Source organism: Nanorana parkeri, unplaced genomic scaffold (assembly GCF_000935625.1).
Source record: "Nanorana parkeri isolate BGI_ZX_2015 unplaced genomic scaffold, ASM93562v1 scaffold794, whole genome shotgun sequence".
Taxonomy (NCBI): Eukaryota; Metazoa; Chordata; class Amphibia; order Anura; family Dicroglossidae; genus Nanorana; species Nanorana parkeri.
In genome coordinates, this window is record NW_017307062.1 from 437686 (window position 1) to 489956 (window position 52271).

Here is a 52271-nt window from a genome sequence, read left to right on the forward strand (position 1 = left end):
CCCCCCCCCCTCTCTTTTCAAGATATGAATAAGAGTTCACATTGAAAACTACATATTGTACTATATAGTATTCCTATTTAATGGGATTAGTATAACTAATAATGTTAATTTTATTATTAGTATTGATTGAGATCTATAAATATTTAATGAATTAAAGGAGAACTATGAGGTGAGTGATTTGAATATATCAGTAGCCTGCGATATACTGAGCTTTGGGGGCACAAGAGGAGGTTAGTACATGTCCTCACGTGACCCTAAAGAGAACTATGGGGAAAAACAAACACTTACCCCGCAGTTCTCTTTTAATTTTGTTTTTATGCAATATTCAATATATTCGTTGATTTGACTAAATTACATATACTATTAATATGGTATTATTTACATTACAAATGTTATAATAATTACACCATAATATTATAATGTCTGTAATCAGCATGTAGGAGTTACATTAACCACACTCTTAACACAAATTACATCATCCTCAGTGGTGTGTAGAAAGATTTTTTTTTCTCTCCTCAAACTTTCCATACTCCATTGTCTTAAGAAGATATGCGTTTATTGAATGCCTGGAACTTTAGTTTAGTACCTAGCTATCTCTTAAATTGATGTATTTATACTAATCCTGGGTGAAGAGATCATCAATGACATGGTGCAGAAATTTTGAATAAAAATACAAATATATTCCTAGGCCAATTTTGTCCCTTCATGTAAATTGTGGGTATAATTTGGAGTAAAGTGAGATGAGAAGCGATATCATGATTGAGATAAGATAGTATCTTGCATTCCCAAAATCTTTGGTGATAAAAGCTAAGAGATATTTTGGAGAGGTGAACAAGACTAGGGGAGGTGAGGCTAGAAGAGAATGTGAACCAACTAAAAAACAAAACAAAGGGAAGAGAGCAAAAATAAGAGGAACATATGAGAAATAACTTCTGTTCATGAATTGACCAAGGCTGAATATCACTGTCTGAGATTGAAGAATATCCAAATTAGTGGTAAAGTGTAGATTTGCAACTATCTGTAAGCAATTTAGGCTACCCATATATCAGACTAAATCATTTAATCTTATCATTTGGTTAGGGTTGGCATCAAAAGCACATTAGATACATTTTATCTGAAGTATAAATCTCTAGTTTTGGTTAAACTTGATGGGCATACATCATTTTTTGACCAGCATAACTATGAAAATAAAGAGCTATTTTAGATATTCAACATGCTGCAGATTTCTATGATTTGTGGATTGTGACTAGAATTAAGAGTTTATATATAACAATCTACTAGAAAAACAGGTTTTAAAGGTGAAAATAGACAAATATGTATGTGTACAAAATACTGTTTCTGTTAATAAACTTGCATCTAGCCTAATATGGATGATTTTGCAGATATTTAGCCACATGTATTTTTATAAACAGTGCCTGGTTTTAGTGTTATATCCCTATGAGATTTATTTCTGGAATGACAGTATGCCAGTTAAAGCTGAGGTCCAAAAATAAGTCCTGGAGCTAACTTGATCAGATCCTGAACGTAACATTCTTCTATGGAGAGGCTATTGATAGTGCTACATAGTAGGGCAGTGGATTTTCATATTTACTTTCTGTTTTACATTGCTAATAAAATTGCAATATGTCTGTGAAGGTTCTCGTTCATCCAGGTCATGATATATCTGTAAAAAATAAGTCAAGGCAACTGGACTTGCTGTATTTTTCTGGAAGACGTTTCACTGGACATCCAACCAGCTTTCTCAATTCAGAATGACTTGTACAAAAAATTATCTTGGAATAAATATGGTGACTGTCACTCCAATCCACATAATCTATCACAATCTATCACAACCAGGTGTTGATTGCATCTGCATAATTGGAGTCTAGGAGGTGTTATTAACCTGCCCAGAGAGAGGTTTTAAAACAGCAATACTTTTTTCCTGGTACTCTTGGCATTCTTTCCTCTTCTTTCTGTTTTGACAAAAGCCCAGTCTGGATACCCGCAAGTTTTAAGGGCCCCCCTGAGGTGTTTGAATTCCTTCCTCTTGGATTTCAAGAGGAAGGAATTCAAACACCTCAGGGGTTGTCAAAACAGAAAGAAGAGGACAGAATGCCAAGAGTACCAGTGAGAGTGAAAAGCATGAAAAACTGAAGCATTTGGTCATCCCATATGTAGCTGGGGTGTCTGATAAACTCAAAGGTTTTAAAAAAAACATCACATCCCTGTCTGCTTTAAACCCAGAAATACACAGAGGCAACAGCTGGTTCACCCAAAAGACCCAACGCCAAAACACAAGATGAACAACATTGTTTATGCAATTCAGTGCAGTGAGGAGTGCTCAGAATTGTATGTCGGTGAAACAATACAGCAGCTACACCAGCGTTTGGCACAGCATAGAAGAGCAAAACCCTCTGGTCAGGATTCGGCAGTGTACCAACATCTAAAGGAAAAAAAGTCACTCCTTTGAAGACAGTCAAGTACGCATCCTAGACAGGGAGGAACAGTAATGCATGCTGAAAACAAAAACTTTGAATGATTGACCCCATGGCGAGAGAGCAACACGCTTCTGCCAAAATGGTCATTAACTGCAGCTCTCACATCCAATTGATAATGTCTTATAAAGGTGGATTTGGAAGCCCAAGTAGCAGCTCTGCAAATCTGATCTGAAGAAACTCCTGGCGCTGCTGCCCACGAAGAAGACATAGCACGTGTGGAGTGAGCCCTGATTCCCTCTGGCGGCGAAAGCCCTGCTGCTCGATAAGCATTAATGATTGTGGAAACAATCCATCTGCTCAGGGTGGCTTTAGAAGCTGCCAGGCCCCTTCTTGCTCCTGCCGGGATTACAAACAATCTCTCGGATTTCCTCCATTCTTTACAACGTTCCACATAGATTTTCAGACACCTGACTAAATCTAATGACCTATCCCCGCCCCGTGAATTGAGAGCGGGCAGGACAATATCCTGATTCATGTGAAAACTAGAATGCACCTTAGGCAAAAATCCCGGAACTGTTCGTAGGATCACTCTATCTTCGTGAAAGATGAGAAAAGGCTCCTTACAACTGCAGGCTTGAAGCTCCGAAACTCTTCTCCCCGAAGCCAAGGCCACCAGGGAAACCGTCTTGTAGGATAACAATTGTGGAGAGACTTCCTCCAATGGCTCAAAGGGGGGCCCCGAAAGCTTATCCAACACCAGAGGAAGATCCCAAGATGGATAGAGGGTCCTCCTGGTAGGATTAACCTTACCTACGGCTTTCAAGAATCTCGCAACGTCCTGGTTCTGGGACCATCTAACCCCGGTAATTGCTGAAATAGTCGAAACTTGCACCTTGAGGGAACTGAGGCTTAAGTTCTTCTCCACGCCCCCTCTGGAGAAACTCCAGGATAGCTTTTGGTGAAGGAAGGGAAGGATCAACACTGCATTCCCCGGCCCACTCGGAAAACACATTCCATATCTGGTAGTAGGAAGCCGAAGTGGACGCCTTCCTGGACTGCAACATGGTTTGCACCACGGCTCAAGAAAACCCGACTTACTCAGCCTCTCCCTCTCAATAGCCAGGCCATCAGTCGGAGACCCTGAGGATCCGGATGCCGTATTGGCCCTTGAGAAAGTAGATCCCCCGACACTGGGAGCTTCCATGGATCCTGGACCCTCAGGGACATCAGAAGAGGGAACCATGGCCTCCTGGGCCAATAAGGAATGATGGCAATGACCGTCACCCTCTCTTGCTCCAGCCGCTGGAGCACTGGCATGATCATCGAAAATGGGGAAAATACATACGCCAGAGTGCAATCCCATGGATGCGTTAGGACGTCCTGGCCCTCCGCTCTCATGTCGAACCTCCTCGATAAGAACCTGTTGACCTGACGATTTTCGTAAGAGGCCATTAGGTCCACTTGAGGCTTGCCATATTTCTGAGCTAGGCAATCGAAGATCCGTCTCGCAAGAGTCCACTCGGTAGGGTCCACCTGATTCCTGCTGAGATAGTCCGCCACTAGGTTCTGGGCTCCTGGTAAGTACACTGCCTTCATCCCTTCTAGATTCAGGACTGCCCAAGCCATCATTCGCGACAGAATACTCATCATATTGGGGCTCCTTGTGCCCCCCTGATGATTTATGTATGCCACCACTGTGCCATTGTCCACTAGAATTCTGACCCATCTGCCGCACACCTGGGTCTGAAAGAAACACAGTGCTTGGAACACTGCCTTCAGTTCCAGCAGGTTGGAGGATTTGTTCCGCCATTCCTGAGGCCATTCTCCCTGTGCATATCGGCCGTCCAGATGAGCCCCCCAGCCCAATCCGCTGGCATCCGTAGTGATAGTGACCCATGGGACTTCCCCCAATGGGAACCCCCGCAGCAGATTCTGGTCTTGGGACCACCACCTGAGGGAGCGGCTCACCTCGCGAGAAATCCGGATCTGCTGCCTCTTGTCCCGATATCTGTACTGCCTGAGGAAGGCACCCTGAGCCACCCTCATATTCCACTGGGCCCATCGAGTAAGGCCTATGGATGAGGACATGGAACCCAGCAGGCTCATGAAAGACTCGGCTGTGATCTGCGTGTGGGATCTGACCCATTCCGTCTTCCGTTTGATCCGTTGAACTCGGTCTCTGGACAGTTGAACCAACCCCACATCCGTGTTGAATTCTGCTCCCAAATACTCCATTATTTGGTCTGGAACCAGATTGCTTTTCTCCAAATTCAGCATCCATCCGAAACGTCGCAGGGTATCCATGCTGAACTCTCTGCTGAAGATCACTTCTTCCTCTGATTTTGCCAGGATCAACACGTCGTCCAGGTAATGGAAAATGTTGATGCCCCGTTTTCGGATTTCCGCTATGACAGCAATGAGCACCTTGGAGAAGGTTCTTGGAGCACTACTGAGGCCGAATGGCATCGCCCTGAACTGATAATGCCTGTGGTCGAAAAAGAATCTCAGGAATTGCTGATGATCCGGGTCCACCGGAATGTGGAAGTATGCGTCTTTCAGGTCGATGGACACCATCCACATATTTGGACAGACACATTTGATAATAGTCCGAAGAGATTCCATCTTGAATTTCCTCAGTTTCATGAAGCGGTTGAGCTGATGAAGATCCAGAACTGGCCTTTAACCGCCCCTCGATTTGGGAGTCATAAATAAATGGGAATAGAAGCCCATAAACCTCTGATCCCCTGGAACAGAGACAATAGCTCTCGGAGTTAACTGGACTTTCACGTAATCCAACAGAACCTGTCTTCTTGCCAGTTCTACCGGCAACTTCGTCTTGACAAACCTCCCTCTCGGGGGTAGAGAGCGGAACTCTAGCCTGTAGCCTCTGCTGACGATGTTCAATACCCAGGCAACTGCAACATACCTTGCCCAGAGACTTGAGAACAGCAGCAGTCTTGCCCCCACTCTCATGTCTCTGGGATCGAAACCTTCATAAGGTGTTCTCGGATTTGGTGAAACCGGAGTTCCTGCCTATCCCAGCTCTGGAGATGCCGGATCCCCCTCTCCATGGCCGAGATCGAGAGGCCTCCCTTCCAGGCTTGTAGGACCTTGAGTCCCGAAAGGACTGGTTAGATTGACGGGGTCGCCTGTCCCTGTAACTCCGTTTACTGCCCCTCTCCTGGGGAAGCATGGCCTTCTTGCTTTCAATCGACTTCTTAATGTAAGAGTCCAATTCCTGGCCAAACAGCATATCCCCTTGGAAAGATAGGGAGCATAAACTGTTTTTAGATGAGGAATCAGCACCCCATGACCTGAGCCAAAGCGCCCTACGTGCTACTACCGAAGCCACCATGCCTCTGGCCATAGACTGAATGAGGTCATCCGCCGCCTCCGCAGAGAATTCCGCTGCCAGCTTCATGTCCTGCATCTTGTCCAGAAGCCTGTGCCTACTCACACCTCTCTTAATGTCTTCTTCCAGATCCTCCATCCACAACTTGGATGTGCGGGACACCGAAGACAAGGCCACCGCCGGGTGCATGCCCATACCTAAGGAAGCATAGGTCTTCACCAAACTGTGTTCGATTTTCCGATCCATAGAATCCTTGAGGGATCCTGCGTTGTCGACAGGCAAAGCGGTGTGCTTCTCCAATCTAACCACCGCCGCATCGACCTTTGGGGCTGAATCCCAAGTTCCTGAATCCTTAGTGCTGATGGGATAGAGCCGCGAGAATCTGCCTTTTGATCCCATTCTTTTCTCAGACTTGTCCCATTCTTCCTGAATGAGCTTTTTAGTGATCTTGCTCACTGGAAAGCATGGTCTGTGTCGTCTTTGACCTGCAAAGTGCTTGCTGGAGGGGGACAAGACCTCTTCCTGCTCCCTCATGCCCAATGTTTTGCGCACCGAAGCAATCAGTGCATCCACCTTCTTAGGTTCAAGGGAAAGGGCGGCCGGTGACTCTTCACGCTCCGAAGAGGAATATTCACCCTCTGACATCGATCCGGCCTCCTCCGAGTCCACCTTACCTCAGCTCCACTGATCTGGATCCGCGTGGTGAGAGGTCGCTCCTGACATCCATTATGGCACCAGACTGATGGAACAGCACAGAGGAGCAGAGCTGACTTAAATAAAGAAAACTTTTTTTTTTTAAATTTGGCGCCATCTCCCGGCCCCGAGTGACGTCACCAAACGCGTCACGCAGATCCCCCGCGCATGCGCGATGGCCGTCCGAAGCCGCGAGTGCCCACACAGCATTGCCCTCACACCGCTGCCGCCGCTACACGGAACCGGAGGAAAGCCCGCAGACTGCAGGTACTAAACTCCACTCCAAGCGGCCGACCCGATGCTCCTGCCAGGGGGGGGAGAATAAGACCCGGCCAGTCACCCTCAGCCCTGGCTTCCATACGCCCCACAGCCTGCGGCCTACAGAGGGACACCCTTGCTCGGGGCCGAGTTCTGAGGCCTTCCCAGGGGAGAGAGGCTGAACTCCCCAGGGGCTACAAGGATCAGTTCATATAAGAAAAATAATAAATCATTCTGAATAGAACAGACAGCATCCTGTCCTAGGGGGACAGGAACAAAAAAGACTGGGAAACTCAGGTAGAGGAGGGGCTTATATAGGCTAGGGTACTGCATGTTAACCCTTTATTGTTCCTGTCAACTAGGGGTAGGGGATGAAACCCATTTGTCAGCACTGCCATGGATATGACCAGGAATGCTGTTTTAACACCTCTCTTTTGGCAGGTTAATAACACCTCCTAGACTGAAATTATGCAAATGCATCAAACACCTGGTTGTGACAGATTATGTGGATTGGAGTGACATTTACCATATTTATTCCCAGATAATTTTTTGTACAAGTCATTCTGAATTTAGAAAGCTGGTCGGATGTCCAGTGAAATGTCATCAAGAAAAATACAGCAAGTCCAGTTGCCTTGACTTATTTTTTACAGATAATAAAATTGCAATTAAAAATAATTATGTAAGTGCACTGCATTTAGTTCTGTAATAAATATCTTTATACAGAACATCAATATAAAATGACCCAACTATTTACAAAGCAAACAGATGAATATAATCAGTCAATTCTCAACCATTAATTGAACAGTACGATGGACATTGACATTATTGAAAACAATGCCAAAAATATAACTTGGTATCTGGAGCAGCCATCCAGCATGAAAGATTTAATAACTCTTGCTGCTGTTTATAGTAAATTAAGGAATTGATGAGGTGTGGTCTTCAAGTTTGTGCTCCACCAAATTATAATACCTTAGACCAGATAAATGTAAAATTTTCAGAACCAGAAATATGAAAAAGCAGTTGCTTTTAGATAAGGATCAAAGTGAGATGTTTCATAGTGAACAACAGATGTCCAGAGATTATCTGATGCAGAGATTAGATCTTCTAAACACAGAAACCAGCAAAAAATAATACTCTTTTGGAACAGCACCATACTGCTAATCAAATATACCGTGAGCAAAAGTTAATACTTTTAACTTCCCAAATAAGAAGCTTGATATCCAAATTGGAGGCCATTGCTTCAGTTTTGGGTTTGAGCATCAGCAACATCATAACAAATGATGAACAGATGAAAACGTCTTAAAATAATGTCAAATGTTGAGGCTTATACGTGATTTTTTCTTTACTTAGTAGGTCTCCATTTTGGACTTGTTATACTATTACAAGTGTATGGCTTATGATGCATTTAATTTACTTTTCGCCACTTCAGAACACTTATTTTACTTTACTAAGTTACAAAATACAAAAACTTGATTTAGAATGTAGCATGCAAGGGGAATAAAGTAACATCTACAGTACTGTGCAAAAGTTTTAGGCAGGTGTGAAAAAATGCTGTAAAGTAAGATTGATTTCAGAAATAAAAGTGTTAATAGATTTTTTTTATCAATTAACAAAATGGAAAGTAAATAAACAGAAGAGAAATCCAAATCAAATAAATTTTTGGGGTGACCACCCTTTGCCTCCAAAACAGCATAAATTCTTCCGTTTTTGAAGGTACTTGGCAGGTAGGTTGTTCCAAACATCTTGGAGAACCACAGATCTTCTGTGGATGAAGGCTGCCTCAAATCCTTGTGTCTCCATGTAATCCCAGACAGATTCAATTATATTGAGATCAGGGCTCTGTGGGGGCCAAACCATCACTTACAGGACTCTTTGTTTCTCTATACACTGAAGATTGTTCTTAATGACATTGGCTATATGTTGGGGGTCACTGTCCTGTTGTACAATAAATTTGGGGCCAATCACATGCCTCCCTCATGCTACAGCCAAACATTTCATCAGTCCAGAGCCCCTGCTGCCATTTTTCTGCAGCCGTGCAGCCAAAAAGCCATACCTCTGATGTGAAAACAAGGGTAAGCGACTCAACTATGCACGAAAACATAGCCACTGGGGTTAGTTCTCCAAGATGCTTGGAACAAAATACCTGCCGAGTTCCTTCAAAAACTGTTGATAAAAATAAACTATTAACAGTTTTTTTCTGAACGCATTCTTACTTTACAGCATTTGTTCACACCTGCCTAAAACTTTTGCACAGTACTGTACAGTATGTCTGGTATTTAATGTTGTCTTTAAACAAATGTAAATGTACTAATTTGGTCAGTTCATCTGTACGTTTTGTCAATTTGTTCATGTTTAAACTTAACTTGTAGTTTGTATATAGGTGAAAGCAACAGGTTTACATTAAGAAAAATAACTTAAAGAACCGTTTGCACTCAAATCCTTCTGTGCTGAACTATGCTGCTGACACCTCTCACTATTATAAATACAGGTTTGAATAGTCAGTCAGGGGGGGGCGTGCCTCGATCGTAATGGCGGACTGACGTGTCTAGCCCTGATAGGAGCAGCACGCATCTCACCTACACACGGATCGCTCCGTCTATCAGACCGTCCACACACTGCGGGAGGATGAACCGAAGGAAGACCGGGAAGCAGGGGGTGCCGAAAGTACCGGTGGTGAGTCCGATGCAGCGATACCTCGCATTGGAAAATATGCCCCACTTACGGGGAGTAGCCGCTTGCTCGAGTCTCTCTCCCAGGCTGTCACTGGAGGGGAGGAACGCAGATACCTCGGTTCTCGGTGTGGGGACGGGAGACGAGGCGGAACTAATGACGTCATCATCTGTGAACGAGTTGATGAGAACTCTCCCGACGAAAGCCGAGCTAGTGGAAATGTTTTCCAGGCTCGAACAATCTCTAAAGACAGATAGCTTAGCTGTTAAAAGGGGAGATGACAGCTCTGCTACAACGGATAGAAGACAGAGAAGCTCGGTTAGATTCCCATGCTGAGGCAATTAAGATCCTGCAAACTCAGGTATGTACGATGAGTCATACACAACGCTACACCTCCTATCGGGTGGAAGACCAGGAGAATAGGGACCGTAGAAATAACCTACGGATACGCGGCCTACCTGAGACTATAACTGACCCAGATTTAACTGAAACAGTAAGGGGGATTATCAATACTATTCTGGACCAACCCCTGTTACTAATCTGATGTTTGATCGTGTCCACAGCGCAACCCACCCTCGTGGCATGGCGTCGGAAGCACCGCGGAATATCATAAGCCGCTTACATTACTATGTGGATAAAGAGAACATTTTACGGAAATTGCGGGGGAAAAACCCCAACAGATTATAACGGGGCGCGCATTCAGATATACCCAGATTTAGCTTGGGAAACCCTCGCAAGACGCAGGGCCCTACGCCCACTACTAGACATTCTTAAACAAGCGGGTATTAACTACAGGTGGGGCTTTCCGTTTTGCTGATAGCTGACAGATTTACAACAGTTCTGTGAAACTGTGGCAATTGAACCACCCCAACTACTGGGATGGCAGGAGTCAATACTGATAAACGACCCCCTTCTGAACTCTGCATGGGCACCTACAACCCGCCCTCTACAGCGGCCTACTTAAAAGATGTACTACGCTTGATGACCCTGTAGAACGGGGCAATATCTGAACGAGAAAGTAGATGAGGGTAGGCACAGCCTGGTTTAGGTAGCTAGTAGGTGGTGGGAATACTTAGGTGTCAACATGATGGTGTTTTGTAGACGGGACACTGACTTTAAAACTGCTTATGCGGGGGCGCCCGGCACATCGGGGAGTGCGGGGGCGCCCGGCAGTCTCTTACGGTGTGAAGGTGTGCGGGAGATGCGAGTGGCTGCTCCTGGCAGTGACTCTTCTCCTGTGTAATTAATACATGGGAGTTCAGGACAGACAGGGGACAGGGGGTGCAGACACGCCCCCCATAATAATAATGTGCGAAAATAGCTCAGAGGAGCTCGCACCAGTCCAGTATTTGGGCTTAGGGAACAAATATGTAGGTCGTAATCCTGATCAGATGCAACCTCCCTTTTTTATGGTGTTTTAAAGGTATGTTTTTCCTTCTTTTTGTTTCTTTTTTTTCCTTTTCTTACCCCCTCTTTCCTACCTCTCTACTTTATTCCTGGGGGACGCCCGGTTCAGATTCTAATGGTAATGGCTGCCTTCCTTTTGAGTGCCGATGGCCAATTATAATATATTAACTTATAATGTCAGGGGCCTTCATACCCCGGCTAAAAGACACCAGTTGGTATATGAATTGCGGTGATCTCGCTGCGATATTGCTTTTTTGCAGGAAACGCATCTTTCCTGTCATACCCATGTGCGTTTATCTTCTCTATACTACCCGACGTGGTTCTATAGTACCTCAGACTCAAGTAGCTCTAGAGGGGTGGCGATCGGCATCCAAAAGAATGTCCAGTTTAGACACGTGTCCACAATAGCGGATCCCGACGGGATCGATTTAAAGGAACGATTGACAACCACTTGATCACATTTGCTTCAGTTTATGCGCCCAATAAAGCCCCGACTACTTTCCTTTGTAAGACATTACGTCTTTTGCAGGACTATCAGGAAGGCATAATAATTTATGCAGGAGACCTTAATATTCACATGGACCCTTCCTTAGACTCATCCTCAGGACGCTCCCATATAGCCTTTAAAACGACTTAAATCACTTAAAGCTCTGCTACAGTCAATGCAACTGATTGATATATGGAGAATATACCACACTCGAGATAGGGACTACACTGTATATTCAGTAGTCCACAATAAATATACACGGCTAGATTACATAGTGGTAGATCATTACCACCTAGGGATTATCCAGGACATAAACATCTTAACCGCTACTATTTCTGACCATGCCCCGTTGATGGCGTCCCTGAGGCTTCCAGGGGACAAGTATACACCGTTCACATGGAGGCTAAATTAATGTCTCTTGCGGGACGATAAAATAGTGACGGCCCTTATAAAAAGACCTTTCTTATTATTTTTCAGAAAATGCAGAGGGAGAGGAGTCGCCGGGTATTATATGGGAGGCTCATAAGGCCACAATCAGAGGGTCCTTTATCTCTCAGGGCTCTCGCAAAAAGAAAGAGCACACCCACAAAGTGATAAGACTCACAGCAAAAGTAACTGCTTTAGAGCAGCTCCATAAAAGGTCCCTGACTACCTCGGCTCTTAGGGAATTAACAAATGCAAGGGACGCTTTGAAACCCCTTGCTAGGCTTCTGAAAGATAAACAAAGTAGGAACTTCGTGGTTAAGATAAAAACTAAACAGGATGTAATGGTGCATACATCAACCTCTATTTCTAATGTATTTAAAGAATATTACTCACTCTTGTATAAGGTGAGACCCGAGAGCAATGCACAAATAAAAGAACATCTAACCCGCATCCGGACCTATCTGGCCTCAATTCCAATACCCGCTATAGCTAAGTCCCAAGCGGAAACTTTGGAATCTACTATAAGTTTAGAGGAGATTCAACAGGTCATAGCCACCATGGCCAATGGGAAAAGCCCAGGGCCTGATGGCTTTACACTACAATATTATAAAACTTTTCAACATAATCTACTTCCTCACTTAGGTAAATATTTCAATTCTCTCCTTAGTGGAGAGCTACCGGTACCAGCTACTGTACATGCACATATATCTGTATTTCCTAAAGCGGGCAAAGATGTAATATATGTGGCAGTTATAGGCCGATATCGTTACTTAATACAGATGTTAAATGATTTGCTAAAATTCTAGCAACTAGTCTAAATCGCCTGATGCCCCAATTAATATCAACAGACCAAACAGGCTTTATTATTGGCAGGGAGGCGAGAGACAGTACCCAGAGAGCAATTAGTATAATTCATCAAGCTTCCTTATCATTGAAACACACTCTTGTCTACAGATGCTGAAAAAGCATTCGACAGATTTGACTGGGACTATCTCCGAGCCACCCTTCTAGCTGTAGGATTGGGGCCTAGATTTCTGACTGGGATAATGGTCCTATATAATAATCCCACGGCCCAAGTTAAACGGCACCTTCTCAACTAACTTTACTCTATATAATGAGTAAAGTTTTCTTATTACCATAAGAGGTAATAGTAATATCTTAGGTGTCACAGTGGGCACTACAGAACATAAACTAGCCGCTTAAGCGGACAATATTCTATTCTTTATCCGTCAAGGGTGCCCACTATCCCCATTATTGTTTGCCCCATCATTAGAGCCTTTTCTTATTACCATAAGAGGTAATAGTAATATCTCAGGCGTCACAGTGGGCACTACAGAACATAAACTAGCCGCTTAAGCGGACGATATTCTATTCTTTATCCAACAACATTTGACACGTGGAGACATAGGCAACTATCACATTTTATTTCTTCACTTCCAAAACCTCTCCGCAGTATTTCGAAGCTCACACCTCTGGAAAAATAGTTTCTCATCGGAACCCCCAAGCCACGGGATATCCCAACTTTATAAGGTCTTACTAAAACACCAACTTAGCCCGTTCCCACCATATTTAAATCAATGGGAACAGGACCTGGAGATTATCTGGACGGACGCGCAGAAACAAAAATTGTGAAGTCTCAACGCTATTACGTCAATTAGCACTCAAGTGACCGATACTACGTTCTGCTTCATGGCACGGTGGTACTATACACCAGAACGCATACATAAAATGTACCTATCCAAGACGGAGCTATGCTGGAGGAACTGTGGCAATTAAGGTACTTATATACATATGTGGTGGTCTTGTCCCCAAATACAATCTTACTGGACCCAGGTAGTAGGCCAGATAGAGAGGATTACCACGGTTGCATTACCTTTGGACCCAATGGTCTGCCTTTTCCATCTCACGGATCTCCCGATTATGGCCTATAAACTATCACAGATATTCGCTCTATTGAACGCTGCAAAGACCTTAATTCCATTACATTGGAACCAAACTAGTAGTCCAACTATAAGTGATTGGCATAATAGAGTAGAATACTATAGACTGATGGAAGAACTGACGGCCATCCGGAGAGACAATTATAAAAAATTTGAATCCACCTGGCTACCATGGACTGCCTTCATGAGATCATCCGGAAACTTTTAGGACATCCGAGAGAACAGTCTACGTGAAGAAAATATGTTACTATGGTTATAGACGACGAAGTGGTAGACTTCCTTATTGAAAAGGGCATAGGAAATAGTAAAATCTGTGTCTTAGGTAATATTAAGACTCAGTCTATTTTTCCCCGCTATTAAGGTTACACTAATACGACTGGGCGGGAGTGAGGGTTGCCTGCCGTCATTAACGTCTGATTTGAATTGCTTAGTTGTACTTTGATGTGTAATGACTAGATGTTAAAGTTAATCTGTTTGAAATAATTGAATAAAAAATACATAAAAAATAAATACAGGTTTCCATGCTGTTAAGTCAACACAAAATAAGCCGCAAATTAATCCAATCTGATAGGTACCTCTCCCCCTGATTACAGTAATAACTCACACCAAGAAAATGGGGGGTTCAAAGAGGCATACCCCCATTGCATGAGCTAGTAAACAAGTATATTTTATAAAATCATGTTAAAATTGTCTCTAAAAACAGTTAACCCCTTCATGACCTGTGGCGTATAGTATACGTCACTGGCATCGGGCCTGTGTAAACTGACTGAAACATTTGTATCCATAAATACTGGATGGATTAATAATATTCCTGAAGGGCAGTTCAAGCGCCTTAGAAAAACTTGTTCCAAGTTGGAGGATTACCAGTCTCAGGGTTCTATTCTTAAACAAAAATTTATAGATAAAGGATACGATATTAAATCAATAGAAAATACTTTTAAAAAACATGAAGTTGAACATGAGAAAAGAGTGAGGACGAGCGTTGGTGACGATTCCAGTATTTATGGATTATCCTTTTCCACTCAATACAATAGAGCTTCTTTTAAAATCCAAAAAACCCTGAAAAAACATTGGAGGGTCCTGGTAGAAGATCCCATTCTGAAAAATTCCCTACCTGCATACCCAAAAGTTATCTATCGGAGACCAAAGATACTTAAAAACATACTGGCCCCAAGTAAAATAGACATGCATTCTCATGATAAAATGGGGAAAGGTATCTTTGGTCAAACAGGGAACTACAAATGTAATGTTTCCAATTGTGGCACTTGCCAGTATATGTGGCATAGAAAAAAGGAAATATGTTCCTTGGAAAATACCTTCCCCATTAAACAGTTTATCAATTGTGGCAGTGAATATGTATTGTATGGGTTAATATGCCCTTGTGGGAAATTGTATGTGGGGAGGACATCAAGATCTCTTAGGACACGTTTTGGAGAACATAGACGGAGCATTGCCAATAAGAATGACAAACAGCCAGTTCCGAAGCATTTTCTAAGACACCAAAATGCCAGTCTCGACAATTTGAGAGTTTTCGGTATTGAGGCAATTCCCACCCTGAGGGATGAAGGCATCAGGCATAAAAAACTGTGTGAAAGGGAAATGTTCTGGATATTTAAACTAAAAAGCCTTGCACCAAATGGTCTAAATGAGGCGTTCGAGGTAGCTTCAGTCATCTAATATTCAATATTTCATACTTCATAAATGAGTCTCTCTATGTCTTATCGATTTGGATACATTCTTCCAGTTGTAACGTGATCTATTTTGGTTGTTTGTATCCAAGGGGCCTCCCAAGAGGCTATCACATGTTGTAGTCATTGGCCTTGCCTGGTGACATTGTTATTGGTGAAAAGATATATTTATCCATTTAGTTGTTTGTTTTTTTTCCTTATTTTATGAAGGTGCAATCACCAATGTAGCATACAATCAACTTTGTTGTTTACTTTTTAATTCCATTTTCTTTGAGAGATTTGGGTAGATCAGATGCATATTGCCGAGTAACAAGCAGTGCAAAATATGCTCAGCTCATAATATAAGATTGCCCCATGCTTTTGAATCTCCATATGAATTGAAGGTCGGGTTGATCCATCAATTAGACCATGGCCGTGTGATCATTGGGTGGCATACATGGCCATATAATAGCAAAACCTCTCTAATTCTGCGTTAGAGCTAATCACTCCAGGACGTGTATGTATGTATATATATATATATATTTTTTATGGATTCATTTTTATGGGAATTTTTTTATATATATATTTTGTGTCTTCATTATGGATAATGGTTTAGAATGAATAACAGAATCTTCCTCCTATATATGTGGATATGCATCCATTAACTATATTCTTTCAGTAGTAATATGATCATTTCTGTTTTTTATGTCCAAAAGGCCTCCCTTATGGGCCATCACATGTTGTATTGGCCAGCCTTATGTAGGGGCATTTTATTGGTCTTAAAAAGTTTTTGTTACAATTTATATATAAATTATTTGTATCTTCAATTTTTTATTTTCAAATTCATCTCTGACGGTGCAATCACCAATGTAACATGTTTTATGAACTATATTGTTCACTTCTTATTCCAATTTTTTGAGAGATGTGGGTAGACTGGATACAGATTGCCGAGTAATAAGCAGTGCTAAGTTTGAAGTACTGCTTAGCTCATAATATAAGATCACCCCATGCATTTGAAATCTCCACAGGAATTGAATGTCGGGCTGATTTATTAATTAATTAGCCAGAGCCTGTGCGATCATTGGGCGAGCCAATCACTCCAAGACTAGTCACAATGGAGACATTTTCTCTAATTGGTCGGTTTCCAGTCCTATACCCCACTCTCAGGGAAAGCAAGCTATGATTCTGAGGAAGGGGGCTTGCCCCTGAAACGCGTCAATCTTTGCTCACTGCGGTCGGTGGATGGTGATGTGACCGGAGACTACCGTGTTACATGGTCGGGGATATACCATGTTGGGTTAACAGACAGTGTGGCCTCTCATTTGTTGTTAAAGCCTGATGAAAACGTTTGTGAGTACTTTTATCCCTTGTTTTATTTATTGTAATAAACGATTTTACACACGGAGGTGGCGCTCTGTTCCCTTTTGTTTTCTATATTCGTGGTGGAAGCCCCAGAGCCTTGGATGAGCAGCCCCTCAAGTCTGTGTAAAAAAACTGTGATAAACTGTTGAAAACTTTGAGTGTGCAACAGCAAGTGGATTGTTCAGCTGGCAGCCATTAGCGCCAAGAACTAAAGAAAACCTTTTGTCCGATTGTTAATTGCCTGCCTTGAAGTTGTCTCAGTACCCACTGCCTCAGCAAAGGGTTCCCATCATTTTCTATTTTCTTGGATCTACTACATACCTGCTCAAGACCTATCTCAAACCTATTTCTCTCTGCCTAGTTCATTCACTGGATTTTGCATCAGACTAAGGATTAAACTGCATTGGATGTACCTGTAAAGTTGCGATTTAGAAGTGGTCATTCACAACTGCAAATATAGTTTGTTAGGTAGTAAAGTTCACACACCTATTTTTTATCTGTGCATTTAACTGTTAACTGGAGTTTCCAACTTTAATATGATTTACCCTAGGATATTTAATTTCTTTTTTTATCCAGCTCACTTTCTCTGTGTCCTTGCTGTGTTGTGTGTACTGCTAACCAGCTCGGAGTCTGTTATTTTCTACACTTTGCAGTTTAAATATAGAAAATCTAGTGTCTTTTTTTTCTCTAGGTCTCCATTCCACTAAGAGATGGTTTGTAGGTCACTGACGGATTATTCCAGATTACATCTACAAAGAATAGGTCAAGCTTAAGTACCCCATGTGCACTGAAAATGTATATTTAACTAAAAATAATGAATGCCTTACTGCTAATGAAATGCCCTTTGTTTTATCTTTTATTAATTTTGTGAGTGTTAATATGCATAGAGGTATTTTACATAAATATGCACACTTTACTTTCTTTGCATTGACCATGCATGAGGCACATGCCTGAAAATCCTTTTAAAAAGGAAGGTATAGTGGTTTTATACATATTTGTTTTCTTATTTATGACCAAGAGCAAGAAAAAACAAAAAAAAAACATTGTTGTTTGACAGGTAAATTACAAATACTAAATATGAATATTTTATATTTTCACAGGCTACTAGCAGGTGGAGCTCTAGTATGAAGTGCGAACATTTTCTCTCTTGTATGCTTTCTACACAAATGTTTGTTTCCTCCAGGTATTCCGAGTTCCTCTCTCATTCCAAAAACATATACTGGTAGGTTTGCCAATTTCTACACAAAGCTAGATTTAAAATGGCCCCTTGGGGAAAGAGACTGCATGGTGTTTATGTGAGGATGCCCTTGGTGAGGTTTAAGAGTAACAATGTTTACAACTTAAATGTAACAGCATCAACTTGCCCTCCTTATGTTATGAATACCTCCTAAATACCTTACAGTGCTGGGGTATTGAGTACCAAGCAAGGACTTTTGAAACATGGTTTGTACAAAATAATCATGTCTGCCTGCACTTGTTTTGACTCTCTGTGAATCTCTGTTTATACAGTATATCTGCAGAGGAGAATAGGATGTTTCCAGGTCCAATACTCTGTAGCCCTCTGATAACAAGCAGAAGTACCTGTGGTAAGCTTCTTTCACCATAGAGATAAATGGAGTTCATACGACAGCCGCTGCCAGCCCAGGAGGGTAGAATTAGGGCCCTAATGCCTTTTTAGGGCACCCTAAAGTTCTGCTACAGGTAGTGGACACAGATTGCCTACTTCTGTGGGAGAAATGTGAAAGGCCCATTTGCACTATTGAGTGTTCCTATTCATTAAAATGGGCTGCCTAACGCACCAAAAGAGGTGTACTTGGCATTTCTGGCAGTGCATTGCACAAACACAAGCAACATCAGTTAACGCAAAAGTGTGAATGGGCCCTCACTCTGGAGTCTAGCACTGAGAACTACTTGCTCTGTATACAGCTGATGAAGAATAGGCTTTTTGTTCTGCCCTCTATGAACACCATCTATCCAATACATTAACTCCAGTCATTGGAATCAATTTAAAAAGAGAACTAAAGCCAAACTCTTTTTGGGGGTTTAGTTCAGTTTTGGGTCACAGGAGCACATTTGCTAATGTACTCCTGTGACCCAAACTCACCATATAGCGGGCTACTGTCCGCTATATGCTGACAGTGCAGTGCCGCTCTGCAGCCTGAAAGTATCTCGACAATATTGTCAGGATCCACCCTGCTGCCTGACAGCTAACTGTGCCTCTCTAGAGCCAGATGTGCCCGCCCCTCCCCTGTCTGCCCCTCCAGTGAGCACATGAGGAATAGAGGGGAGGGAATCCCTGTGGGGAGAGGCGACTGACTGTCACCGCTCTCAGCATGGGGAAGACTGAGCTGAGCGATCAACAGTCTGTGATCACTCAGTTGTTGATCTATTGAGCTGGCGTGTGACAACTGTAGAGTAACACCGGCTCCAAGCATTAGGAAGAGTACATTTTACTCTCCCAATACTTCTCTTTTAATATGAGTCAGTAAAAAAAAAAAAATAGTTTGTAGCGTTTGATTGCTCTAAGTCGTTCCAGTTTCTTTGTTTTCAGTGTTATACATGTCAAAACATTTCTAGCTTCATCCAATGTGACAGCATCTATATATTTAAACATGTTGCATATCCACTTGGATTAGTACTCCTTCTATTCACCACAGCTTTTGCATATATATTACTTCAGTTCATCAATATCACTCAAGAATGGCAGCCAGAGGTCCATGGGATATGGTGTCCTTGGTTTGAGATCTCCAGCCAACAAAAATGCATGCCAAGGTTCCATGTTACAAGATTTATTCCATCAAGTTGTATATAAAAAAAAACAACTTGTGCAGTTTCCTATTTGTCACAGAGCGGCTTATTTTTTGGTTTATAGATCCACAACAGAAACCAAGTTCCTATGGGGGAACCTAGCTACAGACCACTCACATGCCTTTGTGTTGCTGGTTACTCCTTTTATTGAGATGGGTTTATGTGATAGTGTACTTGTGGATAAATAAAAGTAAGGAAGGTTCTGAATGTAGGGAACAATTATATCACTTTAATAAATAATAGCCAGACATGAGATACCATTTTGTATTATGCTTTATTATACAGCTTTCTGAATAAAAAATACACAAAAGAATAAACATTTTAAATTACTGTTTAATATTTACAACATATATATCCCAATAAATCATTCCAAAAGTTAGATTTTTGGGAACACTTTGTTTCCATGCATGGCACATGAAATAAGAAGTTTTCTGCATTCCAGGGGTAAGTGTCTTTCAATAAGAACATTGAAGGAAGTAGTATCAGTCACCAAACCCTGCCTAGAAGTGAGAGAATACTTTGAGTAAATCACTGTTTACACAAAATTGACAAAAAACTATGTCATTATGTACATTCCAAACAAACAGTAGGTTTTGTTTGCTAATTTCCAATTAAATAGGCTGGGAAACAAAACTTTCTATTTGATGTATGAATGCATATGCATGCATATGGGTGTCAGCCAAAGTCTGTTTCAATGTGGACTTTGAAAAACAGTTACAATAGTCAGCCTGGTACAAGCCACAAGTGCAATAGGGATAGAAAGGTGTCATAGGACCCAACTAGAAAAGTACTTTACAGAGCAACAAAGCAATCAAACAGTGCTAAGCATATCTAATATAAATATTAACTTGAAACATTCTACAAATGCATTACTCCTAAAAAGAGCTACCACATGTACATTCATCACAAAGACATGCTTGCTTAATTTTAGTCTCTTCTGCTATAATTTCAGTCAAAACAAAGATATTCCTTTTCTGTGTCAGCTAATTAGGAGAGTCTGCATGCATGATGAGATAATCTCTCTCGATCATACAGCACAGGACACAGGCAATTAATAGATGACTGGGTAATATGCAGATATCATCAGGTGATTGGACACTGGCCAGAGCTGTAACTTCATATAAAACCCTCCAATTCCAGGAAATCATTTTTTTTTGCCAGTGTCCTTAGGTGATGGACATGTTTCTTTCTCATAAGAAATTGTATTTAGTCTTACCTTACGTCTTCAATCAAGTTTCTTTGAGTGCACGTGGCCACCTCAGCAAAGATGCAGTTTCCAGATCGACGCCCCACAGCAGGGCTCTGACAACATTTTCAGCACTGTAGCCTGTGTGGGCTCTCACCTTGGCACATTTGTGCAGCATGTTTGGTTAGCTGCAGGGTGCTACAGAGGTCCAGGGCATTGATGTGACCCCATGCAAAAAACCTCCACCTATGCAGCCTCCTGGAGCCAGACCATGATTTTGCTGTTATGGCCCATTTGGGATCCTCGGCGGCCATATTGGGACTCCCTAGTCTGCCCGAGCATGCTCAGTACAGGCTGGGGTAGCCATTTTGCTAAGCCCTGCGGGATCTGCTAGTTTTTCCATGCTGATTTAAGGACTCTGCAGCTGGTGGTCATCTTGGAAGGGGGAATGGGCTCTGATCACATGCTGGAGGTGCATGGTTTTTGGATCCATTTCAAATCAGTGAGCATTTTGTATTTCTCAAATGCAAGGACCACTGTGACCACTACAGAGGCCCTTATGTAACCCTTGGCGCTGGCATTTGTAAATACCCATTTGGGGCCCCTCACCATGGAAGGCTAAAACAAAAAGGATCCTGTGCCATCTGCTTGGTCAGTCACCCGCACTCCGTTAGTAAATAGCAGTCAATCTTCTTTATTGACTGAACATAATGTCACATACACAAACCTTTGTGTATGTGACATCATGTTCAGTCAATAAAGAAGATTGACTGCTATCTACTATAGGAGTGCAAGTGACTAATTGACCAAGCAGATGGCACGGGATCCTAGTTCCATTCTACAGGTGCTTATCTTTTAGGGTGTCTGGACTTTGCGTGGACAGTTTGGCCAACACCCTGCTCAGGTCTTGAGGATAGGACCTGGTTGGTGGAACCAGTATGCAAGCAACAATGGGTGAGCATCTGTTCATGAAGGCTTTAATGCTTTTATTAAAAAGGTCACGGATTGGAAGAGTACTCTCTTGCCCAGCAAGTGGAAGGCCAGGCACTGTTCGCTAGCTCCTGTTAAGGACCAGCTAGGAAGAGTTCTTTTGTCCCTCTTGGGTCTCCACCTCCAAGTCAAAGACAGCCCCTTAGCTCTGGTCCCTCCAAGGTTGTCAAACCTGGCATCAAGCCCTCCTACCAATAAGGGGGAGTCCCCACTTAAAGAAGTGGGGGGACTTTTGTTCATCTTTGCGATCATCTGGGATTGAAACATCCAGTGTATGTGGCATGAAAGGGTTCTACTCCAATCTGTTCTCAGTTCCCATGCCAAATAGGAGAGTACATACCATCCTGGAACTGAAGTCACTAAGCCAGTTCTTGCAGGTGCGCAAGTTACATATGGAATCAGCTTGCTTCATAATTGCCTCCTTTTTGCAGGGAGATTTCTTGCATCAGTGGGCATCAAGGATACCTACCTGCATGTGCCAATTGTCCCTGCTCATCAATGATGCCTGTGATTTTCTTTGGGAAAAAATAACTAACTCAGTTGTGGCTCTACCCTTTGGCTAGTCCACGGCTCCACTGTTTTTTACCAGGACGTTGGGTCCAATATTTGCCTCCCTCCATTCTTAGGGTTTTCACATTTTGGCTTATCTGGTCAACCTTCGCTTGAAGGTTCAGTCCAAATAGACCTAATTCAGACAGTTTAACTGTGGTTGGGAGCTAAACTTCCGAAAGTCTGCACTGCTAAAGAGTTCCTAGGGTTCCTCCTGGACATAGTCCAGAGCAGGATATTTCCTCCCCAGGAGAATCTGATGACTCTGCAATCCGAGGTGTGGGACCTTTGGTCCAAGGATCCGCCCTTGGTTAGATTTGCGATAAGTTTTGGGACAGATGGTTGCCTTCAAGGAAGTTCCCTATGCTCGATTCGATTCCAAACCGCAGACTCCTTCTCTAGACCACCCCATGTGTCTGTCAGCTGAGGCAAAAATCTCACCATCTTGATGGGTTTCCGATCTTTTGGGGGATCGAGTAAAATCCTTCTTGGGATGTTGTTTTTCCTACTAGGGACCTACTCTCTTAGGTAATCCAGACAGTCAAGCAACATTTGGGAGTTAAGTGATTTGTCTCTCCCCTCATCGGTCGGGTCACCGGCAGGGCCTACTGGTTAATGTTCAGTCTGACAACTCAATATCTGTGGTGTGCATCAACCACCAAGGTGTAACCAGAAAACGCTGTGCAGGAGATCTAATCCTGTCTTGAGTAGAATGTCATGTTCCAGCCGTATATATCGGGCACATCCCTAGAGTGCACAACTGACAGGCAGATTTCCTCAGTCAATAGAGCTTGGATTTGGAGGATTGGTCTCTGTTCCCCTGAAGTATTTCAGGGGATCTGCTGATGCTGTTTTGATGCTGGATGTAGATATGATGTCCAGAGCAAGCATCAAGCTGGACAGGTTTGTATCCAGGTCCAGGGACTCAAGAGAAATCACAATGGATGCGCTGATAGCTTTGTGGGATAAGTTCTCCCTGTGCTGTATGATCGAGAGAGATTATCTCATCATGCATGCAGACTCTCCTAATTAGCTGACACAGAAAAGGAATATCTTTGTTTTGACTGAAATTATAGCAGAAGAAACTCCTGTTTTACCAGCTTCTTCGCTAAAAATGAACTACATTATCAAAATTGTTTAATACATTTTTTTGCAATGATTCTGCAAATGTCAAACCTCACTACCATCACTATTTTGGTACTTTGCAGGGTTGGGAAAGCTGCACTCTTCTGTTTTTGAGAAAATGGTTAAAAAAACAGAATGCCACAGCACAGGGTTACAGGAACGATGAAAACTCTTTGCTTGAGAGATTAAAATTGCTTGTTGACTGTCATCTAATTATAATCACATTATTTGTCATGTGCTGCAAATGACATAAGTACCAAGAAACAACTTAGTTGTATATAGACCCAAGAACGAAAATGGACTTAGACATGGTGGCTTCTTTTTCTGTTTCTTTTCATCTGGTGATCCTGCCAGCAAGACACATCCAGTCCTAGGGTAATTTCCCATACTCAGAGTTATGTATCTATGAAGGAGCAGCATTGTGACCCTAATACAAGGGTGTGATAGGAATACAGAATGCACCCCCCACCATCATCTGCATAAAGAAAGTTATGAACTCACAGGACTTCTGCCAGATCTACAGGTAATTTGTACACTTTTAGAAGAGATATAGCAGTACAAGAACAGCAAAGTTCACAAGCATATCAACCAGAGTAGAGATTGCCATGTCCTTAAATGAACACAGAGAAAATGATCTTAGTGATTTTACAGTCAGTAAAAAAACAACAACTATTTTCTCTTTCCTTCATTTAAAAGGACAAAGATCTACGGTCCAGATCCCATGATCTGGAGCGTAGGGACATCCCAAAGCAGCATCTACAGAGGGGTCCCTTACAAAAAATAACCGTAGTATAACTGCAGTACATTGAAGTACAACTGGAGTAAAACAGCAGCACAATTAAAGTAATGCTGCAGTAAAATTAAGAACAACTGCAGGTTTGTAATATAATGAAGTATAGAATACAGTAGAGCTGGTCCTTTTCTACACTATTGCACTTTGTGCCTACTGCACTTGTATTACTACATTGTACTGAAGTTATACTGTATTGCGCAACATGTAGCTAGTGCTGTGGTTACAGTACTAGGAGTCGACCAATATAGATCTTTCAGAACCAATACCGATTCAGACCGATAACCGATATCAGGCACTGATATTCTGTTTACATCCAGCTGCACTAGCAGATGAATGTAAATAGCAGGGAGTCGCCGGAAATCGGTCGACCCCTACTGAGCCTCCGCCTCCCCACACCCCATTCATCGGCTGGCAGCCGGATTCTGCAGCTGATTGGATATAGCGGGCAATGGCATAGCCAGCCTGCTATTGGCTATTTCAAATTGCAATAGTAGGCTGACTATTAAACCCACGTTGGCTGCCGGCTCTGTTCCTACATAGATTTTTTGACCGGCTCCTTTGATCAGCCATACAGCGGCACACAGTGTGCAAATTTGCACAGTGTTTATCATTGGTAATATCTATAAATGTAACCGATAATTGAGTAACTCTACAGCAAAAAAAAAAAAAGCTATGAACCACTGCTAAGCAACATTAAAAGATGAACATTGTGTGTGTGTGTGTGTGTGTGTGTGTGTGTGTGTGTGGGTGTGTGTGTGTGTGTAGTGGTCAAAGCCCAATTGTTTCCAAGAACCACCTGCACTCCTTAGTGTATTACAACCTCGCTATATTAGTGGCGCTGATGGTGATCGCATGGATGTCGCCATGCAAAACTCAGGGTGATCGCATGGATGTCGCCATGCAAAACTCAGAGTAATCACAGTGGGTCACCGGCAAACACAAAGAAACATTCCAATATCAATATCTCATTGATATGTTTATTGAAGAATGTCACGTCATGTCATCAGAAGCTAACGTTTCGGGACCTTGAAGGACCCTTCATCAGAGCGTCACTATGTTGCTCTGATGAAGGGTCCCTGCGAGGTCCCGAAACATTAGCTTCTGATGACATGACATTCTTCAATAAATATATCAACGAGATATTGATGTTGGAACTTTTCTTTTTTTGTGTGGTGGTGACCCACTGTGAGTGCTCAAAGCTTAGACCTTAACTAAATCCTTTTGTAAGTACACTTGGCCAATACATTTTTTTCGGACTTTGGGTTAAATGTCTGGTAAGACATTAGTTATATTGTAGAATAAAGTGCATAAGACAAAACATTTACAAAGAGAAACCTGTACTGCAGTTGTATTTTAAAGGGTTATTCACAAAAGGGTGAAGAGTTAGGATAGGCATGAGAAGTGAACAAGGCCAAAATAGCCGATTTGGAAAACTTTCCAGTTCAGCTATGTTGTCCTAGATTGTTCACTTCTCCTGCCTTCTCCAAACTCTTCACCCTTCTGTGAATAACCCTGTTACTAGTATTTTAGATATACTGCAGTAATCCCTCAGTTGCACTGCAATATTGCAGTTTTTCATGTCCAAAAACTGCATTTTCTACAACAAAAACTGCAGTATTACTTCTAAAAAAAGTAATTTTTTGTAAGGGGTGGGGGAAAACCAAACAACTCCCCCAGACAGTAACCAGACCGCAATGGCCTAGAGAATTCCCAACAGGTCAACATGCAATATAAACCATAAGGCCCTGAAGCCACCCAAGTATCTCCAAGGGAACTGGGAGTAGATAGGGAACCCCATGTAATCAGACAGATAATACAGGCAAGAAGGGCAGTCATAGGAAAAATGGCAGTCCAAGAGACAAACTAGAAAATCCATCTGTGTGGGACCTCTCTCCAGTATCATGCACTGAGACCCTCCATAAATTGCAACAATAACATAACCCCTAGAGTAAGAGAGGTATGTCCCTGAATGATGTACTAGCCAAGTACAGATCTTATGGAAGGATGGAGGGAAGCCCATGAAGTACGAGAGACACCCTTAACAGAGTCTAATAAAAAAAAAAATGAGAGGCCAGCGGCCTCTGTAGTGAGAACATCAAAGTGTAAAAACCTGCCTTAAAAAAAAAAAAAAGAAAAATCCTAAATACAAAATAAATAAAAAAAAGGATAAACGAGGTCCATCTGAAGGAAGCTAAGAATGCCCGACAAAGAATAACCCAGGGCCAAGTCATGTGGCTTTGTGATGACAGATGGGGATCATCAAAACAACAAAAGGACTCTTGGAGAAGTGACACTGAAGGATGAATGGATGCCTGATGGTCATTTTCCCTTGGGACAGTCCAAGCCCACTGCTGGTATTTATTGCCCACAACTGTATATGTCTGAAGGTTCTCATTCATCCAGGTCATGGTATATCTGTAAAAAATAAGTCAAGGCAACTGGACTTGCTCTATTTTTCTTCAAGACGCTTCACTGGTCATCTGAATTGAGAAAATTGGTTGGATGACCAGTGAAACGTCTTCAAGAAAAATACAGCAGGTCCAGTTGCCTTGACTTATTTTTTACAGACACAACTGTATTGGAATGCAGCACGCATGCTGGCGTGGGGGCAGGGGCATGTGATCAAACCTTCTGTGCAATTATCTGCACAAATCTAACACACAAGCAGGAACAATGGTTACCTGTCCTAACCTCTTGGACAAGTCTTTCTGGACTCTAGTGAGAATAATGGCGGTAGCAGAATGATTGAGACCCTAACTTTTATTCCTACGTGCCCATCCCAATTTTCCTTTCTTGGAATTTATGTATATCCCCAATTGTACAAAAACTGTTATGTAAAATGCAGTTTGTCGTTAAATCAAGGCACCCCAAAACAGCACATTCTACATGTCCCTCGAGCGAGGTACTCTGCCTGTCAACTGTCCACGCTCAAGAGAAAACAGCAGGCAAGGCTGTAACGAACCGGCCTGTTCCAGCACGGGAGCCCTCTTCCCTTGCTTGGCAGGGCAAAACTACTTGTTCCTCTCAGAAATAGAAGTCAGTAACTGCCATAGCATTGCAGACTGAATCCTGAAGAGAAGACCTTCAGGGGGGTTTCCAGCATTGTAGTAACAACCAAAAATGTGTGAAGCACACAGAGAATGATTGGGAAGTGAAATTGCTTCAGGTTCCCTGCACGCACAGGTGTACAGGACTCCTTCCCAAACTCAATGGCTGGCATCAGTCATGCAAGGAAAAATACTTCCGAGCCCAGGTTGAGATACCCAAGGCACCAGGCGAAGAACAACTAGGGCCTTAGAGATCGATGAAAGGGACAGTCCAGGAACTGAACTATCTAGAAACCAAAGAATGTGGAAACTGTAAAGAACCCAGCACATGGAACCACTGCGAGACAGACCACACATAGTTCCAAAACGCTCATGCAGAGATTAGGTATAAGATAACTCGTAGACTAACAGGTCTGAATTAGCAGAGACGCACATATTCCAAGTGATGAGTCTGTTCAAACGCTGCTTCTAAATGTGAAAGAAAAACAGCCAAACCTCAGCAAGGTCTGTATGACTGACCCACACTGAACAACATCCTTTCCCAACAGGGGTCGACCAATTGTCCTCGAATGGGGATGACCCAAAGGGATGAAAAGTAAGGACAATCAACGAGGGTGCTGGAGACCCACAGTAAACAAAGGAATTGCCAAGCTATGAAAAAAACTGAACATGCTAACAAACATTGGTAAAAGGAAAAGGCTAAGACAGACCTGGTGGTTTCCAGGACAGACCACAGAGCCTGATACACATATTTAGTGTCCTGAGGTCATAAATGGGGTGGATGCCCCCTAAAGTTGCAGGATGCTGGTAGGTATGCCACCCTGTGCAGAGGCAGAAGTATGTAAAAGCACAAACCAAGTGGTAGGCAGAGGAGAACTCTATCTTGTAGCCCCTCAAAACCACCTCCAATGGGTCTAAAAAAAGGTTGATGCATTCTCCAAAGAAAGAGGCAAAGTCTGCCTAAGGTGGTACCCATGTAGAACCATAGTGGATAGTCCCCTTCAAATGGGAACCAGGTTGCAACTTAATCAGGGTAAGTGAACAAACTATCAGGGCACATCTCAAAAAGAACAGTGGAGAACTGCAAGTTTGCTGGCAGGGGACCGAAAGGAGCCCAAACCAGAAACATGCACATGATCTCCCCTAGGTATACTAAAGTAAATTTGGTCAGGAGAGCAGAGATAGGTAGTACCTACTTTCATCTGAGAAATAATGGAGCCCTATGGCACCACAGATGTAAGATGCTTGGAGTGAACCATATACGCTCAGTCTCAGCGGAAGAAGGCTCAATAGCAACATCAGACAAGACAAAGAAAGATAAAAAGCAGAGAAGCACACTATACGTCCGTTCAGCCCAAGGGAACGGACATCCTATCTGCAACTACCTGCTGCCTTGTTCTGATGATGAGCTCATTACTTTAATAACAACTTGCCAGTCTGAAATAAGAAGTTGCGGTAATGGCAGCCTCCAGAGAGAGAGAAAAAAAAAAAAAAAAAAAAAAAAAAAAAAAAAAAAAAAAAGGAGGCAAATACCTAAATTACGCCACTCGCTCCCGGCTGAAGAAACTCCCAGCTCACAAATGGCTGTGAAGGAGGAAGTGTGCGGGTGCAGTAGAGCGGAGGGGGAGAAAACACAATGACAGTGAATGGACTCAGCCGGGAGCACACAAGCCGGACAGACACCGTGGGACACAAGGGATCTGTGGTGGATCAGAGACCGGCACTAGCGTTGCAGGGACTGTCCGGAACTAGTGGAATGAAGATGATCGCATCAAGAGACATCAAATAAGTTAAGTGCTTGCAGCAACATTGGGGGGCAGAGAGGGTTTGTGCACTCTTCAAGCGGCTTTCAAAATCTACATTAACCACCTCCCGGTCGGCCGATTCTTGGATGTGTCTAAAGACTGCCTGTTAGCCCCACCCACTCGTGCGGGAAACTGGCAAAATGTAAAAACAGGCAGCGATGTCTATTTACATACAAGCGATCCACCGGCTATCCGTCGGAGCCGGTGGATAGCTTGTATAAGGTGCCGGTCTGTGCGCCCCTCCCCTGTCCCGAGCTCCGCTGTGCGAGCCCTCCGATCCTCTCTCCGGTGTCAGAATGCGGAAGTGATGTATTCTGCTGTCACTCTCCAGCTTCAGAAGCTGATGAAGCAGATCTCTGCTTCATCAGCTTATTTGGGGGGGTCTTAGGTGACGTTCGGGGTCTTGGGAGACCCCCGAAGTCTCCATAAAGAGGACCTGACAAATATGGACACTGGCACTCCAATAATAGAATACTGAAAAATTTCACTTGTTCTGCCTGAAGGGGATCCTACGTGACCCCGAAACGTCGCAATAAGTATGTTTTGCACGTACGTCATTAAATAGACGTATTCTATCATTGGAGTGCCGATCTCCATATTCCTCTGTACCACTGAGACGGTGGCCATCTGTCAACTACCGTACACATCTTATCTCAATGGATGAGCGGTCAGGAGTGCAATGGGTACATGGACTGTAACATTAAGGAGGACCTGTCACATCCTCTTTGCTATCACATAGAGGGTTTCTTATCCCCCCCTATGTGATAATAAAGTTAAGTGAAAACAATTATTTAAAAAAATCAGAGCTGCAAAAAAAACTTTTTTTTAAGTTACACATGAAAAATTATGTATTATAACATAATGTAAAAAAACAAAAACCTTTTTTTCCCTGAAAATGTTCACATTGAGGAACCTGGACTTGAGGCAGCAGTGAGATAATGTGACCCTTGAGAAGGAGAGACCTGAGAGACACACACAGAGAGAAGGTCTACAGACAGAAGTGCAGGAGATTCTTCAACACACACACAACCACAGTGACAGGAGATCTCCCTCACACACACACAGAGCTATGAGATGTGATGACTCCTCTCTGCGCTAGTTCATGAGGAGGGGAGAGGGGTCAGCGCACTGAGCTCAGCAGAGAAGAGAGGAGTCAGCTGACTGCAAATAACAAAAAGGACCCTCAGTAGAGATTGAAGATCCTGTGGAGGGAATTTTGAATTTCTAGGACTCTGGCCTGTGAAAGAGTCTATTAAATAAAGTATGAAAAACAGCACTGTGACTCCTGACAATACACACACATACGGTATACATCCCCCCTGCACCTCTATATTACCAAAAAAAACACAAATCACTTACAAAAGGTGGAAATGTCCTTTAAGGCTTGTTATAAAAAAAAGTTAAGAAATTATAAAAAATTAAACACTTACCTTTTCATAAGAAGCTCCAGATCAGCAAGTGTTATGGTTTTTCTGTTAGCATGAGCAGTATATGCAGCCAAATCACCAGTCATCTGGTTCAAGAACATTTCCAATCTGCCAATATGTACACAAAAGGTCAAAGAAGTGTGTCAAAATCACTAGATGTGAATAATGCAGTTTATTACAAACTGTAGCTGGTGAAACAAAGGGTTAAGGAGATATTTGCTTGCAGAACAAAAAAATGCAGTAGGTATAAAGTGCAGGCATCTGGGGCCTCCAAAACCCCTCTCTTATGGCAAATTACCAAGCATTCACATAGGTTCCCATGTAGTTCAATTAGATTGGTGTACTTATGATCTTTTATTATTTTATTACTATTACCTATAATGACACCAGTTTTATTTGTTTACAATATTGATATTAGAATGATTATCCAAACTATTTCTGAGCCTCTACTGATCAAGTGGTTATATTGTACAATATTTTACAAGTGAATTTACTGGTATGTTTCACAAGTAATTTTATAACACTACAGAAAGTCTGGCTGAGCAAGAATTGGCCATTATACATCTGCAAATGGCTGAACCAATTCCTTCTGGAAATTCCTTCTGATTCGATCCTTAGCAGTAGTCATGGGAGAAACTTTATTGGAGAGAATAATTCTAAGCCACTGCAGCAGCAAAGCCTTAGTCTGTGGAAGAATGTGAATGCTCCCAAGATCTCTTCCCTGAAATAGCATTGAAGCATGACACCATTAAGTCCAGGATTACTATACATCTATGGAAAAAACGATGTGCTCCGTGTTCAAATGTGCTAAATCAAGTCCTTAGTTTTCCCTTGGGTAGGAAGACTCATCCAGTCTGGTATCCAGGATTACTTCTGGTGGTTCGCTATGCAACCTTTCATCTAATCAAGATGATGATGCTTAAATCATCAGATTGCTTAGATTGACAATCACCAAAATTCTCCTGGTTCTCAGCTCCATCAAAACTAGGGTCAGTACTTTCAAAAATGTCCTGGGAGCAATAGTTAATATGAAGAGCAGTGCCACAAACTGGAAATGCTGGTAATCTGCGGTGAAGCAAAGGAAATGTGAAGCACGGATATAGCCACAGAAATTCTCCCTATTGCAGAGAAGCCACCACTGAAAGAACCAACTCCACTTAAACTTTCAAGAACAGAAAACGGTATTGAACACCTTGGGATCCAGAATGAGACAAACAGATTTGTCCCACTTTGACAATGAGCACTGTATAAATAAAAACCATTGCTTGTATAGTCAAAGCAACAGAGATCCTAACATAGAATCATGGAGAGCATACAGTCAAAAGTACTCAGTGGGAGGTCAAACTTCTTAGTTTGCAACAAACCTGTGTCTTACCTAAAAAGTGAAGTACATAAAGAAACCAAAAAATAATACTCAGGGGCTTCTAAGAGTATCAATTTAATCTAAAAAGGTGTAAACCCAATCAGAATATTCTCACCTTGTGAAGTTGGCTGAGGCACAAAGCTTTAGTAATCTAGGTTTTAGTTTCACTCGCTGAAGGTTACTGCCGAGATCAAAAATTCTGAAGTTCATTCGGCAGACAGATGCATAAACCCTTCTAGGATCGTTAAATCACATCCAAGAAGGTCAGACACAGTTAAAATAGGGTTACCTAATGAAATGGATGAAGTAAAACCATGTGCTCAACAACTTCAGCAAGTTTATTTGAACTGTGACTATGATTTTATAACTGTGATTCTACTTGTGTTACTCCTTTTTAGCTAAACCAAAGTGTTTCTATATGTTTCTTATTGTTCTCTATGAATAAAAAAACATGAAAAAACTCCAAAGGAAGCAAAGAACTACCACTTTCTGTGATGAGTCCCTAGACCATTTGGAACAGAGCACTCGCTTTTTGCGTAGAAATGTTCCGTTATAAACTTACCGATAACGGGATTTCCATGAATCTTCCAGGACAGCAACCTGAGAGATGATTGGCTCCTCCTACTACTGGAAACACAAACCAAAAAGAGGTTCAATACCCTCTGACCGGTAAACGGAAGTAATTACCCCTCTAATTCATTGGGCTAAGGTGGCTTTAGACGCCTGCAAACCCCTTCTGGGCCCGGAATGGAGAACAAAAAAATGGGAGGATCGTCTAAAAGATCTAGACTTCTCTAGGTAAGTGACCAACACCTCCTGACATCTAAAGTATGAAAAACCTCTTCTCTCGCATTCTTAGGATTATCACAGAAAGAAGGAAGAATGATCTCTTGCGATCTATGAAAGTGGGAAGACACCTTTGGTAAGTACAAAGGATCCGGCATTCAGGATTACCCTATCTGGTAACAAAACCAAAAAAGGCTCTTTGATAGAAATTGCCTGTAGATCCCCAATCCTTCTCGCTGAAGTGATGGCCAATAGAAATGCCATTTTAAGTGTTAACCATTTCATGGTGACCTCTCCTATCGGCTCAAATGGGGGTTTGGATAGGCCACCAAATACCAAAGACAGATCCCACGGAGGGAACAATTTATTCCTTAGAGGGCATAAATGTTCCGAAGCTAACAGAAAACTAACCCCCTATACAAGCGGTCCTGAACTGAAATTGACTTAGGGGAATCCGTAATCTGTTCCGTAGCATATATGGCGTGTAATAAGAAATCCATATCTTCCAATGGGAAGAGGTGACGTGAAGATCAGGAATCTTCACCAACAGTCTCCCCCCTCCTCCACTGCACTATCTGAACTGATCTCAGAGTCTGAATCTTCTTTAGGAATTTCTTTAGGCACAGGTTTTAGTAAAAGGTACTGACCTTACTTGCAGACCAGAAGGACCGGGCATTTCCGGAGTCACAGAAGAAATGGCAGGAACTGGCAACATATCAGAAACAATCTCTTTAAATGACTGCATAGTTGCCACCATTTCAGACCTCATAGATTCAAAGAAACCTTTCATTAAGGATGAAGATTCACTGGCCACTAACTTCTGCATACAAGAATCACAAAAGGATTTGGCATAACCCGTGGGAAGTTTAATGTAACAACTAACACAGTGCTTTTTCGTTTGTTTGGCAGCTGGGGCAACAGGTGGCACAGAACTTTGGGACGCCAATCTGTCTGTGGGTGAAGGATCCAAGACAAGAACCACAAAGAACAGTAAACAACACAATCCCCAAAGCAGAAAACCACTATCACACCGTATCAGGCAGGGCCCGCAGGAACCCTCCTGGACTCACCTCACTCTTGGACCTGGATACAGCGGTAGCCAGCTTGCTTTCCTCATCCATCTGAGCAGCGAAGGCTATTCTCCCCCTTCGGTCCTGAAACGGGCTCCGAGCCTCGAGCGGTGTCTCAGCGTGCAGAGAGGTGCGCAGCGGAAGTGACGTTGCCGGAAGTGACCTCACTTCCCTTAAAACGAACTCTGGAACGCATGGAACGCCCCCCATGCGCTCCAACACCCTGCGCACAGCTCACCGCCGCACCCGGACCCACAGCGACATGGCACCGCAGCCTGGGGCTGCAGGCTCCTTCCCCCTGCATGAAAAAACTAGGAAGGACGAAAACCCCACTGCACCCACAGCAAGACCACCAGCGACAGAGGACCCAGTAGCAGAGCTGCACAGTGGGGGGGACCAGCGATCTCAAGACCGACCGGACCAAGGAAAACAACAAACATGACAAGACCCCTGGAGGTGGGAAACACCAAAAAACGGAGGGAGGAAATTTAACCTCTTTTTGGTTTGTGTTTCCTGTAGTAGGAGGAGCCAATCATCTCTCAGGTTGCTGGCCTGGAAGATGATTGGAGAAAGGGAGGTTTTAAAGCAAAAAACCTGTTGGAAGGTTGATGGGGGAACATAAACTCTATTGTGTGTCCTGTAGATTCCACCTTCTGTACTCAATCCTCAGAAATATTGCACGACCAGAAATGTACAAATACCAGAAATAATCTTCCATTCCATTCTTGGTATGTCAAGTCAGCAAAAGGTGCCTGTTAAATAACCACAGTAAAATTACTCATGTGAGCCATCACCCACCCTGCAGCCAGGGAGGCACCACAGAAAAACTTCATCAGGTCGACAAGGTGCTGGAGGGAATCCACAGAAAAAGTTTCCCATTGCAAGACTCTGATCTATTGGGTAAAAGACTTGTCAGAGCAGTGCCACTAGGGGAGAAAGCCATTTCAATGAGGGCTTTGAGGCTTTTTTTCTGTGGAATCATTAAAGGGTGCAGAATCTGTGGCTAAAATCACTGTTGCTTTTTTCAAGGTGAGATACTGGCAGGTCCACCTTGGGTACCTTGAGTCGACAATTTTTTAACTGAATCTTAAGGAAAAGGAGAGAAGGTGGAAAACTGCTTAGAAGCAGTCTGACAAGCTATTCTCCACTTCCACTATTTGATGAGAGGATAGCTGAATTTCTGATAATTAGGTAAGGCTCTAGCAAAGCATTTTGGTCTTCAAGAGATGGGGTTGTTAAAGTGACACTAAGCACAGGAGTTCAATCTTAAAAGTGCATTCAAGTACCTGCTATCAGCTGTAGATTCTCAAATCATCTCTGAATTTGTGTTGACACTGCCCTCCCTTGTTCCTATGCGTGTTGTAAAGTAGCCACTGCTCCAAGCTCACTCCCGTGATGGACTATAATCTCAATACAAATTAGTAAACTAAATGTAAGTTTACATTTAGTCCATCATGAGCAATCATCTACATTCTTGAGTGGTGAGCTACTGCTTATGAAATGGCAATAGACCACTTTGTGACTTTTGTAAAAGAAGTTGTCAGCAACAGCAGCTAACATGGTTTCTTTACGACAGTGTTTTTTAAAACTTTTGAATCTCCCGCCCCCAGCGACGCAGACGCTCGCAAAGGACGGAACCTGGAAGGCGGATGCCGGCATCGGCCGGAGGACACAGCACGGCTCGAGGGACAAGGTAAGAGATGCGTTGTGTATTCCCGAGTGTGGCTCGGGGTTACCACTTATGGTACAGAAAATTAACACCGACCCACACTCGAGAATACCGCCAAGGAGGTTAATTTGCTTACTTTGATTTTAGTGCACGTTGTTTCTTCTAGAAGATTCAGCAGGTTAGATGGACTCCACCTCATTTTCTGGTTGAAGGACTTCCAGCATTCTCTAGACCTTTCTTACCCAGCTTGACTGTGCATGGTCTATCCTTTTCAGTCACTGGATTTCAGCTCTTTTAATCGTGGAGGCTTATCATTATATGTGGGTTTTACCTAGGGTCGTCTGGCTACAGCCTACTTAAAAGGCCCACCCCCCATTTTTACATCCACCCATCTAGGCATTTTGATATTTGCATAACTAACAGCAAGCTTGCATCAGAGCTAAGGGCTACTGCAAGCACTACTGAGGAACGGTGCCATGATGTTAGCATGTTAGTTAGTATGTAATAAAAACATGAATTTATTTAAAAATGTATTTAGCATTTTGATGAGAGAAGAACAGAGGAACCAGTGAAGACAAAATATATGCACACAAAACTTCAACGTTAACCCTTTGTAAGCTCCAATAACATTCAACATGAAACTTACCCAGGGTTTTGATGTGACAGTGGGGTTCTTCTGAAAGAAGAAGGAAGAAGAAAGAAGAAGAAGAAAGAAGAAGAAGAAGAAGAAAGAAGAAAGAAGAAGAAGAAGAAGAAGAAGAAGAAGAAAGAAGAAGAAAGTTAAAGTACTAAAACTAAAAAAATAAATGCTTACAATTTTTCAACTTCGGTGGAAGCTTCCTTAGACAGTCGCATTTTAGCATGAAGATTAAATAACTGCTTTACAAAGCTGCTTTTAAATGTTGACCCATTTATCTTGGTCTTCAAGCTAGTTTTCTTGTGTACCTTCTTACCAGCAGCAAACTTATTAAGAGGAATCCTAAAAAGATAAAATAAAATTTAGTAGCACTGTCCCTAATCTCAAAGTAAACACTAACGGGTCTATTTATACATGTTTTTCACACAAGATTCACACAACTTTTAGTCAGGGTTCACACATTTTTCCAATGGAATTTATAAAGTGTCCTACCTGCAAACACAGCTGTAAAGGAAGGTCACATTAGGTGTATCATCAGTTAGCAGTATGTGTGGTCTATAAAAATAAGTGTGTTTCTTTCTATTTAATATCTAGAAAGAAAAATATATACCGTATATACTCGAGTATAAGCCGTCCCGAATATAAGCCGAGGTACCTAATTTTAGCCAAAAAAACTGGGAAAAAGTATTGACCCGAATATAAGCCGAGGGTGGGAAATGAGGCAGCTACTGGTAGATAGATACCATTAAAATACATTAATATTTATTTAAAAGAAAAATAACCTAGCTCTGTAAGTGGAAAAGGGGGTACAGGGCTACATATCATGTACTACGGATCATTTAACCCATTCATATTAGCAGAGGATAATTGTAAATCTATTGTTCAGTGCACTCTATATGTAGTATATAGTACATGTACATATAGAGTGCCTGCAACAATACATTTACAATGATCCTCTGCTAACATGAATGGGTTAAATGATCCATAGTACAGGGCTACATACAGATCATTTAATACATTCATGTTAGTATAATTGTAAATGTATTGTCTGCACTGTATTAGCAGTATATACTCTATATAGAGTATATACTGCTAATACAGTGCAGACAATACATTTACAATTATACTAACATGAATGTATTAAATGATCTGTATGTAGCCCTGTACTATGGATCATTTAACCCATTCATGTTAGCAGAGGATCATTGTAAATGTATTGTTGCAGGCACTCTATATGTACATGTACTATATACTACATATAGAGTGCACTGAACAATAGATTTACAATTATCCTCTGCTAATATGAATGGGTTAAATGATCCGTAGTACATGATATGTAGCCCTGTACCCCCTTTTCCACTTACAGAGCTAGGTTATTTTTCTTTTAAATAAATATTAATGTATTTTAATGGTATCTATCTACCAGTAGCTGCCTCATTTCCCACCCTCGGCTTATATTCGGGTCAATACTTTTTCCCAGTTTTTTTGGCTAAAATTAGGTACCTCGGCTTATATTCGGGACGGCTTATACTCGAGTATATACGGTATGTAGGCAAACCTGCAACCAAATGTAGCCCTATCTTTCACGAAAACAATGTATAAGATATGTTAAGGAAGAATACAAAAACTACAAGATATAAAGAGTGAAACCTGGACATTGTTGAAACGAGGCACTGGTTTTGGGAAACAAGGGGTATAAGGAAAAAAGGCATAGGGACTCAAGTGATTAAAAGAGAGCCGAAGAAATATTACAAGGAGAAAAACCAACTTGTGTATCCAAACATTAGAACACTGATCTGTTTTCCAAGGGAGAGAAAAGATGATTATCTCAAACATGCGGTGGCAGATTCTGCAGGAGAGAGGTGTTTTAGATATTTAAATTAAGGACATTACTACCATTTGGACTGAACTCTGAACAGGTAACATACTTTTTTGAATAGTAATTTCTTTGTTTTGTTATAACCTTCTTTTGCAGCAAAATTGAATCCATTAAAAAGAACAAGGAATTCAGAGGATACAAATTTGTGTCGTAAACCACTAGAGGTCATAGAGATACCAAGTTGTGGCTGCTACATGATAGATAATGTAGTTATGAAATAATACTATCATGTTACTTTGTAACATTTGTTAAAATATGTAGTAAGAATATAAGGTAATTCTTCTGCCTTGGTATAGAAGAAGTGTACATGGTTGATGGAAGCTTGATGTTATGATATACAGTATCTAATATAAGTAATATTATCTGCTGGTGTTAAACAGATGCTGTCTGATGACAGGATTCATTAGCTCTTGTTTGATTGAACGGATAATAAAATTTAGCGCGGTGACGTCACGGCGCCGGATGCCGATATAGTGCCCGCACAAGCCACCCACATCACTGTGCAGTCCTGGGGCGACGGCACTGATTGTGGGCGGCTTGGGGGTACGTGGAGGAGGCGGTGGGGATGGACGTGTCTGGCCGCTCCCCCTGGTGGTTCAGCAATCTGCTGATCTGCAAACCTTTATGTAAGTCCCATTCTTTCCATTGATGCTATATTCCTCCTTTGAATATGGTTATTATGGCCTATTATTGTATATGAGGAGGGAGATTTCCCCATTATACAGAGGGCTCACTCGCTATATGGCTATCTGACTAGGCCCCCCATCTCCTTTCATTTATTTAAGGTACCAGTGTTTTGCCTACCTCCTACTCAATATTGGTGATTGGCCCCTGCTCCATCCCTGTCATCATCAGGAAGGACTATATGGGTGTGGTGCCCGGATGGTTCCCTAGGACACATACATGTCAGCTTGTAATACTGGTAGGTAATATTTTTTTTTTCCATAATAGTGTTTATTGAGAGCATAAAGAATACAGCAGTAACATGTACAGAAAGGCTAATTGCACCACAAAATTTTTCCCTTCTCCTGAAAAAGCGCCTGTGTGCGCGTAACGTTGAGTAGCTGCTGCTCCACTATCAACCATACCATTTTTCCATTATGCACTGTGGGATGCTTTATCGTTAAATGTATTATCAGCTTATGCTCTTTTGTCAATTATGTATTGTCCACCATGTACATTTATAATTGAAGGTTGGATGGAGTAAGAACAGAGGGAGTAATCTAATCAGCTGTTCATTTTTATGCTATATACTAGCTCTTTTTATACTATTATCAACATTAAAACTCATTTTTTACGGTTCATTACTTTTCCCGGGTTGTCATTTCTATGCCTACAAAATCCCAACTTTTCCTTTTCTTTTTGATACTCACTGTTTACTACTGTTGAAAGTGCAAAGCCCCTGACAAACCTGCCAACAGTCTTTGAACAGCTTAAAGATGCCCTTACCAGTGACCCAGTCCTGGCAACAGCAAACTACAAATGAAGATTCCATTTGCAGATAAAACGGGGATGGGGGTTTCGGGGAAATATTTGGGGTCTAAACAGACCCCTGACATTTACCGTTTAAAAAAGAAAAATAATTTTTTTCTGCAGCCTCTGTTCTAAATTAATGGGAAGCACTCAGTACAGAGGCTTCCCATTCATTCAGAAACTGATGGTTGTAAAACATTTACTATCACCAGGTTCTGAATGGGGAGGGGCCTCTATAGAGAGTGATTCTCCCTATTCAGAAATTCATGAATGAAGTGATGTAAATCACATCCTGTTCATTCATAACTGGGGACACATAGTACTATGTGTCCCCAGTTATTTACAAACACTGGAGTGATCAGACGATCACTCCAGTGTTTGTCCTTCACACACAGAGGATCTGTAAATATCACTGATATTTACCGATCCTCCGCTCAGCCATGCACAGAGCCGCCGTCATCCTGAAACTGACAGGATGACAGCAGCTCCGCTTTTCTCACCGCTCGGCCGCCCTGAAAGCTACAGCTTCTCTCCTCCTTACCGCTCAGCGCTCCTTCCTGCGCCCCCCGCAGGCTTCAGCAGACAGTTTCTCCCCGGAACTCCCGCTGCCTCAGTCCATACAGGCAGCGGGGATCCCGAGGACAGCGCTGAAGGGGGTGGCGGAGGAGGGAGAGCTGCCATGTCAGATGGCCAAGCGGTGAGGAGAGAAGCCGCAGGCTGTAGTTGCCCCGAGGACGAGCTGTGTCGGCCGCCTTGCGCCCTTGTTGCCACGACATGCCTTATATACTCTGTGCACTTTATAAACTCAAGTAGACTCAATAATCATGTGGACTCATGCTAACTGAATATATTGTCTTTTATTAGGGTAGGTTGCAATCCCCTGAAGAAGCCAAGTTGTGAAACGCGTAGGGATTGGGCTTATATCATATTTTATCCACAATAGCTATGTTTGAATATGTCTAATGGGTTTATGCTTTGAGTTTAACCCTGGTTTTTATTCGGTTGCAACTGTAGTTGCCCCTATTTTTTCATTTAATTTTGAATGTATATCTGCAATATATATGTTATTTAAATAAACAATTGTCTTATCAAACTTCAAGCCATGGTGTCATATCTCTCATGAAACCCCGGTATTTCCTCTTGTTGTTTTGTAAATGAAATGAGAAGCAACAGTCATCATCTGATCAATGCAATCAATAAAATGTGAATCAACTCCAGCAGTCGCATGATCAGCACTAACAGATTTTGTTCAAGTGGGTAAAGTCTGAGAAATTAGGAACATTGAAGAGACGAACCAGTTAACAAATAAATGAAAGATTCTCCATTTTTTTTTTATCAGTAGAATCCTTAAATCAGTGGTTCTCAACCTTTCTAGGGCCGGGACCCCTTGGTAACATTTGCTAAGTTGCGGTGACCCCCAACGGTAACATTTTGGGATGACGCGGCGGGAGAACTGACACTGCTGCGCCAGGAGAGGGCTGAGGAGGACTCTCACCTAGGACAGCAGAAATCCCACAGGTTGAGAAACACTGCTGTAACAGCTAAAATGGCAAACCATATAACACAAGCTGAGGGTGTCAGCTTTTATTATTAATAATAATGATAAAAGGTTTATGTTTTCTTTTGGAAACAAATTAGTATTATTTTTGAATAAATAGCAATAGCGAATAGCAAACTAGCTATGGCACCCGCCCTCTGCTGTTGTCAATCACTAAATGAGGACCTGATGGAGAACTGCAGGTCCCCCTCTGCTGATTGACAGCAGCAGTGGGTGGGTGCAATAGCTGGTATGCTATTAGCTATTGCAAAGTGAAATAGCCAATGGGAATCTAGCTATGCAACACAGGTTGAGAACCGCTGCCTTAAATGAAGGAGCATCACCAATACGACTAGCTGACGCCTTGTTAAGATGAGAAATTGGAGTATTAACTTCAGGAGGAATAGCCCATTTATTAATAAATTCTTCTAGAAAAGGGTATAGGGACTTAGCGTCTAGAAACCAGAAATTGTTAATCCGGAAACTCCCAATCCTTTTAGAGAAACCTATCAAAAATAGGATGAGAGGAAAAACCTTGCAAACACACTCTGGTTTATATGATCCTAGACTAGAAACCGCAGAAGAAACAGTTAAATCCTCTAATTTTAGAGAGGAATGTACAGCCTCAGTTAAAAAGAAGAAACCGTTTCTTTTTGATGCTAAGAAATTATAGATGACTGAAAATCAGCCTGCGCAGCCAAGTCCTAATCAGAAGAAACTAACTCACGATCAGACATAGAGTCTTCTGGAAAAGCAACAGCAGTTCCAGAAATATCTTTCTCAGAATCTTTGCCACTTGTGTATTAATGCAGAAATCTGTCTGCAAAATCTGTCAGGGTAGATGCTTTGTTTCTGCTTCTAGATCAGCGGTTCTCAACCTGTGGGTCGTGACCCCATCAGGGGTCGAATGACAATTTGCCAGGGGTCACCGGGAGTCTCCCGCTATTAGATAGTGGCTCCCGGAAACACTTTCTAGCGATCTATATTAAAAAAAAGAACATTGCAGGGAAAGGTTTACTCTGCTCGATCGAGCAGAGCAAACATTTCCCTGCAATGGTTTTTTTTTTTAAATTCTGACATCGGAGCCCAGGCCGCCATATGTCAGAAAAAACAAAACACCATTGGAATGCATAGCTAGATTCCCATTGGCTATTTCACTTTGCAATAGCTAATAGCATACCAGCTATTGCACCCACCCACTGCTGCTGTCAATCAGCAGAGGGGGACCTGCAGTTCTACATCAGTTCTCCATCAGCATGGGTTTAGGAAAGACCGTTCCTGTCAGACTAACCTACTGACTTTTTACGAGGGGGTAAGTAGAGATCTGGATGGAGGGAGGTCTGTGGATGTGGTATATTTGGATTTCGCTAAGGCTTTTGATACGGTACCTCATAAACGCTTACTTCACAAGCTAAGAGCTATGGGTATAGATGGAAGGGTGTGTACATGGATAGAGAACTGGCTAAAGGAACGGGTACAGAGAGTATCAATAAATAGCCTCAAATACTATGTAAGGTCCCCATTTAGTAATTGACAACAGCAGAGGGTGGGTGCCATAGCTAGTTTGCTATTCGCTATTGCAAAGTGAAATAGCCAATAGGAATCTAGCTATGCATTACAATGGTGTTTTTTATTATTCTGACGGCATACGCCACAATAAGGCTGCAACTGTTTTATAATCAATATGTGCTCTACAGCAGAGCTTACAATCTACATATAAAAGTGAGTTGTAATTATTAATAAAAATAAAAAAAAGGTTTGAGTTTTCCTTTGAAATAAAATTACTATTATTTTGTTGTATTATTATTAATAATTACAACACATTTTTATATGTAGATATAAATATATGTAAAAATAAATACTAATTTTTTCAAAAATAATAGTATTTTTTTCCCAAAAGAAAACATAAACCTTTTATCATTAATAATAAAAGCTGACACCCTCAGCTTGTGTTATATGGTTTGCCATTTTAGCTGTAGATGCTTAAAATGACGAGTGTTTATATGCATCTGTCCCCTGTCCGTTGATACAGCCCAGTGAAGTAACCAATGAGATTTCAGCAAATAAACACGTCTTGCATTTACATGCGTTTTGGTGAGTTTCGAAGTTGAAATTAATTCCTGGATGCAACTAACTTCTATTTTTTATAAATGCAGCTAAACTGACTGCAGATGAAGGAATCCAAATGCAAGCTGTGAATGGATGCCTTGGAAATCATTAGATGCATATATTTGTGTTTAAAAACCCATTTTAAATACATATAAACGCATCCCATCACACCTAGTGTGACTGTAGCCTTAGTACTGACCTCCTAAAGAGGTAGATCAATAGTTTTTACTGTGATTCTCTTAGTGACATTAAAGTCAATTGTCCCCCTCCCCCCAATGTTAATGAAAGCACTTAGCTTAAATGATGTTTCTTAATCCGATCTTCTTTACTGTCCTTTTCATCTGTCCCTCCAGCGCTGCGGCGGGTCTCCGATCCAGCGCTGACTCCTCTGAGCTTGCTGGCACTTCCTGCGGTGTTTGCATGCGGGTGCACGCATCCATAGCCTTACCTTGCATCTCTCCGCCGAAATGTGAACTGCGCATGCTCCTGCCCCAAGATGCTTTGTGGCCGCCCGAGGATCGTCACATTTTCGGACGGGAGCGCGCAGGGAAGACACAGGTGAGTATTAACCTCTGTTAAGAAAGGCTTTATTATCCTTTAACATTTTATATGCAAATCACTTATACATTTTTTTCTCATTAGCCCTGATGAAGGGTGACTTTTTGTCCCCAAAACGCATTGGTCTTTTTCTGTTACCTTTGTCATGCCTGCGGATGTTTTGGACTTCTGAGACATGTGTTTGGTGCTCTTTTCTGATTTAACTAACTGCACCTGTTGTATGGCTGCTGATACCCTAAATTTGGGCAAATGTAAGTGCATTACCCCTTTTATCATTTGTAAAACAAATCACAGATTTATACAAGGTCAGTGTGTCTTTCTTTACGTTCTTATTACAGTTGCTAGAAAGCTTTTGAAACATCACTGTGCTAAGGAATGGTAATGTTTTATAAAATATACAAACTGTTGTAGGCTATGATTTTAACATTACCTATACAATCAAAATCCATTCACAAATCTTCAGGTGAGGTAAAAAAAAAAAGAAAATAACATGTCTGCAAAACGACATCTATATCAGCCCTTAGTCTGTTAAAACATAATTTATAATCATGTAACTATTATAATATCAACCACAAAGGATGTAAAAAAAAAAAAAAGAAATACATACACTTGCGTGAATCGGGCACTCCTAATATAAGCAGGTGTCTCAACCAGTGCTGAGATCAGAGACTGTTTTTTTAATTTTGCCTGATGTTCTGGGCTGGCGAAATCTAAAAAGATGATATTTCAATGTCACAAATTGCTGCAAACCTTAACTCAACATCTTTCAGATACTTTAGTAACACCATGCAATAACGTGACACATTTCCAAAAAACAAATTTGGGGAAAAAAAAAAGTATTTTAGTAATTTCACTTTTGAAAAGGTTATTTAAAGTGACACTAAACATTAAAAATTAATTCCGGTACCTTAACTATTAACAAAAATGTACCTCATTTGTGTATCACTCAGCTGTAGCTCTTAAATCATCTCTGAATTGGTGCTGCCACTATTCTACCTCCTGGCTATTTTTGTTTCCCATGTTCCTTGTGTATGTTGTAAAGGTAAAGTAGCCACCACTCCAAGCTCGCTCCCATGACGGAGTACAATGTCACGTTTAGCCTACTAATTTGTATGGAGATTGTAGTCCCTCATGGGAGCGAGCTTGGATCGGTGGCTACTTTGCAACACACACAGGAACTGTGGGGAACAAAAGTAGCCACCCTCTAGAAGGAAGGAGAGTGTCAGCATGAATTCAGAGATGATTTGAGGATCTACAGCATAAATAAGGTAAATTTTTAATAATAGTTGATGTATTTTTAAGCTTTAAATCCTGAGTTTAGTGTCACTCTAAGTCAGTGGTTCTCAACCTGTGAAACCTCGGGACCCACATTTTTCCATGGTCATTAAGTCGTGACCCAAAAATGATTCATTTGAGACATTTTCATTACACAAAACAACTTGTGCACTATTCAGCAACGTATATATATGCACATTTTAAACATTATTGGGGGTATGGAATTGTATTGTGGGGGGTATGTGGGGGTTTGGAGCTTTAGTAGGGGGTAGGGGCAGTATTGCAGGCAGGGGCGTCACAAGGGATGTGTGGCCCTCACAGATACCATCAGAGGGGGTGGCACCGTAATGACTGACAGGAGCCAGATGCAGTCCCTTTATCAGGCATAACAATGTGACACATGGTCACATTTTTGGTGAAATATACAAAATGCAGTTACATCGAGTAAATAGATACCAAACATGTCAAGTGTTAAAATTGCATGCACCTCAGCAATGGCGAAAAACTATGCTTCACAACATTGTCCATATGTGACGTTTGAAAAGCCTGTACAGGTCATCAGTTTAGCGTTAACCATGAATTATGGCCCGAGAATTATTGCTCTCACTCCAACGTTCGCGGTGATACCTAACATGTTTGGTGCATACACATGAATGCCCCACACACGCATGTTTATTCTCATGCAAATGGTGGGGTTGGTTTTAATTTTTAAATATTTATTTAATTATTTTTTATGACTAATTTTTCCCCCCTTAACTTTATTACTATTACATAGGAGCTATCAAGCTCCTATGTGATATTGTATTGAGGTGACAGGTTCTCTTTATGGAAACATCTGGGGTCTAATGACCCCTAATGTCTCCCCTGCACTCCAACACTGATCAAGCACAGCATTGTACTCCATCTCCCGTGCAGTCCAGCTTTTTACTGCTGAGACAGGAAACACTGCCAGTACAGCAGATCAGAACCGGCCTTCTCCCGCTCTCTATTCTGAATTAACTGCAATGGTCCCGAGTCCCCCAAAGGAGAAGGGAACCACTAAAACTATGGCGGTTGGTGGTGTACATAATGTCCATCAGTGACCCCTGTCATGATGTCCCCTGTCAGTGCAGAAGCATTAGCAGGGGCACCGTTGCAAGTTCTCTACTAAGCCCCCCGGGGCTTCTGCACTGACGAGACAATACGACAAGGTGTACTGATGGACATTATGTGGGCTTGGAATACATAATGTCCATCAATGTACCCTGTCAGTGCAGAAGCTATAGGGGTTGGTGAGGGGGGTCTGTGTGGGGAAGGGGGGGGCATTAGCAGGGGCACCGCTGCAGGTTCTCTACTAAGCCCCTGCTAAAGCCCCCCAGAGCTTCTGCACTGACAGGAGACAATATGACAAGGTATACTGATGGACATTATGGGGGGCTTGGAATATATAATGTCCATCAATGTACCCTGTCCTAATGTCCCCTGTCAGTGCAGAAGCTGGGGGGACATTCATTGTGTATTTAATGAACATACATTATGACAGGGGACAGTGAAGGATATTATGTGGGCTTCGAATACATAATATCCATCAGTGTCCCCTGTCCTGCCACAGTGTATATCTCCCTGCATGCCTACCTTTCTCTGATTCCAGTCAGACTGAACTATTTGCACTGGAGAGTACAGTAGATACAGCGGTGGATTGATATCTGCTGTACTCTCCAGTGCAGACCGGGCCCGAACTTTAACTTAATTGTCGGGAGCCGCGGCTCCTGATATTAATGCGCCGGCCGAAAGTGAGAAAATAGTCCCCTCTCTCCCCGGGCCATATCACTTTATCGGAGAGCCCGGGAGAGAAGGGACAGTTTTACATTATGGAGTTCTCACAAGCTGAACTACAAATTCCCCTCTCTATTTTGCTCTACTGCAGATGGGCCGCTCCATGAAGAAATTACACCGCGACCCACTGCAGAAGGTGTCGCAACCCACTTTTGGGTCGCGACCCACAAGTTGAGAACCGATGCTCTAAGTTGTAATACAAACTGGTCAAAGTCTAAAAAATAAATAAAAATGTGTGTGTGTGTGTATATATATACACACACACACATATATATATATATATACACACCTCACATTTTATTATATCATTTCATGTGACGACACTGAAGAAATTACACTTTGCTACAATGTAAAGTAGTGAGTGTACAGCTTGTATTCAGTGTACATTTGCTATCCCCTCAAAATAACAACACAGCCATTAATGTCTAAACAACAAAAGTGAGTACACCCCTAAGTGAAAATGTCCAAATTGGGCCCAAAGTGTCAATATTTTGTGTGGCCACCATTATTTTCCAGCACTGCCTTAACCCTCTTGGGCATGGAGTTCACCAGAGATTCACAGGTTGCCACTGGAGTCCTCTTCCACTCCTCCATGGACGACATCACGGAGCTGGTGGATGTTAGAGACCTTGCACTCCTCTACCTTTCGTTTGAGGATGCCCCACAGATGCTGAAAAGGGTTTAGGTCTGGAGACATTCTTGGCCAGTCCATCACCTTCACCCTCAGCTTCTTTAGCAAGGCAGTGGTCGTTGTGGAGGTGTGTTTGGGGTCATTATGTTGGAATACTGCCCTGCGGCCCAGTCTCCGAAGGGAGGGGATCATGCTCGGCTTCAGTATGTAACAGTACATGTTGGCATTCATGGTTCACTCAATGAACTGTAGCTCCCCAGTGCCGGCATCACTCATGCAGCTCCAGACCATGACACTCCCACCACCATGCTTGATTGTAGGCAAGACACATTTGTCTTTGTACTCCTCACCTGGTTGCCGCCACACACGCCTGACACCATCTGAACAAAATAAGTTTATCTTGGTCTCATCAGACCATAGGACATGGTTCCAGTAATGGAGAAAATGACCACCTCATTAAAGATAATGAGGTGGAAGCAAGTTACACTTCAACAATTATAATTAATAAATAGTGCAATGGCTTGCTTTATTTATAGAAAAATTATTTAAATATATAGAAAGAGTGCAAGAACGGCACCATCGTGATGTTGTCAAACAATACATACATATAAAAGCAACAGTGAACCAAAGCAACACTATATATATGGACGGCTCAGTTAATTCACATGTAACCCCTGCTTGTGTAGAAAGTTGATTCTACCAGAGTTGACCGTTACACATACATATGCAAATATTAGGGTTAATTAACTCATTATTAGTCAGACAATGCTGAACTGATTCTCCCCTTGCAGATATAGCCACAGGGGCTGCTTGCTATGCGTGGTTTACGTTGGTTTATGCGTCAGATTCCTTGTAGAAACAAGGTTAGATTTCAGAAAGAGACCAGCTATTCACTGCGCTTGAAAGAATTGAACGAAGAACAGTATGTTGAAGTTACTAAATCATCCAGGGCAGAGTCTTATTTAGCATGAAGATTAAGGGAACACGGCACGGGGAAGAATAGTCTTCCTATTCACAGACTGCAATACCATAGTCAGAGGGCACTGAGCTGATCTTCTCCTTTACCACTATCGCCGAGGATACGGCTTTCTATATTACACAGTTGTAGCTGTTGGTGTAACAAATACCATGTGGATACAAAGTTCCTTTTACAAAGAAAAAGCAGCTGATTACTGCGATTAGAAGATAGATAAGGAGAACAATCTGTCACAGTGGCTAGATCATCCTGGACACAGCCGTGTTACACATGCAAATTAGACGGAGCAGGGAGAGATAATCTTACTATTTTCTGCAGACACAGGCACCATGTTCCGTACTCAGCAGCTCGTAGTGGACGCCTGGCAGCGGTGTGTTTTCCAAAGAGTAGCCGCTCTTTATCGTTGAACGAAAGCACTGTGTCCAGAGGTACATATACAAAAAATCTCCCGTCTCAGTGACTGTTTTTCCAAATATGTATGGAGGTTTGCACATACTGTCTCTGATTTAGAGGCCCAGTTCAATGATCCATGTAGATGTCTTGCAGATTAAACAAGCAGGGGCAAGCTGTGTCCACATGGGTACTTGTGTCGGATTAGTTTCACATATCCGTTGACGCGCTTCGTCCCTGCTTCTTCCGGGGCTTCGTCAGAACGTTCCAGTAATCCATGTACTTAGTCTGCTTGTCTTCAGCAAACTGTTTGCGGGCTTTCTTGTGCATCATCTTCAGAAGGGGCTTCCTTCTGGGACGACAGCCATGCAGACCAAATTTGATGCAGTATGTGGCGTTTGGTCTGAGCACTGACAGGCTGACCCCCCCACCCCCTCAACCTATGCAGCAGTGCTGGCAGCACTCATAAGTCTATTTCCCAAAAACAACTTCTGGATATGACGCTGAGCATGTGCACTCAACTTCTTTGGTTGACCATGGCGAGGCCAGTTCTGAGTGGAACCTCTCCTGTTATATGGTCTTGGCCACCGTGCTGCAGCTCAGTTTCAGGGTCTTGGCAATCTTCTTAAAGCCTAGGCCACCTTTAGGTAGAGCAACAATTCTTTTTTTCAGATCCTCAGCGAGTTCTTTGCCATGGGGTGCCATGTTGAACTTCCAGTGACCAATATGAGTGAGAGCGATAACCCCAAATTTAACACACCTGCACCCCATTCACACCTGAGACCTTGTAACACTAACGAGTCACATGACACCGGGGAGGGAAAATGGCTAATTGAGTCCAATTTGGACATATTTCACTTAGGGTGTACTCACTTTTGCTGCCAGTGGTTTAGACATTAATGGCTGTGCATTGAGTTATTTTGAGGGGACAGCAAATGTACATTGATATACTGATATACAAGCTGTACACTCACTACTTTACATTGTAGCAAAGTGTCATTTCTTCTGTGTCGTCACATGAAATTATATAATAAAATATTTACAAAAATATGAGGGGTGTACTCACTTCTGTGAGATACTGTGTATATATTTTCTGAAATAATAAAATAGTTGTATTTTTTGTGTTGCATGACATTTGCACAAATATTTATCAATAGGAAAAAATACACAAAAATGAATGTTACTGTATACAAACAAAATATAATATCCATGTTCTGGGAATATATAAAAGATGGGGTTGTGGAGATTAAATAGATTCCAAACATGCCAAGCATTAAAACTACACGCACCTGTGAAAAAAAAAACTATGGTATCCAAAACTGTCCATATGCAACAATTTAAAAGCCTTTACCAGTTATTAGTTTAGAGTTAACAGCAAATGATGGCCCTAAAATTACTGCACTCACTTCAATGTTCACATTCACGGGTGGGAGGACGGGTAATGTGATAGCATTGACAGGTACTCTTTATGAAGACATCGGGGGTCTAGGCCCCTAATGTCTCCCCTGCTACAGCCAATCAAGCATTGATCATGCTTAAACAGCTGTTTATTTGGCTGTGCTAGCGAGAATGTGACAGCTGTGAACCTGGAGATGCTAATAGCACAGTGCTTCTGGGTTCACTATCCTGAAGTCATCCGTTGCGGTGCTGAGCTTCCCCGCAATCTTGGTATAACCACTTGAGGTCCAGGTCATATCGGTACATCCTATGGTCCTTAAGTGGTTAAAGCAAACCTGCAGTTCTGACGCACTTTTGAAAAATTAGATTTGTTTTACTTGCCCGTAAAATCCCCTTCTTAGAATACAGTACAGGATACAACATAATTCAATCATAGACCCTAGGTCAGTGGTGGCGAACCTATGGCACGCGAGGCTCTTTCTGCTGGCACGCGAGCCCAGGTTCAGTCCCCAAAACATTAAGGCAGCCGAGCTGTCTAATGTCGACGGGGAGAAATCGGCTAGCAGCAGGAGAAGGGGGACGGAGCGGCAGGGGGTGGAGACAGATGGGGGCGGAGATGAGAGGATGGGAGGAGACGGGACTGAGCGGCATGAGACAGGGCCGGAGACAGAGTGAGATCGAGGCTGAGATGAGAGGACGGGGACGGAGCGGCATGAGACAGGGGGCTGAGACAGAGGTAGATGGAAGAGGCCTGTGAAGACAAGGAAGAGGCAAAAAAGGTAGAGACCGTGATGGAGGAGGCCAGTCGAGCGGCGGAGCTGAGACGATTGGGCGCCGAGGCAGCAGTGAAGGCTGGGCTTCCAGTATAAGGTAGGAGCACTGTACTGGCAGGGCCCAGCATAGATTATGCACATAGATTTGCAGCCTGCAAAGCCCCCCCTGAGATCCGGCAGACTGCGGGGTCTGTGCCATATCTCAGGGGGGCTGTGCCAGATCTCAGGGGGGGCTTTGCAGCCTGCAAAGCCCCCCACAGATCCTGCACAGCCCCCCTGAGATCTGGCAGACTGCGGGGTCTCTGCAGGATCTGTGGGGGGCTGTGCCAGATCTCAGGGGGGCTGTGCAGGATCTGTGGGGGGCTTTGAAACCTGCAAAACCCCCCACAGATCCTGCAAAGCCTGACTGCAGGGTCTCTGCAGGATCTGTGGGGGGCTTTGCCAGATGTCAGGGGGGCTGTGCAGCCTGAACCCCCCCCGCCCCCACAGATCCTGCAAAGCCCACCCGGGTTTTGCCTTGCCTAGGGCAGCCCCAAACCAGAATTCACCACTGCGTTCAGGGACCACCAATTGAAATAGAGCTGACTGACCTGGGTCGCCTTGGTATGCGATCCGGGCCAGTCACAATTAGGCAGCGGCGGCCAATACAAGTAGGTTAGACGGCTGCTTCCTCCTCGCTAGGACCCCGGGAGGCCCCCGCAAGCGGCCGTCTAATCTGTTTAGAGGTCACCGCTGCTGCCTGATTGTGACCGGCCCGACTACAGAGGCAATCCGGGACCTTCGGGTCCCCCGTGAGAGCCGTACAAGGCCGTAAGGCAGTGATGTTGAACGTTTCTTAAACCTGAGCGCCCAAACTGCAATACTAAACTTATTTTCAGCGCTGGCACTTTGAGAAATTGATTTTGCGTCGCAGTTTGGGCACTCGGGTTCAAAAAGGTTCGCCATCACTGCCCTAGGTTATATCAAGCTATCTTCAGGTGATTCAATATTGGAAAACAAAATTTTTAGTACAGCCCATATAATCCCTCCCACTCCCATCAAGTTTTGTGGCAAGAAATGAGAGTAAAACTACCAGGACAGAGGGGAGGATGGCCTGTGTCCAGTACTGTACTCCAAGAAAAGTAAATGGAATTTGTACATTACAGAAGACAGGCTCCTATAATCAGAGACCCAGGGGTGTCTCCAAACAATACAACAGAGGGATTGGCAACACAAACAATGCTAACAAGCCCATAAAAAACAAAACAAGGAAGAAAGGAGGCCTGAAGCTTAAGAAGCACCTTATCTTTTTAAAAAATTCTAAAAAGTCTCTCTGTGGGACACAGTGACGTCACATTGCACACAAAAAAACCAGGAAGTAATAGTAGCGTTACAGCATTTGTAAAGGAGAACTATGAGATAAGTGCTTTTCACTCACCTCATAGTTCTAGCCGACCTGTGACAATGAGACTGTCACAGGTCGGCTCAGTAGATCGGGAGGTGAGCGAACACATACCGGCATTCGCTCACCTCTCGATCCTGTC

At 42.6% G+C, this 52271-nt stretch overlaps 1 protein-coding gene across 1 annotated transcript; it reads right to left on the reverse strand.

Annotated features, from left to right (window-relative positions):
* Positions 1 to 19840: 19840 nt before the first annotated feature.
* Positions 19841 to 36239, reverse strand: CENPT (centromere protein T). The gene is made up of 3 exons (XM_018564916.1): positions 36112 to 36239; positions 30413 to 30517; positions 19841 to 19987 (listed from the first exon to the last, which is right to left on the reverse strand). The coding sequence occupies exons 1-3, from the start codon at positions 36150 to 36152 to the stop codon at positions 19864 to 19866; spliced, it is 270 nt and encodes an 89-aa protein (XP_018420418.1). The 5' UTR covers positions 36153 to 36239; the 3' UTR covers positions 19841 to 19863.
* Between the last annotated feature and the right edge of the window lie 16032 nt (positions 36240 to 52271).

What these genes read in the sequence shown, in the direction of transcription:
- CENPT (XM_018564916.1), bottom strand. Translation starts at nt 36,152, where the DNA reads ATGCGACTGTCTAAGGAAGCTTCCACCGAAGTTGAAAAATT. An exon ending in TCCACCGAAGTTGAAAAATT is followed by an intron (nt 30,518 to 36,111) that starts GTAAGCATTTAT and finishes ACATATTGGCAG; the next exon opens with ATTGGAAATGTTCTTGAACC. An exon ending in CTGGAGCTTCTTATGAAAAG is followed by an intron (nt 19,988 to 30,412) that starts GTAAGTGTTTAA and finishes TCTCACTTCTAG; the next exon opens with GCAGGGTTTGGTGACTGATA.